Genomic DNA, 60,948 nt, shown 5'->3' with positions numbered 1-60,948 from the left:
ATCATTCATGGTCTCCTGGTTGAAATAGGGTGCTTTTCTTCAGGGGACATTCAGAGGAGCCCGTTCCTGCTGAGCTGTTTGCCTGCGGCTGAACAGAAATGTTCCCCGCTGTTAGCCACGGGGAGGGGGGAGGGTTGAGGGGGGTAGCCACGCGGTGGGGGGAGGCAAAATGCGACCTTGTAACGAAAGCACATGTGCTATGTATATAATGTTAACAGCAAGATTTACCCTGAAAGAGTGTAGCCACTGTTTTATAAAATGTGTCTTTTTAAATACCGCTGTCCCTTTTTTTTCTCCACCAGCTGCATGTGTTTCAATGATCACAGGATCTTCTCCTTCCCAGAGGCTAGTGAAGATTAGAAAGAAAAAAAAACGCACTCGTGATGAAATGTTCTCTGAGCTCATGCAGTCCTCCCACACTGACAGAGCACACACAAATGCGTGGAGGCAAATAATGTCAGAGTGCAGGAAAGCACAAAATGATCGGGAGGAGAGGTGGCGGGCTGAAGAGAGTAAGTGGTGGGCTGAAGACAGGGCTGAAGCTCAAATGTGGTGGCAGCGTGATGAGAGGAGGCAGGATTCAATGCTGAGGCTGCTGGAGGACCAAACTAGTATGCTCCAGTGTATGGTTGAGCTGCAGCAAAGGCAGCTGGAGCACAGACTGCCACTACAGCCCCAGTGTAACCAACCGCCCTCCTCCCCAAGTTCCATAGCCTCCACACCCAGACACCCAAGAACACAGTGGGGGGGGCCACCGGCCAACCAGCCACTCCGCCACAGAGGATTGCCCAAAAAAAAGAAGGCTGGCAATCAATAAATTTTAAAGTTGTAAACTTTTAAAGTGCTGTGTGGCATTTTCCTTCCCTCCTCCACCACCCCTCCTGGGCTACCTTGGTAGTCGTCCCCCTGTTTGTGTGATGAATGAATAAAGAATGCATGAATGTGAAGCAACAATGACTTTATTGCCTCTGCAAGCAATGATTAAAGGGAGGAGGGGAGGGTGGTTAGCTTGCAGGGAAGTATAGTGAACCAAGGGGCGGGAGGTTTCATCAAGGAGAAACAAAGAGAACTTTCACACCATAACCTGGCCAGTCATGAAACTGGTTTTCAAAGCTTCTCTGATGCGTACCGCGCCCTCCTGTGCTCTTCTAACCGCCCTGGTGTCCGGCTGTGCATAACCAGCAGCCAGGCGATTTGCCTCAACCTCTCACCCCGCCATAAACGTCTCCCCCTACTCTCACAGATATTGTGGAGCACACAGCAAGCAGTAATAACAATGGGAATACTGGTTTCGCTGAGGTCTAAGTGAGTCAGTAAACTGCGCCAGCGCGCCTTTAAACGTCCAAATGCACATTCTACCACCATTCTGCACTTGCTCAGCCTGTAGTTGAACAGCTCCTGACTACTGTCCAGACTGCCTGTGTACGGCTTCATGAGCCATGGCATTAAGGGGTAGGCTGGGTCCCCAAGGATAACTATAGGCATTTCAACATCCCCAACAGTTATTTTCTGGTCTGGGAATAAAGTCCCTTCCTGCAGCTTTTGAAACAGACCAGAGTTCCTGAAGATGCCAGCGTCATGTACCTTTCCCGGCCATCCCACGTTGATGTTGGTGAAACGTCCGTTGTGATCCACCAGAGCTTGCAGCACTATTGAAAAGTACCCCTTGCGGTTTATGTACTTGGCGGCTTGGTGCTCCGGTGCCAAGATAGGGATATGGGTTCCGTCTATGGCCCCACCACAGTTAGGGAATCCCATTGCAGCAAAGCCATCCACTATGACCTGCACATTTCCCAGGGTCACTACCCTTGGTATCAGCAGATCTTTGATTGCGTGGGCTACTTGCATCACAGAAGCCCCAACAGTAGATTTGCCCACTCCAAATTGGTTCCCGACTGACTGGTAGCTGTCTGGCATTGCAAGCTTCCAGAGGGCTATCGCCACTCGCTTCTCAACTGTGAGGGCTGCTCTCATCTTGGTATTCATGTGCTTCAGGGCAGGAGAAAGCAAGTCACAAAGTTCCATGAAAGTGCCCTTACGCATGCAAAAGTTTCGCAGCCACTTGGAATCGTCCCAGACCTGCAACACTATGTGGTCCCACCAGTCTGTGCTTGTTTCCCGAGCTCAGAATCAGCGTTCCACAGCATGAACCTGCCCCATTAGCACCATGATGCATGCACTGGCAGGGCCCATGCTTTTAGAGAAATCTGTGTCCATGTCCTGATCACTCACGTGACCGCGCTGACGTCGCCTCCTCGCCCGGTATCGCTCTGCCAGGTTCTGGTGCTGCATATACTGCTGGATAATGCGTGTGGTGTTTAATGTGCTCCTAATTGCAAAGTGAGCTGAGCGGCCTCCATGCTTGCTTTGGTATGGTGTCCGCACAGAAAAAAGGTGCGGAACGATTGTCTGCCGTTGTTCTGACGGAGGGAGGGGCGACTGACGACATGGCTTAGAGGTTGGCTTCAGGGAGCTAAAATCAACAAAGGGGGTGTCTTTACATCAAGGAGTATTTCAGGCAGGACTTCACGGAGGGTTCCAATAAGAAATGGTGCACCTAAGTTATTGTTCTTATTGGAACAAGGAGGTTAGTCTGGCCTCTGATTGATACATGGCTAGATTTACCTCGCTGCACCTTCTCTGTGAGTGACTGCAATGTGACCTAGAGGAATGAGTCCCCTAGACGGGTGGGGGGGGGAAGCAAATGAGTACAAAACAAATCTGGTCTATTTCTTGTTTTGATCCACTCCATCTATCTTTTACATCTTTGGCTGGCAGCAGACGGTGCAGAAGGACTGCATGCCATCCACATCTCATGGCTGCCCGGCAGAAGATGATGCAATAGGACTGCTAGCAATCCGTATCGCCTGCCTACTCACCATAAGACGGTTCAATAGGACTGACTGCAGGACTAAAGAGAATGACTTGATCAAGTCACTCCAAATTTAGTCCCTGCGCCCATGTCTGCCCAGGCGCTCCTTGCTGATGTGGCCAGGAGCACCTCGGACATGACGATGACGGCTACCAGTTGTACTGTACCGTCTGCTGCCACAAAGCAAGGGGTTGATGCTGCTGTGTAGCAATGCAGTACCACGTCTGCCAGCACCCAGGAGACATAGGGTGATGGTTACCTGAGCGGGCTCCATGCTTGCCGTGGTATGGCGTCTGCACAGGTAACTCAGGAAAAAAGGCAAGAAACGATTGTCTGCCCTTGCTTTCACGGAGGGAGGGAGGGAACAGGGGCGTGATGATATGTACCCAGAACCACCCGCAACAATGTTTTAGCCCCATCAGAGTGCTCCATTGTGACTGCTCTGGACAGCACTCTCAACTCAGATGCACGATTGTTTGCCGTTGCTCTGATGCAGGGAGGGGCGACTGGGGACACGGCTTACAGGGTTGGTTTCAGGGAGCTAAAATCAACAAAGGGGGTGGCTTTACATCAAGGAGTATTTCAGGCAGGACTTCACGGAGGGTTCCAATAAGAAATGGTGCACTTAAGTTGGAACAAGGAGGCTAGTCTGGCCTCTGATTGATACATGGCTAGATTTACTCGCTGCACCTTCTCTGTGAGTGACTGCAGTGTGACCTAGAGGGATGAGTCCCCTAGACAGGGGAGGGGGGGAAGCAAATGAGTACAAAACAAATCTGGTCTATTTCTTGTTTTGATCCACTCCATCTATCTTTTACATCTTTGGCTGGCAGCAGACGGTGCAGAAGGACTGCACGCCATCCACATCTCATGGCTGCTCGGCAAAAGATGATGCAATACGACTACTAGCCATCCTCATCTCTTGCCTGCCCGGCAGAAGATGGTGCAATACAACTGCTACCCATCCTCATCTCTTGCCTGCCTGGCAGAAGATGGTCCAGTACGACTGCTAGCAATCCTCATCTCTTGCCTGCCCAGCAGAAGATGGTACAGTACGACTGCTAGCAATCCGTATCGTCTGCCTGCTCACCATAAGACGGTTCAATAGGACTGACTGCAGGACTAAAGAGAATGACCTGGTCAAGTCACTCCAAATTTAGTCTCTGCGCCCATGTGTGCCCAGGCGCTCCTGGCCGACGTGGCCAGGAGCACCTCGGACATGACGATGACGGCTACCAGTCGTATTGCACCGTCTGCTGCCAGAAGGCAATGGGTTGCTGCTACTGTGTAGCAATGCAGTACCACATCTGCCAGCACCCAGGAGACATAGGGTGACGGTTACCTGAGTGGGCTCCATGCTTGCCGTGGTATGGCGTCTGCACAGGTAACTCAGGAAAAAAGGCACGAAACAATTGTCTGCCCTTGCTTTCATGGAGGGAGGGAGGGAGGGAATGGGGGCCTGATGATATGTACCCAGAACCACCCGCGACAATGTTTTAGCCCCATCGGGCATTGGGATCTCAACCCAGAATTCCAATGGGCAGCGGAGACTGCGGGAACTGTGGGATAGCTACCCACAGTGCAACACTCCGGAAGTCGACGCTTGCCTTGGTACTGTGGAAGCACTCCACCGAGTTAATACACTTAATGCACTTAGAGCATTTTTTGTGGGGACACACACACTCGAATATATAAAACCGATTTCTAAAAAACCGACTTCTATAAATTCGAACTAATTCCGTAGTGTAGACATACCCCTTGTCTGGCCCACGATGTGGTTAAACATAAAATTTATTCAGGATAGTAATCAAAGAGAAAACATTCCTACTATCAGTTATTGATGAGCTATTTTTCATAAACTACAAGTGCTTGCCTTCTGTACAAAGTGTACATAGTGGTTTTTTTACTTCTATTTTTAATCCTTCTTTTGGAGTGTTTACTGAACCTGTAGCAAAGATTTCAAGGCCAGAAGAGACCACTGTGATCATTCGGTTTGACCTCCCGTATAACACAGGCCAGAAAACTTACACAAAATAATTCCTTTTGAACTAGAGCATATCTTAAAAAAAATATCCAGTCTTGATCTTAAGAATTACCAGTGATAGACACATGCCACAAGAAGCCACAGCAATGGTTCCCTTAACCCACCCAGCAATATTGTCAATCTATCCAACTATACTTTTAGCCCAGCAGAAGAATCTGTCCTATCTCGGGGCCTCTCCTTCTGCCCCTCCACCCCCACGAACATGATACAGTTCTGTGGTGACCTAGAATCCTATTTTTGACGTCTCCGACTCAAGGAATATTTCCAACACACCTCTGAACAACACACTAATCCACAGAGACCTTCCTACCAACAGTACAAAAAAAAAGGATTCTAGGTGGACTCCTCCTGAAGGTCGAAACAACAGACTTTGGACTTCTACATAGAGTGCTTCCGCCGACGTGCACAGGCTGAAATTGTGGAAAAGCAGCATCACTTGCCCCATACCCTCAGCTGTGCAGAACACAATGCCATCCACAGCCTCAGAAACAACTCTGTAATCATAATCAAAAAGGCTGACAAAGGAGGTGCTGTTGTCATCATGAATAGGTCAGAATGTGAACAAGAGGCTGCTCGGCAGCTCTCCAACACCACATTCTACAAGCCATTCCCTCTGATCCCACTGAGGGTTACCAAAAGAAACTACAGCATTTGCTCAAGAAACTCCCTGAAAAAGCATAAGGACAAATCTGCACAGACACACCTCTGGAACCCCCACCTGGGGCATTCTATCTGCTACCCAAGGTCCATAAACCTGGAAATCCTGGACGCCCCATCATCTCAGGCATTGGCACCTTGACAGCAGTATTGTCTGGCTATGTAGACTCCTTCCTCAGGCCCTATGCTACCAGCACTCCCAGTTATCTTCGAGACACCACTGACTTCCTGAGGAAACTACAATCCATCGGTGATCTTCCTGAAAACACCATCCTGGCCACTATGGATGTAGAAGCCCTCTACACCAACATTCCACACAAAGATGGACTACAAGCCGTCAGGAACAGTATCCCCGATAATGTCTCGGCAAACCTGGTGGCTGAACTTCGTGACTTTGTCCTCACCCATAACTATTTCACATTTGGGGACAATGTATACCTTCGAATCAGCGGCACTGCTATGGGTACCCGCATGGCCCCACAGTATGCCAACATTTTTATGGCTGACTTAGAACAACGCTTCCTCAGCTCTCGTCCCCTAATGCTCCTACTCTACTTGCGCTACATTGATGACATCTTCATCATCTGGACCCATGGAAAAGAAGCCCTTGAGGAATTCCACCATGATTTCAATAGTTTCCATCCCACCATCAACCTCTTGTGTGGACTGGTCCAGGCTGAGATCCACTTCCTGGACACTACGGTGCTAATAAGCGATGGTCACATAAACACCACCCTATACCGGAAACCTACTGACCGCTATTCCTACCTACATGCCTCCAGCTTTTACCCAGACCACACCACACGATCCATCATCTACAGCCAAGCTCTACGATACAACCGCATTTGCTCCAACCCCTCAGACAGAGACAAACATCTATAAGATCTCTATCAAGCATTCTTACAACTACAATACCCACCTGCTGAAGTGAAGAAACAGATTGACAGAGCCAGAAGTGTACCCAGAAGTCACCTACTACAGGACAGGTCCAAGATAATAACAGAACACCACTAGCCATCACCTTCAGCCCCCAAATAAAACCTCTCCAATGCATCATCAAGGATCTACAACCTATCCTGAAGGACGACCCATCAGTCTCACAGATTTTGGGAGACAGGCCAGTCCTTGCCTACAGACAGCCCCCCCAACCTGAAGCAAATACTCACCAGCAACCACACACCACACAACAGAACCACTAACCCAGGAACCTATCCTTGCAACAAAGCCCATTGCCAGCTGTGTCCACATATCTATTCTGGGGACACCATCATAGGGCCTAATCACATCAGCCACACTATCAGAGGCTCATTCACCTGCACATCTACCAATGTGATATGTGCCAGCAATGCCCCTCTGCCATGTACATTGGTCAAACTGGACAGTCTCTACGTAAAAGAATAAATGGACACAAATCAGGTGTCAAGAATTATAACATTCATAAACCAGTCAGAGAACACTTCAATCTCTCTGGTCACTCAATTTCTGACCTAAAAGTCTCTATATTACAGCAAAAAGACTTCAGAAACAGACTCCAACGAGAGACTGCTGAATTGGAATTAATTTGCAAACTGGATACAATTAACTTAGGCTTGAATAGAGACTGGGAGTGGATGTGTCATTACACAATGTAAAACTATTTCCCTCCCCACCCCCGCTCCTCGGACGTTCCTGTTAACTGCTGGAAATGGCCCACCTTGATTATAACTACAAAAGGTTTTCTCCCCTCCCCCCCGCCCTCCTGCTGGTAATAGCTCATCTTAAGTGATCACTCTCCTTACAGTGTGTATGATAACACCCATTTTTTCATGGTCTGTGTGTATATAAATCTCCTCACTGTATTTTCCACTGAATGCATCCAATGAAGTGAGCTGTAGCTCACGAAAGCTTATGCTCAAATAAATTGGTTAGTCTCTAAAGTGCCACTAGTACTCCTTTACTTTCAGTAATAGAGAATCTACCACAGTCCTCAGGACATTTTTCCAATGCTAATTACCTTCACTTTTAAAGTCATGCTAGGAACAGTTTGATTACTATATTTTTATTAAAAAGAAATGGAGTACTTGTGGCACCTTAGAGACTAACCAATTTATTTGAGCATAAGCTTTCGTGAGCTACAGCTCACTTCATCGGATGCATACTGTGGAAAGTGTAGAAGATCTTTTTATATACACAAAGCATGAAAAAATACCTCTCCCCACCCCACTCTCCTCCTGGTAATAGCTTATCTAAAGTGACCACTCTCCTTACAATGTGTATGATAATCAAGGTGGGCCATTTCCAGCACAAATCCAGGGTTTAACAAGAACGTTTGAGGAGGGGGGGGGTGGGAAAAAACAAGGGGAAATAGGTTACCTTGCATAATGACTTAGCCACTCCCAGTCTCTCATTATGCAAGGCAGCCTATTTCCCCTTGTTTTTTCCTACCCCCCTCCCCACCCCTCAGACGTTCTTGTTAAACCCTGGATTTGTGCTGGAAATGGCCCACCTTGATTATCATACACATTGTAAGGAGAGTGGTCACTTTAGATAAGCTATTACCAGCAGGAGAGTGGGGTGGGGGGAGGTATTTTTTCATGCTTTGTGTGTATAAAAAGATCTTCTACACTTTCCACAGTATGCATCCGATGAAGTGAGCTGTAGCTCACGAAAGCTCATGCGCAAATAAATTGGTTAGTCTCTAAGGTGCCACAAGTACTCTTTTTCTTTTTGCGAATACAGACTAACACGGCTGTTACTCTGAAACCTATATTTTTATTCTACCCCATTTACCTTGCAACTGATTATACATAGTTAAAGGACAGTAACTAGCAAAGTTTTGTCTAGTAGGGATCCACCCTTGATAACATACTAGCTACTCTGTTACATTAAATAAAGAGGAATCATTAAATAAAGAGGAATACAAACAACCTAGCTGTTTGGCAGCCATGTAAATACATTTAAGTCACCTGTTGAGAAAAACAAACACACTACAATCCATCTGAGTGGGAAGCCAAATGCAGCCACAGCCACTAAGCTATTTCTCTCTTAGCAGTACTTAGTACAGGCAGCAAAAAATCTGGCTTCTACCTATTTTCAGCTCACATGCATGGTAAATTACCAGAGCACGTTTCTGGCAGCAGGTAAAGTATCAAAACACTAATTCAAGCCTTCCCTGGTGGTAGCAGTGGCCATCTCTTCTCCCACCTGCACAGACTTAGGAATGGCTTGTACATATGTATCAGGTTTGCCTCTGTGCCTCCTTCCTGTGAGTCCATATGCCTGGAAACCCCTCCCTGAATAGTTCTGTACCTACTTCCACAGCCTTCAAACTCACTTCTTCCAAGAGGATTATCAGCTCCAAATCCTGCTCCTAAAGTAGTATGAAGGAAACAAACATCTTTAAATCTTTCTCCACAAAAATAAACTAATACTACCTCAAACTTAACAGATCACTTTGTTGTTTTGTTGCATTCCATCCTTCATCTATTTGTTGTCTATGTAGACTGTAAACTCCACAGGACAGAGACCTGGCGCTTTACAGACATGTAAAAAGGATAAAAAGGAAGTATTTTTCCACACCATGTAACTAGACTACCTGCACATCATCACAGGATGTCTTTGAGTGCAGATTCAAAAAAGAATTGACTCCTATATGGATAACTATCTAGAATTATGGATTTTAAGAAGGAATCATTGTGATCCAGTCTGTCCTCCTGCATAAACACAGGTCATAATACTTCCATGAATTAGTAGTTAATGCTAACAAAAATCTGGAAAGGATATTAAGCCTCATGCTCCCGGGCTTCAAGTCAGTCTCTAGTTATTAGAGATTAGGAGAAGACAATGAAAGAGAGGCAAACAATCCCACGGCAGGGTTCTTACACCTTCCTCTGGATCACATGGAACTGGATACCATCGGAGACAGGATACTGGACTGGATAGGAATTCCACCGAGATGAGTTTACATAGCAAACAGAGGGTGCTTTGTAGAAAACAATAGCCAGAGCAAGATGGAAAGTGCCATGGGTACATATTGTATAAAGAAAACTGAAGATTTGGCAGATGCTAACAAGACCGTAGAACAAGTTTACCTTCATTGGAGGGTCTATTTACTCACCGTATCTTTTTGACTTCCTGCTTCTGAAAGAAGAAAAGGAGTACTTGTAGCACCTTAGAGACTAACAAATTTATTTGAGCATAAGCTTTCGTGAGCTACAGCTCACTTAGCTGTAGCTCACAAAAGCTTTTGCTCAAATAAATCTGTTAGTCTCTAAGGTGCCACAAGTACTCCTTTTCTTTTTGCGGATACAGACTAACACGGCTGCTACTCTGCTTCTGAGAGAGAACCCTTCTCCCAACATTACTATCATCAACAGCACACTGAAAGCAAAATTACATTGTTTCAATAGCATATCACTCTCTCTCCCTCCCTCCCCCCCCACTTGAGTAGTGTAATTTCCCCTGATGTCAACAGGAGTTGTAACAGGATTGAGGGCTGTATATATATGGACCTAAATAACTTGTGCTTTTTGTAGTGCTCTTCACCTGAAGTTCTGAAAGTATTTTACAAAAGGTGATTATCCCAATTTATCAGAGGGGGGAAAACTAAAAGCACAGAGCTTACATGAAGGCCACCCAGCAAGTCAATAGCAAAGCTAAGAACAGATGCTAGGACTCCTGACTGCCAGTCCTGTGCACTAGCTCCTACACCTCATTGACTTCCCTTGTGTAATATAAAGTGTCTTCCCAAAGTGTAGTACAAAATGTAAGTGATGAGGCAGCAATCGTGCTTGGTTTTAACATGTTAAGTTTCAGTGTACAACTGCTGTCAGCCACTCTCCCCCACTTTGTAACAGCAACAATTCTGGTCATCTTTGCACTATCAGATCAAAGTACAAAAAACCAGCAGCATGTATCACTGAACTAAGTCTAAAATATCTACTATAAAAAAACGCCTTGCTGCACCACCTTGTGACCCCAGTAATTAAAATGCAGGTAGTCAAGCTTAGCTAAAATCAAGTTAACCATCCATGTGTGTAAGGAGAAGCCAGTTCAGTTCAGCTGATAAGTAGAAAGGACACAGTGTGTTTGTTAGCAGCAGAGTGAGAGCCACTACCCACTGAGTCATGTTCTTAGGAATCCTCCCACAACACCAGTGAACAGCGAACTTCAGCTAGAGGATTTGTAGGTGGATTGCATCCATTATTTCTCTGGCTCTGCTAGGTGGAGCCACACTAAAAATTAAAGCCTCACCCTTTCTTTGAACACAATACATGGGACAGGTCTGGTTCTGCTGTGCTATTTAGCCACAAGCATGTCAAGACACAGCTCAAGCTTACATTAAATACAACGGTTCATATTTTTATTGTTTTTTTTTTCAGTTGTCAAGTTTGTTTTCACACACGCAATGTTCAGCACTAACAATGATTGTCTAATCACAAACACACTAGTTTTTTCAGACAGCTCATTGAGATATGTGGCTTGTGCACGTGGCCCATTGCACATTTGTAGGTCAAAGTTATTCCACATCTCCCCTGCTTTATAGCTGCAACATGACTGCTCTGCACAGGAGCTAGCTGCAAGGAGCAGAAGAAAGCCAGACATGAGGCTACTTTGCTTTAAACAAACAAGAAATCCAGCAACATAGCACTCTTCCCTTTCTTTAAAAAGGTCCTTATTGACCTGATTTTCAGAGGTGACAAGCCATTTCAATGGCAAATGTTTAGAAACTAGGGCTATCAATTAATTGCAGTTGACTCACACGATTAATTAAAAAGATTAATCATGGTTTAAAATGTTAATCACAATTAATCACAGTTTTAATTGCATTGTTAAACAATAATAGAATACCAATTTAAATGTATTAAATATTTTTGGATGTTTTTCTACATTTTCAAATATATTGACTTCAATTACAACACAGAATACAAAGTATACAGTGTTTACTTTGCATCATTCTTTATTACAAATATTTTCACTGTAAAAATGATAAACAAAACAAAGTATTTTTCAATCACCTCATGCAAGTACTGTTGTGCAATCTCTTTATTGCGAAGGTGCAATTTACAATGTAGAATTTTTTTGTTATGTAACTGTCCTCTGGAATGGTGGCCAAAGCACAAGAGGCATACAAACATTTGGCATATCTGGCACATAAATACCTTGCAATGCTAGCTACAAAAGTGCCATGCAAATGCCTGTTCTCACTTTCAGGTGACATTGTAAACAAGAAGCAGGCAGCATTATCTCCTGCAAATGTAAACAAACTTGTTTGTTTTAGCGATTGGTTGAACAAGAAGTAGGACTGAGTGGACTTGTAGGCTCTAAAGTTTTACTTTTGAGTAGTTTTTTTGTACATAATTCTACATTTGTAAGTTCAACTTTCATGATAAAGAGATTGCACTACAGTACTTGTATTAGGTGAATTGAAATACTATTTCTTTATTACAGTGCAAATATTTGTAATTAAAAATATAAAGTAAGCACTGTACAACACTGTTAGACTGTGATGTAATTGAAATCAATATATGTAGAAAACATCCAAAATATTTAAATAGTATTTATTATTGTTTAAATAAGCAATTAATCTTTTCAATTGCACAATTAATCATGATTTTTTTTAAATCACTTGACAGCCCTATTAGAAACTGAAGAATTTGATCAGACTAAGATTAAGCAACAGGGTTTCCAAAAGAGCCCTACTGGGACTAGTGTTTAATGTGTTAATGATTGAAAAAAGAAATAAAGGTAGCAAGATCAGACAGGATTTAGGGGAATTGTGAAAGAAGTGTATGGGGAAAACTGTACTAGGCCTCTAAGGCACAGGCCAGAGCCTACAGCCTGGGGATAATCAAGGAAGTTCAGTCCCACCTAGGGGCTGAGCCCTGTAAACAGAAACAGGCCAGGGCCCATGGAGCAAGTGGAGTAGAAGCCAGACGGGCTGCAGAGGTGGAGTTCTCTCTCTCAAGCATCAGGAGACAAGCCAAACCTGACTCTCAGACATGGGTTTTTGGACATTGTTTAGGAACTCTGTACCAGGTCCTGATAAACTATTTTGTTGTAATGTTTCCTGCCCTGAAATTTTATTAAAAGGGGGACATGCTATTTGGCTAATATGCATTGGTGTCTCCTTGCCCTGATCAGCTAAAGTGAATTTATGGTTCACTTGGGGAAATTAAGGTGGAGCACACCTGCAGTGCCATACTGGGCTGAAATGGGGCACACAGGGACTGCCCCCATCTTTACATGAATCAATACGGGGGGGGAGAAGAGAGAGAGAACTTCGCGCCAGAGCTTCGCGAACCAGCTGAGCGGCGGTGAACCAGCTGAGCAGCGGGGGACAGCAGAGCAGCACACAGCAGGAGTTTGCCTGGGATTGGTGAGTATCCGAGTGCGTGTTTGCTGAATAAGTATCCGAGCGTGTGTTTGCTGGGAGGGCAGTGTGAGAGCCTGAGCGAGTGTCTGATTGGCTGGTAGCCTGCAGGGGGCGGGCAGTGGGGCTGTCTGTTTGTTTGTTTCAGGGGAGCCTGGCTGTTTAAAAATAGCCAGAGCGTCATGAACCAGCTGAGCAGCGGGGGACAGCAGAGCAGCACACAGCAGGAGTTTGCCTGGGAGTTCGCCTGGAGTGAGCCCAGTGAGGCTTACATCTTGCCAACTTCTCTGAGGAAGCTCATAGTAAGAAGGTGGTATGGAAGGGAGGGGTTCAGCTATTGTGACCTGCACGGGATGTGCCATGTTTGTCTTTCTTCCACAGGACAGAAGCGACTTTGTGTGTACAAAGTGCAAGCTGGTCTCCATACTGCAAGAGAAGATTGAAGGTCTGGAGCAACAGATAACGACCCTGCGTTGCATACGAGAAACGGAGGATTTTCTGGACAAAAGTCAGGATATGCTTCTACGGGCACAAAGCTCTAAAGATTTAGAGCAGGTTGCACAGCGGAGCCAAGAGGCCAGTGACGAAGCTTGGCAACATGTGACCTCCAGAAGAAGAAGGGGGAGTGTCCGGGTTCCAGCAACGCGGACACAGGTAACTAACCGCTTTCACGTTCTCTCCACAGGTACCGTTGCGGAGAGTGGACCAGATGATACGTCTGGGGGGAGAAAGCAGAAGGAGACTCCGCTGGTTGGAAGGCATGAGATGCGTTGTCCTGAGATGGGGGGTTCCACGACCACCACTCCCAAGAGAAGGAGGCGGGTGGTGGTGGTCGGGGACTCTCTCCTCTGGGGGACTGAGTCATCTATCTGCCGCCCTGACTGGGAAACCCGAGAAGTCTGCTGCTTGCCAGGGGCTAAGATTCGCGATCTGACGGAGAGACTGCTGAGACTCATCAAGCCCTCTGATCGCTACCCCTTCCTGCTTCTCCACGTGGGCACCAATGATAGTGCCAAGAATGACCTTGAGCGGATCACTGCAGACTACGTGGCTCTGGGAAGAAGGATAAAGGAGTTTGAGGCGCAGGTGGTGTTCTCGTCCATCCTCCCCGTGGAAGGAAAAGGCCTGGGTAGGGACCGCCGAATAGTGGAAGTCAACGAATGGCTACGCAGGTGGTGTCGGAGAGAAGGCTTTGGATTCTTTGACCATGGGATGGTGTTCCATGAAGGAGGAGTGCTGGGCAGAGACGGGCTCCACCTTACGAAGAGAGGGAAGAGCATCTTTGCGAGCAGGCTAGCTAACCTAGTGAGGAGGGCTTTAAACTAGGTTCACCGGGGGAAGGAGACCAAAGCCCTGAGGTAAGTGGGAAAGCGGGATACCGGGAGGAAGCACAGGCAGGAAGGTCTGTGAGGGGAGGGCTCCTGCCTCATACTGAAAATGAGGGGCGATCAGCAGATTATCTCAAGTGCTTATATACGAATGCACATAGCCTTGGAAACAAGCAGGGAGAACTGGAGGTCCTGGTGATGTCAAGGAATTATGACGTGATTGGAATAACAGAGACTTGGTGGGCTAACTCACATGACTGGAGTACTGTCATGGATGGTTATAAACTGTTCAGCAAGGACAGGCAGGGCAGAAAAGGTGGGGGAGTAGCACTGTATGTAAGGGAGCAGTATGACTGCTCAGAGCTCCGGTACGATACTGCAGAAAAACCTGAGTGTCTCTGGATTAAGTTTAGAAGTGTGAGCAACAGGAGTGATGTAGTGGTGGGAGTCTGCTATAGACCACCGGACGAGGGGGATGAGGTGGATGAGGCTTTCTTCCGGCAGCTCGCAGAAGCTACTAGATCGCATGCCCTGGTTCTCATGGGTGACTTCAATTTTCCTGATATCTGCTGGGAGAGCAGTACAGCGGTGCATAGACAATCCAGGAAGTTTTTGGAAAGCGTAGGGGACAATTTCCTGGTGCAAGTGCTAGAGGAGCCAACTGGGGGGGAGCTTTTCTTGACCTGCTGCTCACAAACCGGGAAGAATTAGTAGGGGAAGCAAAAGTGGATGGGAATCTGGGAGGCAGTGACCATGAATTGGTTGAGTTCAGGATCCTGACACAGGGAAGAAAGATAAGCAGCAGGATACTGACCCTGGACTTCAGGAAAGCAGACTTCGACTCCCTCAGGGAACGGATGGGTAGGATCCCCTGGGGGACTAACATGAAGGGGAAAGGAGTCCAGGAGAGCTGGCTGTATTTCAAGGAATCCCTGTTGAGGTTACAGGGACAAACCATCCCGATGTGTCGAAAGAATAGTAAATATGGCAGGCGACCAGCTTGGCTTAACAGTGAAATCCTAGAGGATCTTAAACATAAAAAAGAAGCTTACAGGAAGTGGAAGGTTGGACATATGACCAGGGAAGAGTATAAAAATATTGCTCGGGCATGTAGGAATGAAATTAGGAGGGCCAAATCGCACCTGGAGCTGCAGCTAGCGAGAGATGTTAAGAGTAACAAGAAGGGTTTCTTCAGGTATGTTGGCAACAAGAAGAAAGCCAAGGAAAGTGTGGGCCCCTTAATGAATGAGGGAGGCAACCTAGTGACGGAGGATGTAGAAAAAGCTAATGTACTCAATTATTTTTTTGCCTCTGTCTTCACGAACAAGGTCAGCTCCCAGACTGCTGTGCTGGGCATCACAACATGGGGAATAGATGGCCAGCCCTCTGTGGAGAAAGAGGTGGTTAGGGACTATTTAGAAAAACTGGACGTGCACAAGTCCATGGGGCCAGATGAGTTGCATCCGAGAGTGCTAAAGGAACTGGCGGCTGTGATTGCAGAGCCATTGGCCATTATCTTTGAAAACTCGTGGCGAACGGGGGAAGTCCCGGATGACTGGAAAAAGGCTAATGTAGTGCCAATCTTTAAAAAAGGGAAGAAGGAGGATCCTGGGAACTACAGGCCAGTCAGCCTCACTTCAGTCCCCGGAAAAATCATGGAGCAGGTCCTCAAAGAATCAATCCTGAAGCACTTACATGAGAGAAAAGTGATCAGGAACAGTCAGCATGGATTCACCAAGGGAAGGTCATGCCTGACTAATCTAATCGCCTTCTATGATGAGATTACTGGTTCTGTGGATGAAGGGAAAGCAGTGGATGTATTGTTTCTTGACTTTAGCAAAGCTTTTGACACGGTCTCCCACAGTATTCTTGTCAGCAAGTATGGGCTGGATGAATGCACTATAAGGTGGGTAGAAAGCTGGCTAGATTGTCGGGCTCAACGGGTAGTGATCAATGGCTCCATGTCTAGTTGGCAGCCGGTATCAAGTGGAGTGCCCCAAGGGTCGGTCCTGGGGCCGGTTTTGTTCAATATCTTCATAAATGATCTGGAGGATGGTGTGGATTGCACTCTCAGCAAATTTGCGGATGATACTAAACTGGGAGGAGTGGTAGATACACTGGAGGGCAGGGATAGGATACAGAGGGACCTAGACAAATGGGAGGATTGGGTCAAAAGAAATCTGATGAGGTTCAATAAGGATAAGTGCAGGGTCCTGCACTTAGGACGGAAGAACCCAATGCACAGCTACAGACTAGGGACCGAATGGCTAGGCAGCAGTTCTGCGGAAAAGGACCTAGGGGTGACAGTGGACGAGAAGCTGGATATAAGCCAGCAGTGTGCCCTTGTTGCCAAGAAGGCCAATGGCATTTTGGGATGTATAAGTAGGGGCATAGCGAGCAGATCGAGGGACGTGATCATCCCCCTCTATTCGACATTGGTGAGGCCTCATCTGGAGTACTGTGTCCAGTTTTGGGCCCCACACTACAAGAAGGATGTGGATAAATTGGAGAGAGTCCAGCGAAGGGCAACAAAAATGATTAGGGGTCTGGAACACATGAGTTATGAGGAGAGGCTGAGGGAACTGGGATTGTTTAGTCTGCAGAAAAGAAGAATGAGGGGGAATTTGATAGCTTCTTTCAACTACCTGAGAGGTAGTTCCAGAGAGGATGGTTCTAGACTATTCTCAGTGGTGGAAGAGGACAGGACAAGGAGTAATGGTCTCAAGTTGCAGTGGGGGAGGTTCAGGTTGGATATTAGGAAAAACTTTTTCACTAGGAGGGTGGTGAAACACTGGAACGCGTTGCCTAGGGAGGTGGTGGAATCTCCATCCTTAGAGGTTTTTAAGGTCAGGCTTGACAAAGCCCTGGCTGGGATGATTTAGTTGGGGATGGGCCCTGCTTTGAGCAGGGGGTTGGACTAGATGACCTCCTGAGGTCCCTTCCAACCCTGATATTCTATGATTCTATGAGAGTGTGAAACTCTGAAGACACCTATCACCACAATGGCAGATTAAGTTCAGTGTTGATGAATACAATGTATGTTGACAGGAATAAGATGACCTGCTCAGATATATTGCTAGAATTTGAACTGTGACATTTAGCTGCAGTTTTTGATAGATACCAATACAAATTTAGTTGGTAAAACTCTCACTTCAGAATTTGAGGAAAATATTTTTTTTTTATTCAAACCCATATTAGCTTATGCTCAATATGTGAGCAACATTTTATAATTTGTAAAACTTTTAATAGAAATAATGCTTGTCTTAATAGTGCCAACAGATTAGGGACCTCTGTTAAGCAAGTTTGATGGCAGCTAAGAATGTGACATGTCATTTCAGCTAGTTGCCTGATTTTATAATTGGTCTCACCATTTGAAGTACAGCCACATAGACAGGCAAGTATTAACATGAGCCTCTATTTTTACTTTGCTTATGCACACACATCTAGAAGTAGCACAGTCAGCAAATTTTTCCTCAATTTTTGATTCTAATCCCACACGAGCAGTCATAGAATCATAGAATATCAGGGTTGGAAGGGACCTCAGGAGGTCATCTAGTCCAACCCCCTGCTCGAAGCAGGACCGATCCCCAATTAAATCATCCCAGCCAGGGCTTTGTCATCAGCACTACAGTTGCTTTGAGCTATGTAGTATAAGGCCACTCCACAGCAGTCATGCAAAAATCTGATAAGCAATATACTAAGCAAGTAGTCAGGAAGCGCCTTCTGATTAGAATAACCAACCGTGTCAAGCACCACTAAAAACTACAGTAGAACAGAGTACAGAAAAGTAATCAGCATCAGTTCTCGAGACAGAATTTGCATGGCCCTACTATGCACACTGCAGCACATTTCTGTGTAGAAGCTTTGAGTGTCTAGAAACTGCTGGAGTTTCATTAACACCTCCCCACCTGCAATTAAAACACACACACAGAGTCCTTGTTATATATTAAAGATCCCCAGCAATTGCTAATTCTGATAAATCAGTACAGACCATCTTTAGTGTGAACACAAAGCAATGCCAGAGTCTTTTTTCAGTTTCCCAGTGCACAGGCTCTAAAAGATGTTCACAATCAGTCTTGTATTTCAAGGATTTAAAAACAGCAGACAGTAGCACCTGCACCCTTGCTGAATGGCAGATTGCCAAGAGTTATGCACAGACTCTGCAGAGACAATAGGCTAAGAAATGCTTTTAATATCGGTTTGTACAGAAGGGGTTGCTTCAATCACAAGCTGTCGCTCTGGCAAAGGTTGACTCAGTGGAATATATGCCTGGGAGGAACCTGGTCACAGGCAGCCAGCAAGGGGATTATTTTTACACACACCATGAACTCTGCTAAGCACACAGGGGGAATAGATCGTTATACAGCTGATACTAGATATGACAATGAGTTCTCATTTCAGCATGGTTAAATACCTGCAGGGGAACAGGTGCTCACTGTCATGTGCTCAGAGAATATTCATGTCAACACAGTAGCTGGAAAGATCAGCTCTGTTCAAGCCAGAATTTATGAGAATAGCAGTTCAAATATTGACAGCCCATCTCTGAGTACATCTAGACTACAAAAAAAAGTGGCAGTGAGTCTCAGGGTATGTGTACACTGCAGTTATAAACAGGAAACGGGCTTGTGCCTGCTGTCTCAGGCTAGAGGGGCTGTTTAATTGCAGTGTAGATGTTCGGGCTTGGGCTGCAGACTGAGCTCTGGCACCCTCGCACTATGCAGGGTCTTAAACCCTGGGCTCCCGCCCAAGCCCAAATGTCTACACCGGGGTGGGCAAACTTTTTGGCCTGAGGGCCACATAGGGGTTCCAAAAAATGTATGGAGGGCTGGGTAGGAAAGGCTGTGCCTCCCCAAACAGCCTGGCCCCTATCCTCCCCCTCCCACTGCCTGACTACCCCCCTCAGAACTCCCAACCCATCCAACCCCCCCTGCTCCTTGTCCCCTGACCCCCCCCCCGTCCCCACCCCCTATCCAACCCCCCCCGCCCAGCTCCCTGTCTGCCCCTATCCACCCCGACAGGCTCTCCAGGACTCCCATGCCTATCCAACCCCCCGTTCCCCGTCCCAACTGCCCCCCCCCGAACCTCTGTCCCCTGATGCTCCCTGCCCCTTATCCAACCCCCCTGCTCCCCGCCCCCTTACCATGCCACTCAGAGCAGGAGGACTGGCAGCCATGCCACCACACTGCCCAGCAAGAGCTCGCAGCCCCACCACCACAGCAAGCTGAGGCTGCCAGGGTGGGGAAGAGAGAGCAGGGAAGGGGCTGGGGGCTAGCCTCCCTGGCCAGGAGCTCAAGGGCCGGGCAGGACGGTCTCGCAGGCCAGATGTGGCCCACGGGCCATAGTTTGCCCACCTCTACCACAGGGACTCTATAGAACTTTGCATGCTCCTATGTGCTCTATAACTGATCTCAGGAGAGGAAACTTTTTTTAAAAAGACAGTATTACCACATATTGAGGAAGACGACACACCTATGGATGCAAAGTCACTCTTATCAGTGGAATGGAACTTTATTTAGAAACAATAATCCTCACAATACAATGGAGTTGTGTTTGTTATATAAATGGCTAACCTAGGACAGCAGCTCATGAGCACTAAAGAGTAGCCATCAATTAATTCCATTTTCAATAATAAAACTGGCTCACACCCAGTTTTGATTCAATATCTGAACCACAGTGGAAGGTTTTTTTTGGGGCGGAGGTGGGAATCAAGAGGGATATGGGGGAATACTGAATCATTTAGGCAATTACATTAATGTCCAACTAAATTCAGTAGCAGAACAGATTGTAGGAAGAGTAGCTCTGCTGTATCTTCAGGCTCTCAAGTGACAGAAGGCAGGGAGTCCATCATAAGCTCAGAAGTTTTTCATTGAGAGCAATCTGCGACTGAGTGAGATTTGCCAAGTAGGTCACCATCAGCAGGTCCTGAGAAAGAGAAATGGACAGCAATTAGACTGATTAAGAGAATCAAAGAGATGCGAATTTGTATCATTAAAGCAATTTACAAACAGTGCAGTTGCCAATCACCATTCTTCAGAGTGACACTGATGGCTCCACAACTTAGTTTCCACTTCATTCACCAGTTTGGAATACCTTGCATTCATATAATACTCGGAACTTTCAGTGCTTTTTATCTATAGTCCTCAGAGCATTGCAAGCATTATCCCCATTTCACAGATGGAGAAGAGAAGGCATATAGTGGTTAAGTGACTTCGACAAAGTCACACAAGTCACTGAGAATCAGGAATATAAATCCATATATCCTGATTCCCAATCCAAGTCAGAAGTAGAAACTTTCATCTTTAGAAATCCCAAACCACTTTACAAAGGAGTGATTCTCTTTATCCAGCAATGAATTGAAGCAGTTGTTCAAACAGCACACACCACCACTACGCTAGGACATGAGGACAGGAAGTGAATGCTCCACTCAATCAAAACTGCAGGGAGAAATGAAGGGAGACCATGTAGTTAACAGTATTTGATTTTAGCTAGAACACGGGGGTCGACAACCCTATCCTTAGGGAAAGTGATATGGGCCTTTGTTGGTATGGCACATTCAGCAGCCCAAGGCAATGCTTGGGGGATACTGGGTCAAAACCAACTCTGAGGAAATGCTCCTACTGAATCAACACCACCCCTTCTGCAGTAACTAGCTGATCCCTGGATGTCTCCCATCCAACTACTGAACTAGCCTGATCCTGCTTATAAAACTTGCCACTTTTACACAGGGTCTCAAAGTGCCTTACAAAACATTACACTTAAGAGTTGTTCTAATTTATAGCTGGGCAAACTGAGGAATAGAAATTGTGATTCTCTCCACTTATCACAGGAAGATGAGCTGGGAACAGAAGTGGGCTCAGTCCTGTGTTCTAAGCAACGGATACACTCAGCTTAGCTTGTTAGAGCTGCTGGGCTCACAGCATGAAGTGGTACTGATGCAGGTTTGTCATGGGCAACGTACACATCACAGAAATAGCTCCTTAAAAAATGTGAAGCCTAAAGTTACCAGACAAAAATATTAGGTGCATCACCTTTTATTCCAGTTGCCAGTTATCTTTCAAGTCCAGATTGCAGTAAGATCTGGCTATTTACACAGTTGTCCTAAAAGTTTCATGTCTCAAGACAATCTCAGCGCTTTCAGGTTATGCACACAATTCCTAGCAAGTGTAAGAAGGATTCCTTTGCCTTTAATTACTGAAAAGGCTGCCTTGAGACGTTCCCTCATCTCTCCCAGATAGCTTTGCCCGCCTATTTCCAATTTTTGGTTACTAGTTAAAAACAGTTTCTCTAGTCACCAGCCTGGTTTTGCCTATTTTGGCCCTCTCTCTTTACGAGGCTCATTCCCTCAGCCTAACCTGACAAGTTACTAAGAATCCTTGTTCACATCAGATACTCAACTCAATGAAGAATGTGACAGTTGCAGACTGGGAAAGGACCACATTTCCCACAATGTGGATAGAAATGCCATTCTCTCTAGAGGGCTAGAAATTCCATGCTTGAATAATAAAGAGTACAGTAGCAGGAATATATTACCAACCACCTGAGCAGAAAGGTGTAGGTGACTGAAATGCTCAGGGAGATTAGAGACACTATGAAGATAGAAATAATGGGGGATTTCAACTCTCCCCACATTGACTGCATATGTCATCTCAGGATGGGATGCAAAGATAAATTTCTAGACACCATTAGTGATTGCTTCTTGGAGCAGCTAGTCCTGGAACCCACAAGGGGAGAGGCAATTCTTGATTTAGTCCTAAGTGGAGAACAGGGTCTGGTCCAGGAGTTGAAAACAAATGAACCTTTCAGCAATAGCAACCATAATGCAATTAAATTTAACATCCCTGTAGGGGAAAAAAAATTCCAAAGAAACCCACTGTGGTAGCATTTAACTTCAAAAAGAGGAACTAAACAAAAATGATAAAGCTAGTTAAACAGAAATCCAAAGGAACAGTCACAAGACTGTTGCATAGAAACTATTTAAGAATATAACTAGATGTTCAAACTAAATGTATACCCCAAATAAACACAGTAAGAGGACCAAAAAATGCCACAATGGCTTAACAAGAGAGCAAAAGAGGCTGTTAGAGACCAAAAGACATCCTTTAAAAATGAAAGTCAGATATTACTGAGGAAAATAGGAAGGGGGCATAAACTCTGGCAAGGGTAAAAGGATAATATGGCAGACCAAAAAAGAATTTGAAAAGCAACTAGCGAAAGACAAACAGAAAAAAAGAATTGCAAGTACATCAGAAATAGGAAGCCTGGCAAACAATCAGTGGGGCTACTGGACAATTGAGGAGCTAAAAGATCAAGGGTATGTGAGGGAGATTCCTGCACGAGCCATTCTTTTTAGGGAACAAATCTGATGAACTGTCCCAGATGGATGTGTCAAAGGTGGTTTTGGAACAAAGTAATACATTAAACAGTGATATGTCACCAGGACCAGATGGCATTCACCCAAGAGTTCTGAAGGAACTCAAATAGGATATTGGAGAATTACTAACTGTGGTATGTAACCTATTGCTTCAATCAGCCTCTGTACCAGATGAGTGGAGGACAACTAATGTAACACTGATTTTTAGAAAAGGCTCCATAGGGGATCCTGACAGTTACAGGCCGGTAAGCCTAACTTTAATACCAGGCAAATTGGTTGAAAATTATAGTAAAGAACAGAATTATGAGAGAGACACCACCACAATATGTTGGGGAAAAGAGTCAACACTGCTTTTGTAAAGGGAAACCATGCCTCACCAATTTATTAGAATTCATTGAGGGTGTCAACAAACATGCTGACATGGGTGATCCAGTTGATATAGTGTACTTGTACTGTCAGAAAGCCTTTGACAGTTCCTCACCAAAGGCTGTTAAGTAAGGAATTATGGGATACGAGATAGTTCTCTCGGATCAGTAACTCACTAAAAAACAAAACAAAGTATAGGAATAAATAGTCAGTTTTCACAATGAAAATAGGTGACTAACAGGGTCCCTGAATGTTCTGTACTGGGACTTCAATGTATTCGTAAGTGTTCTGGAATAGGGGCTAAACAGTGAGGTGGCAAACTTTGCTAACAATACAAAATGACTCAAGATAGTTAAGTCCAAAGCTGATTGTAAAGAGTTACAAAGAGATCTCAAAAAACTGGGTGACTGGGCAACAAAATGGCAGATGAAATTCAATGTTGATAAGTGCAAAGTAATGCACATTAGAAAACATAATCCCAACTGTACATACACAATGATGGGGGTCTAAATTAGCTGTTATCACTCAAGAAAGATCTTGGAGTCATCATGGGTAGTTCTCTGAAAACATCCACTCAATGTGCAGCGGCAGTCAAAAAAGCTAACAATGTTAGGAATCATTAGGAAAGGGAGAAATAATGAGACAGAAAATATTTTAACACTACTATATAAATCTATGGTATGCCCATACCTTTGAATACTGCATGCAGTTCAGGCCACCCCATCTCAAAAAAGATACATTAGAACTGGACAATGTACAGAGAAAGGTAACAAAAATGATTGGGGTATGGAACAGCTTCCATATGAGGAAAGATTAAAAGAGATCACTAAGGGGGCAGGAGGGGGGAAAAGGGAGATCTGATACAGGGCTATAAAATTGTGACTGGTATGGAGAAAGTGAACAAGCAAGTGTTATTTATCCCTTCACACAACACAAGAACAATGAAAATTAATAAGTAGCAGATTTAAAAACAAACATAAGGAAGTACTTCACACAATGCAGTCAGCCGGCCTGTGGAACTCATTGCCAGATGTTGTGAAGGCCAAAAGTTATTACCAGGTTCAAAAAAGGATAAGCTATGCTCAAGGAGGATAGGTCCATCAACGGCTATTGGCCAAGATGGCCAGCGATATGCAACCCCATGCTCTGGGTAGTCCCTAAACATCCAACTGCCAAAAGCTGGGACTGGACTACAGGGGATGGATGATTCAATAACTGCCTTTTTCTGTTCATTCCCTCTGAACCTCTGACAGTGGCAGGTACCAGATGACTGGATACCAGGCTAGATGGACCACTGGTCTGACCCAGTATGGCTATTCTCATTCTTATGAAGAGAGTGGGTAGAAAGGGTGAGGTTTTGTTTTGGTCATTGACATATCATGCCTAGAAGATAATTTTCAGGACTGTGTTGCAACCTGGTCTCCATTTTACACCTATGGACAATGTCCTGAATGAATGGCGGGGTGGGGGAAATCATTACTCTCTTTGGGAAACCACTTACGCTAAGGTTTCTGTACAGAACTATTACTTACATGATCCTATGAACAGTGACTCGGTTCCTTACGAAGTTCAAGATTGGGTAACATTACAACACTTTTCAGGCACCTTCTCTTTTCTGGATTTCCTTTTCCTTCATTTCTATATAGTTCTATCATTTGTAGTGTGTTAACTGAATGTTAAGGTTTAAGATTAAAACTAGAAAATTTTGAGGGAGTCAACAAGCATGTGGACAAGGGGGATCCAGTGGATATAGTGTACTTCAATTTTCAGAACGCCTTTGACAAAGTCTCTCACCAAAGGCTCTTAAACTAAGCTGTCATGGGATAAGAGGGAAGGTTCTCTCATGGATTGGAAACTGATTAAAAGATAGGAAACAAAGGGTAGGAATAAATTATCAGTTTTCAGAATGGAGAGAGGTAAATAGTGGGGTCCCCCAAGGGTCTTAGCTGCGACCAGTTCTATTCAACATATTCATAAATGGCATCGAAAAAGGGGAAAACAGTGAGGTGGCAAAATTTGCAGATGATACAAAATTACTCAAGATAGTTAAGTCCCAAGACTGTGAAGAGCTACAAAAGGATCTCACAAAACTAGGTGACTGGGCAACAAAATGGCAGATTAAATTCAATGTTGATAAATGCAAAGAAATGCACACTGGAAAACAATCCCAACTATACATATAAAATGATGGGGTCTAAATTAGCTGTAACCACTCAAAGATTTTGGAGTTATTGTGGATAGTTCTCTGAAAACGTCCACTCAATGTGCAATGGCAGTCACAAAAGTACACAGAATGTTAGGAATCATTAAGAAAGGGATAGATAACAAGACAGAATATATAATAAATCACCTCTACATAAATCCATGATACGCCCACATCTTGAATACTGTGTGCAGGTCTGGTTGCCCCATCTCAAAAAAGATGTATTGGAATTGCAAAAGGTTCAGAAAAGGGCAACAAAAATTATTAGGGTTATGGAACGGCTGCCATATGAGGAGAGATTAATAAAACGGGGACTTTTCATCTTGGAAAAGAGACAACAAAGGGGGATATGATAGAGATCTATAAAATCATGACTGGTGTGAAGAAAGTAAATAAGGAAGTGTTATTTACTCCTTCTCATAACACAAGAACTAGGGGTCATCAAATGAAATAAGAAGGTTTAAAACAAACAAAAGGAAGGATTTTTTCCACACAATGCACAGTCAACCTGTGGAACTCCTTGCCAGAGGATGTTGTGAAGGCCAAGACTATAACAGGGTTCAAAAAAGAAAAAAAGTTCATGGAGGATAGGTCCATCAATGGCTTTAGCCAGGATGGGCAGGGATGGTGTCCCTAGCCTCTGTTTGCCAGAAGCTGGGAATGGGTGAGAGGGGATGGATCACTTGATGATTACCTGTTCTGTTCATTCCCTCTGGGGTACCTGGCATTGGCCACTGTTGGAGGACAGGATACTGGGCTAGATGGACTTTTGGTCTGACCCAGTACGACTGTTCTTATGAAAGCTTGGTTAATGCTTCCTACTGTTATTCAGCTTTTGGGGGGTACTGGCAGATCTGAATAGCTCCCTTCATACATTTTTTTTTTTTAATTTCAGTAACATTTGTTAATTGTGAAGCCAGGCTGATAGATGGGAAAAAAGGGCAGACACCTCTCTTGTCTTCCACAACCCAGAAACAGGTAAGCAATAGATTTGCTGCGGATCCCCAGTGGATCCCAGATAGATTCCTCATGAAGAACACCCAGAAGAACTGAGTAACAGGACTCACGTTGATATTGCTGTTCAGCATTGTCTCAAAGTCCTCCGGTGAAATCTTTGGTACCTGGTTAATAAGATCCATCAGGAAGCGCCCAACAGTGTTGTCAGCAGCCACTTTACCTGACTAACCATAAAAATAAAGACATTTTACAATGAGCAAGATACAACAAATTTACTGCACAGAACAGGAAGAGCTGACACAAATGCAGGGAAAGCTCTCACCCTCTCCTGTATGAGCTGAAATAGATTCAGATTCTTTGTGATCATCTGGTCTGATCTCTTGTGTAACACCGGCCATAGAACTTCCCCCAAATAATTCCTAGAGTAGATCTTTTATACAAACATCCAAACTTGATTTAAAAATTGTCAGTGATGGAGAATCCATTATGACCCTTGGTAAACTGTTCCAGTGGTTGCTCACTGTTAAAATGTATGCCTTATTTCTGGTCTGAATTTATCTAGCTTCAACTTCCAGCTGTTGGATTGTGTTACAGCTTTCTCGGCTAAGGCCCATTATTAAATGTTTGTTCTAACGTAGGTATTTATAGATTAATCAAATCATCCCTTAGACTGAAGCAGCTCAATATATTTAGCTTAACAAAGGGAAGGTTATCACTACAGGGCATGTTTTCTAATCCTTTAATCATTCTCTGGGCTTTTCTCTAAAGATTCCCCAATTTATCAACATCCTTCTTGAATTGTAGGCACCAGAACGAGACATAGTATTCCAACAGCCATCGCATCAGTGCCAAATACAGAGGTAAAATAACTGTCTACTCCTACTCAAGATTCCCATTTATGCATCCCAGAATCATATTAGCTCTTTTGGCCACAGGATCGCACAGACATTAGCCTTACCAGCACATCCTCTGCATACTGCAGCACTGTGCTCAGGGTATCCTGGATCCGGGCTGACGCTGCCCCCACCTGCTGCAAGTCACTGGACAAGCCAATCACTCGACTGGGACTCAAACAGGTTTTCATGATGAGATCAACTACGAGAAGAGAGATGCTGAGAAACTGGCTGTCACAAGGTCAGCTTCAACCACCAACCACTCCCCAGAGGTTTTTAGGATGACATCTGCTGCAGCAAAACAGGAAATGCTTTTCCAGTGCTGCCTTCACTACCAATGTAATGCTGGCATTTCCACAGAGTATATAGTACTCCTGCGCCACTGTGCAAAGCAGATTTTTGCAGAAATTAGTGCTTTGTGTAGAATTTCCTTTCCTCCCCACAGAGATGGACTGCAGTGCTGCTGGCTGCCACTAGTGGCTGCTGGACATGGCAGAGCCCAGCTCGCACATAGAAGATACTGCCAGGGGAATGGGGAGAGAACTACAGGGATCCAGGCAACTGCAGCTCCCAGCATGCTCTGAGGAAAGGTGGCTGCAGTGCACAGGAAACTCCACACAAACCTGGCACTGAGCATCAAGCTCTTTCCCCCTCTAGATCCCTGGGCTCTGACGGGTAGGTGTCTGGGCTGGGGGGGGGGTGGGGGGGAGGGCCACAGCCACAGGAGATTCAGATGTATTGGCTTGTGTGGGGCACATGGCTGGGTTCTGGGAGGTAAAGGCTGCAAGTGTCCATCCCCCAACTGGGCTGTGGGGAGGAGGGGGCAGGGAAACAGGAACTGGATTTTCTCTTTTTTTTTTTTTTAAAACTCTCTACCACCACATAGGGAATTTGTGTGTCTGTATTCTCAGACATACTTGCTGACAGGTATTTTTAAATAAATCACCAAAATAATTAAAACTGGCGTGATTATGTAATGTTTTTTGACAAATAAAAGCTGCAGAATTTTAAAATATTGTGCGCAGAATTTTTTTTTGGCGCAGAATTCCCCCAGTAGTAATATATTAGCTACATGGGGGAGCAACGGAGGACACAGGCACACGTTCCATTGATCTTAATGGAGAATGCAGGTGCTCAGAACATCTAAGAATCAGAGCACTTTAATGCCTAAACATGAAACTGTAGGCACCCAAGCTTGAAAGTTTTGGCCTCCATCTTGAGAAGCATCAGATTAGTATTTGGTCTGAAAAAGAATGAGGGATTCCAGCCATTTCGCTCAGCCTTCTTTCCCCAGGTCTAAGCAATGACAATGCTGCCTGCCTGGCACCTAGTACAGTTACAACTTATACACTCCAAGAAGTCCCAAAGACATCTTCAACTTGTCCCTGACGCATTTTCACATCCAGTAATCAGAAATTTGTAAGTTAGCCTCATGATATATACAGTCTCACTTTAGTAGGGGGAGTTTAAGGGATGCTAATAATTTGAAATAGAGTTCTTAAGAGTTAATAGCAATGCCCCTTTTTAATGGTTTTACAATCACGTTTTCTGGTTCTGTATGTTTCTCTCTCCCAAGTTGCTGGGAGACACTCTCAAATTGGAAACTGATTACATCAGTGGTCCCCAAACTTTTTATGTTGCACACCCCCTTACCTCTGTCCATGCCCCCGTTCCCCCATCGCCGGGCTGCGGTGACACGGCCAGGGCTGGCAGCCAGGGTCCCAGGGGTGGCAACGGAGCTGGGTGGTGCTCCATCCCCACCCACCATGGGAGCTGGCTTGGTCCCCAGCCAGGCCCCCACAAACGTTCCTCTGCATCCCACAGTTTGCAGACCTCTGGACTACACAAAGTGCTGTCAAATAGATGAAATAGTTCTCCAAACTCTGATATACAATCTAAGGAGTTCCCTGTTGTCTCATGTCAATTCTGATTAAAAAAATCAGATGAAACATGCCAAGTACTAGGCATGTGTGTTATCAAAGTTGACGGCCTTCTGAAAGAAAAGGCCACTACTGACCCGAGGACGAGCGCTCCCAATGTCTTTAAGGTTAGGAACAGACACCTTTTCCCTTTGTCTCTCCAGTTTTATCTATAATCTCTTTGCTTCTTTCCACTGGTTTTGTGGCCTGACTTGGTTGTTTCTCTTCTCCACCCTCCCAGATTCCACTTTCTAATCCAGTCACAATCCTCCATTTTACCCCACAGCTCATTGCTCTGCATTCACTTCACAACTCCTACATCTGTGCCACTCTGCCCCAAAATGCTGGGCCACTTCGACTTTCACCAATGCCCAGCACCCTTTCTGATAGCACCATTTCATCAGCACTGAACAGCAACAAGAAATCCCCTAATATGGGGGGCAGGGAAACAAAGAAGAAGATGAGGCACTGAGCACTAAGGCAATGACTTCTGTAAGCAGCACTCAGGTACACAAGCTAGGGATACAGATCCCTGTGATCCCCAGACACAAATCAAGCACCCAAATAATCTGGGTAGAACCAACAAGAACAACAAGCCGGCTTACCTCCTATCCGCTCAGTGTCATAGTAAACATACTTCACTGTCAGAGGTGTGAACATCACCCCCATGGTCTTACCAGGGACTCCCATCGGAGCACTAGAAAAGACAAGATTTACATAACATAGCATAAGTAATGGCCTACACGGATGTGTCAACAAGAAGTAATACCTAACCTATTTCACTTCCCTCTTTGACAGGGTTACTGGTCTACTGGATTAGGGAGCAGCAGTAGACATGATATGACATTCCCACAATGAATAGAGGGAAATGTGGTCTAGATGAAATGACTATCAAATGGGTACACAACTGGTTGAAAAACCATATTCAAACGAGTAATTATCAACGATTCATTGTCAAACTGGAAGTGCATGTCTAGCGGGGTTCTGCAGGGGTCAGTACTGGCCTAGTACTACATAATATTTTCATTCCTGACTTGGATAACGAATTGGAGAATTTATGTATGAAATTTGCAAATGACATCAAACCAGGAGGGACTGCAAAAACTTTGGAAGACCGAATTAGAATTCAAGAGGATCTTGATAAACTGGACCATAATGAAAATCAATAAAGACAAGTGCAAAGTACTTCACTTAGGAAGGAAAGATCAAAAGCACAAATACAAAATGGGAAACAACTGGCTAGACTGTACTGCAGAAAAGGATAGTGAAGCATAAACTGAGTATGAGCCACCTATGTGATACAGTTGTGAAAAAGGCTAATATTCTGGGGTGTATTAACAGGAGTGTCTTATGCAAGACATGGCAGATAACTGTTCTGCCATACCCTGCCTCAGTAGGAGTACTGCAGCCAGTTTTGGGTTCCACACTTTAAGATATGGATAAACTGGAAAGTCCAGAGAAGAGCAACTAAAAATGATCAAAGGTTTAGAAATCTTGACCTATGAGGAAAGGTTAAAAAACTGGGCATGATTAGTCCTGAGAAAAGACAACTGGGGGGGGATGGGGGAGGAGAAGAATCTGATAAGTCTTCAGATACATTAAAGGCTGTGATCATTCTTCATGTCCACTGAAGGTAGGACAAGTAGTAATGCGCTTAATCTGCAGCAAGGGAGAGTTAGATTAGAGATTAGGAAAACATTTCTAAGTATTGGGATAGTTAAGTATTGGAATAGTCTTCCAAGGGAGGCTGTGGAATCCTCATAATTGGATGATCTAGGTCAAGGATTCTTAAACTTCATTGCACCATGACCCCCTTCTGACAACAAAAAACCCCCACGACCCGAGGAAGGGGGACTGAAGCCTGAGCCCCGCTGCCCTGACTGGGGGATGGGCAAAGTCCAAGTCCCACCATCCCAGGCTCAGGTGAGGGGTGGGAGAGAAAGAGCCTAAAAGCCCAAGGGCTTCAGCCCTTGGCGGGGGCCTATAACCTGAGCCCTGCCATCCAGGGCTGAAGTCTTTGGGCTTTGGCCCTGGCAGCATGTGGTGACTCGGGCTTCAGCTTCAGCCCCAGGTGTCCAGGCTTGGGCAAGTCTGACCAAGTCTAAACACCAGCTCTGGCGACCCCATTAAAATGGGGTCGCAACCCACTTTGGGGTCCTGACTCACAGTTTGAGAACCACAGATCTAGGTATATGTGGTCCTGCCTCAGCACAAGGGGATGGACTAGAGGACATTTCTCTACTCTGCATACAAACCTATTCAAAGAAAGAAAAGGAGTACTTATGGCACTATTTGAGCATAAGCTTTCGTGAGTTACAGCTCACTTTATTGGATGCATGCAGTGGAAAATACAGTGGGGAGATTTTATATACACAGAGAACATGAAACAATGGGTGTTTCCATACACACTGTAATGAGAGTGATGGTAACACCATTGTTTCATGTTCTCTGTGTATATAAAATCTCCGCACTGTATTTTCCACTGCATGCATCCGATGAAGTGAGCTGTAGCTCACGAAAGCTTATGCTCAAATAAATTTGTTAGCCTCTAAGGTGCCACAAGTACTCCTTTTCTTTTTGCAGATACAGACTAACACGGCTGCTATTCTGAAACCTATTCAAAGGAGGAGACAGTAACCCTTTATCTGGTTTGCCTCAACCCTTTATCTGGTTTGCCTCCCCTACACTGAAGCAGAAGAGACTGAGCAGGTTACTCATTCTCACCAAGAACCACATTCACACTTGTGGGGAGCTGTAACAGTTGTTACACAGTTGTTGGTCCAGAGGAATTCTAGAGATTCCCAGGGGTTCTTTGTCGCTAAAAACTTAGAATCATAGAATATCAGGGTTGGAAGGGACCTCAGGAGGTCATCTAGTCCAACCCCCTGCTCAAAGCAGGACCAATCCCCAATTAAATCATCCCAGCCAGGGCTTTGTCAAGCCTGACCTTAAAAACTTCTAAGGAAGGAGATTCTACCACCTCCCTAGGTAACGCATTCCAGTGTTTCACCACCCTCCTAGTGAAAAAGTTTTTCCTAATATCCAACCTAAACCTTCCCCACTGCAACTTAGACCATTACTCCTTGTCCTGTCCTCTTCTACCACTGAGAATAGTCTAGAACCATCCTCTCTGGAACCACCTCTCAGGTAGTTGAAAGCAGCTATCAAATCCCCCCTCATTCTTCTCTTCTGCAGACTAAACAATCCCAGCTCCCTCAGCCTCTCCTCATAAGTCATGTGTTCCAGACCCCTAATCATTTTTGTTGCCCTTCGCTGGACTCTCTCCAATTTATCCACATCCTTCTTGTAGTGTGGGGCCCAAAACTGGACACAGTACTCCAGATGAGGCCTCACCAATGCCGAATAGAGGGGGACGATCACGTCCCTCGATCTGCTCGCTATGCCCCTACTTATACAGCCCAAAATGCCATTGGCCTTCTTGGCAACAAGGGCACACTGCTGACTCATATCCAGCTTCTCGTCCACTGTCACCCCTAGGTCCTTTTCCGCAGATCTGCTGCCTAGCCATTCGGTCCCTAGTCTGTAGCGGTGCATTGGGTTCTTCCGTCCTAAGTGCAGGACCCTGCACTTATCCTTATTGAACCTCATCAGATTTCTTTTGGCCCAATCCTCTAATTTGTCTAGGTCCCTTATTATACTTGTCCCCCTAGTTTATATATATAGTTTTCAATGGGGAAAGTCAAGCATTCAGTTAATCAAAAGGAAATTACAGAAGTGACATTCATACTAACCATTCATCTGTGGAGGTCAAGCCATTCTCAAAACTTTATTAAGTCTCAACACCCCTGTTAAGTGTGGCAAGTACTAATACAATTGTATAGACGGGAAAACAGAATCTCAGAGATTAAGTCACTTGAGCACAGCACCACAATCAAAGACTCAGCTGGGAATAGAATCAAGAGACCTGGTTCACAGCCTCTGTTCTAGCCAGGAGACAAGATTGCCCTTATTAGGACAATCAATTAAATCCCTCCCTACCCTATTGTGTCCCTTTTTGATAAGCCCACTGGCGATCCCCTTTCCAAAGTGTGATCTATCTCCCCAAAATACCTGATATAGGCTTTAATGCTCATGCGCCCATTCTGGAGACTGGTGTCCACAGTGAGGTGGATTGGATTGTGTGCTTCCCGACTATAATACTCATGGATCAGGACAGAGTGCTCTGTAATGTCATGGCCCGTAGCATACCTTAGAAAACACAACATAAGAACATGAGACCTGGGCATCCAACACTTCGTATTTCAGACATACTGGCATATTTGCCATTAAGCAATGATGCGCACACAACTCTGCTCTGAACACATGATCAATTTGTAGCAGGATGTGAAGGAAAAAAGTTTGAGTACCATCTGCTCAGGACATCACTGCACTTTGCAAATCAGACACATGATTTTTGATGCACTTATTAGGCTTTGAATTGCTCTCTGATTAAAAGTAATTCAAAGCACATTATAGGAAAATAAGCTCTTAGGTAAAGAGCTACAACCCAATTCCTCCATGAACTGACCATCAGAGTTAAAAATATAGGACTATATTAATCCAGCTGCTTTAACTGTCCTGCAGTTAATATCTTCGAAACATAATTAACTTAAATTCATTACAGCTCAGACCTCACTGAAGTATATAAACTGTTGGCCTCCACAACAACCTTCTGAAGAGAAAGAGGAGTCACGGTTTGCATTTATTTCTTCAGGAATAAAACAAAGCTGGTTCACAGAACCTCAAGAGACTTAATGAGGTTCTCCACACTCCACCCCAAGAGGTCTATGAAGTGCAGTTCCCTACATCACTTCACCTGATTTTCCAACAATCTCTTGGGAGAAGACTACAGTATCAGAAAATATTGCCCCACTACATACACTTTATTCCCTTCCCATGATACCTAGTCTCACGTTAAAAAATATATCCCATTTCTTGAGATTTATATTCTATATCCCCAGCTGTTATTTCAGCAAACTATGCTGCTTATTCAAAATCTATAATGCAGTGTACAATATTTCAAGGTGCATAATGGGGCCACATAACTGCTAAGCACAGGTCACATGTTTGCAGTGGAGAAGATGACTTACCACCCCAAAATGATTTCACTAGGGGAAACCTTCTTGTGCAGCTCATACATATTCTTAGCAAATTCCATATCAACAGCCACCTGAAAACCACAACAAAGCAGCATGAGGCAATCAACTGCAGGAGTGCTTAAAATTTAAATTCTAGCAGCGGGCAGTGAAATGGAAGGTTCTTGTGGTCAATTAGAATTCAGAGAAGAACTTTCCCTTAGTAGTTACCAGCCCACTGCAAGCAGAACTCGCACTTCATTGCCCTCCATACACTAGGACAACATGGTAGGATTTCACCAAAAGACCCTGCCAACGTACATCACGTGTAGACTCTTCTAATCACACCTCACTCAAAGGGTAGTGAATTCTAGAGCCACATGTGCTAACAGAGACTCAGACAGATCCAGGACTTCCAGAATACCAAAGGCAAAAGGTGAAACATGCAGGAAAGGAGTACAAACATTAGCATGATGAGATTGTTCTCACTCCTACAGCGATCCTGATAGCCAAGTGAGCTAGCCCACTAATACTCAGCATCTTCCATCTGAGTGCTTCAGAGTGCTTCACTGTCATGCCATTTAGTCTCCCAACTCTCCTCTGTGCTAGGATGGACACACTCAGGGAGCAGAGGCCATCACCCACCTCATCTTCGGACTCATTGTGTGGGACCGAGAAGCAATTGGTGACTTCCACTGAGAGCTTGTCCACAGTGCCTGCAGAGCAGAGAGAGAGAGACTGAGAGGAGGTGCTGGGCGGGCTCAAGCACCCCAGGCTCTTCCCTGAGACGCCACACAGCTGTGAAGCTCAGGCTCCCCTTACAGCGAGGTCCAAGGTGGAACCCAGGCGAGGGAAGGGGCCTGGACCAGCCAGGGGCAGCCTGGTCCAGGCTTCGCTAGCCCCGGGAGAACGGAGACGGGGAGAGAGAGCCGGGCCCTGCTCACCCCGGGGGCTCTTACCCAGCAGGGTCCCAATGACCCGGGCCGCGCCCTCGTTCCGCCGCTCGAAGCTGTCCACGATGGAGGCCAGGATGACCGGGTGCAGCCGGACCACGCGGCCGCCGGGGAAGGGGCCAGGCAGCGCTGCCGGGCCTGCTGGACCCGGGGCTGCTGTAGTGGGAGGCACAGGCGGCGCTGCGCCTCCCGCTGGAGTGGCCGCAACTGGCGGTGCGGCTGCTGGGCTTGGGGCTGCCGGGACGGGAGCAGGGGACGGGGACGGGGACGGGACCTGAGCTACCGCCGCCATTTTGCAAAGAAAGGAGCGAGACTACCCACGCCAGCAATAATAGGCTGAACCAGGCAGCTGTTACAAACCCTGCCTTCTCATTGGATGGAAGATGAGTACAGCCCGCCTCCTTCGCCTATTAACCAACCGGGAGAGCGCAGGGGAAGACCGAGCTCGCGGAGTGGGTGAGAACGAAAGTAGGTCACTTCATCATTGGCTGATATTGACTATTGTTCCCGCCCCGTGAGTGTCCACAAGCTTTCCCATTGGCTAGAGGTGACCCACCCATTCAGCATCCAGAAGCTCCTCTATTGGCTTGGCGATGGCTATACCTGATGCTGGCCTGGCCTGGGAGGGCATAGGGCCTTTCCAGTGGGGAGGGGGGAGCCTCTGGAGGCAGCCTCCCTTGGTGACCCCACCCCACTGCTGTCACTGGCATGGTACAGTGATCACACAATGTGTTCAAATGGGGTCATGACCATGGTAACAAGTGCCTGACAGTCTTCTTGACTGAATCTCCCCTGTGAGGGGGGGATGGCTGTCTGGCTGTCCTCCCCATGTCGCCATCCTGCAGCCAAGGGCAGAGAGAAGGAGGCACAGACCTTCAACAGTTGCTCATGTCAATGGACATTTGGAGGCTAAAGGCCTGTGAGGAGTAGGGCCTAGGTGACTTGCCCCAGCTCATCTGAAGTGTGTTGTGGAGCAGGAAATTGGACCCGGGTCACTCTGTATCCCAGGCTCGTGCCCCAGCTATTAGACATCTCTTCCTTGCTGGCTGGCCAGATGGAAATACAGAACAGCTAATGATCAGTGTTGTGCCACAAGGCCTTCTAGTATCATCACTTTCAGTTCTTGCTTTTCCTTCTCTGGATTTGGCAGTGAAGCCATTCACCCTTCTAGCCCTGTTTCGCTTGATTTTTCTTTATAATCCCCTTTCATGATCGAGTCATTACTGCCTATGTCATGCAAATTTGAGTTCTGTAATGATGGGGTATCTTCCCAATTTGCAGTGATCCTCTCCCCCTGCTTGTTACCGGGAGCAGTGTCTCTAGTTGCCCCGTGGCCTATGGTAAAAATGTACCCCTCTATTGCAAGTGAAATAAATATTACATTTTTTTATTTATCCTGTCTGGGAGTAATTTTTATCTGGTTAGTTGTATGGGACTGTGTCTGACAGTGTTATTCCATTATTAGAACATTAACTGATTGTTGCCATTTGTGGCCTGAATGCTTAGCAAATATTTGGGGCCTTACAGGTGGTTCCCATTAGGGGGAGAAATTGATGAAAGAGTCAGATATTTCTTTGATGCAATCCTGTTTCACTGCAGAGAATGTACACAAAGTCCTTTTTCCCTAAACCACAGAGATAGTTTCCTTGCTCACAGTTTCAAGTCTGCCTTCCCAGCATGCCCTCTTCCCAGAAAGGTTTCTCTTGGCTCTCTATCAGGGCTATGCTTGTGCTGTCACACACAAAATCAAAGCAATCGCTAGCCCCTGTATTTGTCCCCAGAGAAACCCCCTGGCCTGCATGGCCCAATTTCTGCCCAGACCTTGTATGTGGTCTAGTCCTTGGATGGTGGCTTCCAAAGTTACAGTTATCACTAAAGAATGGGCCATTTAATTGTTCCTTCATTTAGCCCCAATGGAAGGTGGATAACATGTCCATCAGCTTCAATTAAGTTTGTAATTGACCCTGGGAGCCACTCACCATCTAGTATAACATGCCCATTGACTCACCCCAATGTTAAAAAGAATTCAAGCACTTTCCTGCTTTTGCATCATATTAAAATGGCTTTCTTTAATTACCAGAGTAATATAGCATTAACACTCCCCATGGGGAAGCAGAGGTAATGCTGCAGTGAAAATCCAGATGTTGTCTAAAAAGTTAATTCCATGCCAATTTGATAACAAAATATATCTTCCCTAAAGTTAGAGTAGTGATGAGTCTCATCACCAGGTGCTCAAAAAACAAAAAGCACACAGGAGTCACTATGTAGAAATATATAAACCCAAGCTAAAATTAAAAGGAGGACTTGTGGCACCTTAGAGACTAACAAATTTATTTGAGCATAAGCTTTCGTGAGCTACAGCTCACTTCATTGGATGCACGAAAGCTTATGCTCAAATAAATTTGTTAGTCTCTAAGGTACCACAAGTACTCCTTTTCTTTTTGCGAATACAGACTAAGACGGCTGCTACTCTGAAAGCTAAAATGAGTGACTTCAGAGATGAACTTTTAGTGAGGAAAACAAAGAAACATCCATATGCTATCACACATTTTCACAGAGAGAACAGGCTGAGTTTTCCATTCTCAGAAATGTTTGAAGTGGGGAAAGGATGGGGGAAAACAACGGATTTTGAAAATTAAAAAAAAACAGAAAGAAAAACAAGGTAGTAATTAGCTTCCAGCTCACTAAGTGTTGTGGTACAGCTACCCTTACTTCTGTGCTGCTGCTTGTGTTGGTGCTGCCTTCAGAGCTGAGCAGCTGGAAAGTGGCGGCTGCTGGCCAGGAGCCCAGCTCTGAAGGCAGAGCTGCCACCACCAGCAGCACAGAAGTAAGGATTGCATGGCATGGTATTGCCAACCTTACTTCTGTGCTGCTGCCAGCAGAGCTGGGCCCTCAATTAGCAACCGCCACTGTTTGGCCGCCCAGCTCTGCAGGTAGCAGCGCAGAAGTAAGAGTGGCATGGTGTGGTATCGCCACCCTTACTTCTGCGCTGCTGCTGGTGGGGCACTGCCTTCAGAGCTGGGTGCCCGGCCAACAGCTGCTGCTCTCTGGCTGCTCAGTTCTGAAGGCAGCACAGAAGTAAGGGTGGCAATACCATGAGCTCCCTAAAATAAACTTATGACCCCCCTGCAACTCCCTTTTGGGTCAGGACCCCCAATTTGAGAAACTCTGGTCTCCCCTGTGAAATCTGTTTAGGGTAAAACCACACAAAAGATCAGATTTCACAGTGGGAGACCAGATTTCACAGTCCGTGATGTGTTTTTCATGGCCATGAATTTGTTAGCACCCTAATCATTGCCATCAAGTGTGGCATATCCTACAGGGGCATTTGTGGTAGAAGAATAATCAAATAGGTGAGAGGTGTTTGCAACCTGGCTCACCCTACTAACTCTTCAGGCTGAAGAAACAAGAGAGATATAGGGTCAGAAAATAATAAAATAAGATTCAACTTGGAAAAATGCAAGCATCTGGGGGGACGTAATCTGAATCAATTATATTCAGCACAAGGGAGAAAAGTGGGAAGTCTGAAAGAGACTTAATGTAAGGGGACTGTTGCTCCCTTACTAACATTCAGTGAGGGTGTTTTGGTTGGCTAGCTCCCAGTACTAAAAGGGGAAGGGTCTATGGGAAACCAGGACCCTGAAACTGATAGTCCCCAGGAACAATGGGAAGAGGCCAGTGCTCCAGGTCAGCCTGAATGACAGGGCGAGCAGGCTAATAAGGGAGTCAGGAGGCCAGGGAGGTCTTGTCCTCTGTGTGAGCTGGATTTGCCTGGGTCAGACAGAGTGCGGCTGAGCTAAGGAGAAAGCAGGGGCCCAAGCTAAGCTGGGGAGCAGAGCTGTGCCAGATCCAGAGGGACCAGAAAAGCAGCCCAGAGAGAGCAGACCCTGTCCTGGGAGCAGAGCTGCAGCCCCAAAGCCGGAGGCACAGCCCAGAGACAGCAGACTTGCCCTGGGAGCAGAGCTGCAGCAACCAGAGCCAGAGGGGCCAGAAAAGCAGCCCAGGAAGCAGGTCCATGCTGGGAGCAGAGTCACAGAAGCAGCTTGCAGAGCGCACCTGTCCTGGGAGCAGAGCTGCAGCAACCAGAGCCAGAGGGGTCAAAGAAGCAGCCCAGGGAGCTGGAGGCAGAGCAGCAGCAGCAGTGCTGAGACAGAGTGGTGGAGCTGGGGCTGGAGCAGTCCAGAGCTGGGTGCGGTGAACAGCTAGGGAGACCGAGGGGGACCCTGGGCAGCGGGCCCAGCACAGGCAGACGCCTCAGCCAAGAGGCTCTGCAGGCCAGGCTTGGATCATAACCCAGACAGGGCAGGGGCGACACTGGGAAGAAGGGTCTTACCACTTAGAGCCTGAGAGTGTGTGGCCACCACCAGAGCACGTGTCCAACCCACAGCATCCCTGCAGCAAAGCCAGGGCCTGAGAAAAAGGCCTGGGACTTACAAGGAACAGACTGTGAACTGCCCTGACATTCCAGAGACACTGTTTGTGATGTTCCCTACCACAGAGCTGGGTGATGTGTTTCCTTTAACCTTTCCCATGTAACCCTTCTGCCAATCAGAGTTAGCAGCAACAAGGGCCGGGTTCAATATCTAGGGGATCCATTCCAATAACACAATGCAAACCGGCTCAAGCCCCCACCCAGTGACCTGGGACAAATACATACCACCCCCGCTGGGTGCCTCCAAGACGCAATACTTCCCCTCTCGCAAGCACATAGTCTGAGTGTAGCAAAAAGCCTTTTAATAACAGAGAGAAACAATGTGGCATTATGTTGGGGAAACACCACCAACAGGATTCATAACACAATCCATGAGCAAAAAACCCACCCCAAGCAAATTGGGGCATGCCCTTTCCCTTTGGGTCTTGAGTCCAGCAACCCCAAATCACCCAAAGTCCCAAAAGTCTCTGTCCCCGATCAGGGCAGCCCCAGAGTTTGAAAGTTTATCTGCAGAGCTTTACCTCCCAACCTGGGTGGAGATGGGGGCGGGGAGTAAGAGGCACCTTACATGATCTGAAGCTGACTGCCCCACAGCTCCATAGGCCTTCACTCCGCTCCGCCAGCCGCCCCACGAACTCCTTTGCTCAGCTCTGCTCTGCAGCCCACAAGCAGCTCCCACCGTCCAATGAACTGCTCCACCAGCCTGTCCACAAGGCACTCCAGCTAGCCAGCAAACTGCTCCACAATATATCTTCAGGCTCCCCCACTACTTAACACAATGCTCAGTGATTTCAGCTCTTAGGCGAATTCAGCTTGTGGTAGGGGAGCCTCAGTGCTGGTGCACTATTAGCCCAAAGTGAGCTCAGCAGCCTGTAACTAGACTTCTAATGAAATCAAAATTAGCTCTGATATTCCACAGTGGAGAGAGGAGGAAGTACAATTAGCATGTAAGGCCCTCACCAAGAGGCCCATGCCACCAAGTATTAATACTTACCCCCAGCCTCTCTCAATTCACAGAGTTTTGGAACCCTTGCCTAGCGAGTGCTACTTAGTTGATGGTGAGTCCCTCCATCATAACAAAAGGCCAAGTACAGTTCCAAGCACAGTTCCCATAATCAGGGTAATAACAATTTATTCTTCCTGCCCCAATAACAGAGGCACTGGGGATCCCACAGCAGCCAAAGTGACCATTTGGGCAGCTATGGCCTCATTCTAGGCGGGGTGGATGTGCCTATGCAAATGAGATCAGCCCCTGAAGTTCTTTTCCACAACTTGCCACACCTCACCACCAGATGTCAGGGTGGAGCTCATCCTGACTCTGCTTATACCCATATTTCCTTATTCTTTTTAAAATTAATTGTTGATTAAATAACTTGCACTTGCTTTAACTTGTATGTAATGGTCAGTGGGTCAGAGAAGTGCCCAGTGCAGAGAGAGTACCCCGGAGTGGGGACACCCTAGTTCCTGTCCTAGGTGACTACAGCAGGGTTGGGGGTTGAGCCTGGGCCCAGCCTTGTTGTGGTTATGAGGACAGTGCCAGACAGGAGAGTGGAAGGGGAGTCCTCAAGGGCAGGGAGGCCACAGGGTAAAGGAAGTGGGAGTGAGGACTCAGATCCTTTCAGTAGCCCACTTCACCGGGGTAGTGCAGAAGCCAGGAAAGTTCCCCACAATAGCGGGACTATTCCCCCGCTTACATTAAGATTGAAGCAACCTTCAAGAATGGAAAAGAAAGCTTCAGCTTTAGAACTGGAAGAGCAGAAGTGGTGTCCTATCAGGGATAACTGCTTGAGCCTCAGGAATCATAGAATATCAGGGTTGGAAGGGACCTCAGGAGGTCATCTAGTCCAACCCCCTGCTCAAAGCGGACCAATCCCCAATTTTTGCCCCAGATCCCTAAATAGCCCCTCAAGGATTGAACTCACAACCCTGGATTTAGCAGGCCAATGCTGAAACCACTGAGCTATCCCTCCCACCAGATTGCCCCAGATTGCCAGAAGCTTCAGATGTTAGAATATTTTGGTAAGGCATCAAGTTTTAGTGCTCTGAGTATTTTTTGATAGATGAAGGGGAAGAGTTAGTTAGTATTTTGACTTTGGTGATAAAGCTCATTAAACAATTTAAATAGTCTCTGTGAGACAGGGTGCACTTGCCCTGTACTGGACAGCAAGGGATTAACCCCATACTCTGGACAGAGGAAGCCTTGGCCCTGCTGGGCTTGAGCACCAGTATAAAAGGGAGTAACCCAGTTCAGTCAGAATGGGTTACTGAGAAGAGAATGCATGTTGCAGGCTCCCACCTGGGAGCTGCTGGAGCCCTAGACTGTGGCAGCCTGGTTACATACCTGGTTACCCGAAAACATCCAGGAGGCATTGGAACTGTTGGGAGCTCCGGAGACCCAGGAGACTTGTGGACCATGCCACTTGAAGACAGGGTAGAAAGTAGCCCAGGGGAGTTAACCATTGATCCAGTTGTAGGAACAGGAACTAAGTCAGCATGTTTTGGTTGGATCCCTGCGACTCAGTGGAGAGTACACTTACCCAGAGCAGGGCCCTGGGATAGGACCTGGTGGAGTAGGAGGGCCTGGGTTCCCCTATCCTAGCCACCTCCTGCCCCACCCCGGGGGTAGCCCCTCCCCTACAGCCCTGTGAAGCAGGGCAGCCATATTGACTCACCCATGGGGCTATAATGCCCTCCCCCTGCCCCAAAGGTGGGCTGGAGTGTACTTGTCCTAGGATACTCTGTGATGAAGTGGGGATTTTCCCTTATGTTGTATGTGAGTTTTACTGTTTTGCATGAATGCTGTATGTGCTTCAGTTTCCCTGTGTGCTGCACCAATACCCTGGTGGTAGCAACAGGGGTGTGTGACTTTGGGTGAGACTCTCTGGGGCAGGTGATGCTGCTTCAGCTGCCTGCACGTATGTGATGGCCAGTGCCCTTCATAACTGGAGACCCAGGAGGGGGATGCAACCAGGTGACTCTTTGCCCAGAAAGCGAGACCAAGATAAGGGGGAGGAGCAACAGGGATGTCTGAGGTCAGATTTCTGGAAGCTGGCAATCTGCTTGGGGGCACTGGAAGAGTGGGAGTTCAGGGCGTCTCAGGACTCCCCAAGAGGGACTTGACTGAGAGTCACCGATTTCTGTGCTAACAAGTTCTGTTTTACTCTTGCATAATGACAGGTTTCAGAGTACCAGCCGTGTTAGTCTGTATTCGCAAAAAGAAAAGGAGTACTTGTGGCACCTTTGAGACTAACCAATTTATTTGAGCATAAGCTTTCGTGAGCTACATCCGATGAAGTGAGCTGTAGCTCACGAACGCTTATGCTTAAATAAATTGGTTAGTCTCTAAGGTGCCACAAGTACTCCTTTTCTTTTTGTTCTACTCTGTGTTCCTGTTACCTTCTGTTTTACTGGCTCTCTGAGAGTCACTGCGGAGTTGGGGTGCAGGGCCCTTTGGCTTCCCCAGGAGCCCTGCCTGGGCGGACTAGCTGCAGGAAGCACATCGTGAGGAAGGGGATGCTGAATTCTCCAAGGTCAAACCCAGGAAGGTCGAAGCTGTGTAGCCTTCTTGCCCTGGTGATAGTATGCTCAGAGAGAAGAGGCATGCTCCCCCAGAGTCCTGACTGGCTTCATATGGAGTAGTTGCAGAGCATCGCCTGGTGACTCGATGACAACTGGTGATGTCAGTGGTGGGGTAAACTGCACCCTGTGGACAGACCATCCTGCAATAAGTGACTGGGGAGCAGTAAAACAAAGGGGGATTATTGAGAGACAGGCATGCTGAAGGCTCAGAGAGGTGCAGTTCTAGGAGGTGGAGGAATCATAGAATCATAGAATATCAGGGTTGGAAGGGACCCCTGAAGGTCATCTAGTCCAACCCCCTGCTCGAAGCAGAACCAATTCCCAGTTAAATGATCCCAGCCAGGGCTTTGTCAAGCCTGACCTTAAAAACCTCTAAGGAAGGAGATTCTACCACCTCCCTAGGTAACGCATTCCAGTGTTTCACCACCCTCTTAGTGAAAAAGTTTTTCCTAATATCCAATCTAAACCTCCCCCACTGCAACTTGAGACCATTACTCCTCGTTCTGTCATCTGCTACCATTGAGAACAGTCTAGAGCCATCCTCTTTGGAACCCCCTTTCAGGTAGTTGAAAGCAGCTATCAAATCCCCCCTCATTCTTCTCTTCTGCAGGCTAAACAATCCCAGCTCCCTCAGCCTCTCCTCATAAGTCATGTGTTCTAGACCCCTAATCATTTTTGTTGCCCTTCGCTGGACTCTCTCCAATTTATCCACATCCTTCTTGTAGTGTGGGGCCCAAAACTGGACACAGTACTCCAGATGAGGCCTCACCAATGTCGAATAGAGGGGAACGATCACGTCCCTCGATCTGCTCGCTATGCCCCTACTTATACATCCCAAAATGCCATTGGCCTTCTTGGCAACAAGGGCACACTGCTGACTCATATCCAGCTTCTCGTCCACTGTCACCCCTAGGTCCTTTTCCGCAGAACTGCTGCCTAGCCATTCGGTCCCTAGTCTGTAGCGGTGCATTGGATTCTTCTGTCCTAAGTGCAGGACCCTGCACTTATCCTTATTGAACCTCATCAGATTTCTTTTGGCCCAATCCTCCAATTTGTCTAGGTCCTTCTGTATCCTATCCCTCCCCTCCAGCGTATCTACCACTCCTCCCAGTTTAGTATCATCCGCAAATTTGCTGAGAGTGCAATCCACACCATCCTCCAGATCATTTATGAAGATATTGAACAAAACCGGCCCCAGGACCGACCCTTGGGGCACTCCACTTGATACCGGCTGCCAACTAGACATGGAGCCATTGATCACTACCCGTTGAGCCCGACAATCTAGCCAGCTTTCTACCCACCTTATAGTGCATTCATCCAGCCCATACTTCCTTAACTTGCTGACAAGAATACTGTGGGAGACCGTGTCAAAAGCTTTGCTAAAGTCAAGAAACAATACATCCACTGCTTTCCCTTCATCCACAGAACCAGTAATCTCATCATAAAAGGCGATTAGATTAGTCAGGCATGACCTTCCCTTGGTGAATCCATGCTGGCTGTTCCTGATCACTTTCCTCTCATGCAAGTGCTTCAGGATTGATTCTTTGAGGAGCCTACGGCTGAACCCTGAGAGAAAGTGGACCTCTGAGAAGGGCTGTTGCACTGAAGGGGTGCCTCCCTAGGACCATGGGGAGCTGAGAGAGCACAGGCCTGTGAGTCCATGACCACTTGAGAACAGTGAAGAGATGGCCTATAACCTTCTCCTTAAGAAGGACATTGTAGAGTTTTGCAGAGAGAGATGGCTGCGCATTGGAAAGCTCACCAAGGCACGTCTGATTGCTCAGTTGGAAGAGGGTGATCACTCTAAGGAGCCAGTTCCTGACACAGCTGGGGCCGTGAGAGAGGCTGGGAGCCCCTGGAGTCCCTGAGACCCCTGTCCCCGACCGGCAGGGGGTCTTCACTGGGTTCCCCGTCAGTGGATCTGAGATGGATGCAATTGGAGCTGAGATTGAAGGAGTCAGAGGACCATAAGAGACAGGGAAGGCATGAAGCAGAACAGCAGGAGAGACCACTGCAGCATGAACAGGCAATGGCTGAGCTGAGAGGCAGAAGGACCCATCCAGGGATGAGTGGGGATGGACCCCTGGGGTGCCAGTTCCTCAGGGAACCTCGACACTAAATTGCTGCCCCAGGTTAAAGAGGGGGGAGATATAGATGCTTGTCTTGTGGCCTTTGGGAAGTCTGGCAATTGGAACCAGGAGGACCCTGCAGAAGGCTCTGGTGTCTAGCCCCTTTCATGGGTCCAAAGGCCATAGAGCTGTTTAGCCAGAGGGGTGGGGTGGCAGACTGGCTCTCACTCCTGACCCCAGCATGTCTGTGTGTACTCTCCTGGGCTCAGGCCCTTCAGGCCCCCAGGGGGAGCGGAAGGTGGTGGTCAGTGGGGCAATGTTCCTGGGATGGTGAGATCCTGGGACAGAGAGAACTGTTGTCAGGCCCCGGGTGGTGCTGCCTCACCAGATGCTGAGGGGCTGTGTGACTTAGGTGAAGGTCCCAGGGATGAAGCCACTCGCCCTGCCTATGGGTCAGATCCCTGTGCAGACACAGGAGAGGTCATGCTGGCTGGTAGTTGGGGTTCTCCAAGATATCAGCTGTGACCTCCTGTTGGGAAATGACTGTGTTTCTTTGGGACGGGATCCAGGCCCTGCTGCTGTAATAGCCGAGGATTTGAATCCAGGGAACCAATCAGCCAAGACTGAAAATGCAAATGGCCTGGCTCGCAGGGAGGAGGAGTTCCTAAGCTCAGGTGCCCTGCCTGTCTGTAACCAGACCACGGGAGCTGAGTGGGACAGAGAGATACTCCCCTGCACACAGGAGAGGTGGCTTACGCTGGCTATGATGCTGTGAGCAAAGCAGTGGGCTTGCTGCCTGCCCTCAGTGGGACAGCAGGGGCAAAGCTGACCTCAGTTGAATGAGGGGGACCACAACTGAGTGTGGGGGACCACAGCCAGGGTGGTAAAGCTGCCAACCAGGGCTGCCTTATCCAGAGGTGCAAAAGGCCTGGGACAAGGGTAAAGCAGCCTTGAGATTCCTGCCTGTCATAGAGGAGCCTTTTCAGAAGGTGGCCACGGGCATAGTGGGGCCCTTCAGCAAGGTTACTTATGCATGGGAAAAATACATTCTGGTGGGGGTAGATTTTGGTACCCATTACCCAGAGGCAGTGGCTCTGTCCTCTTTTGAGGCAGACACTGTGGTAGATGTGCTACTGACCGTTTTCAGCAGAGTGGGGTTCCCCAAGGAGGTCTTTATAGTCCAGGGGTCCAACTTTGTCAGCCCTGCTCCAGTGCTTGTGGGAGAAGTGTGGGGGTCTGCACACCTGGGCCTTGGCGTGTCACCCTCAGTTAAACAGGCTGGTAGAGAGATTTAATGAGATCATGAAGATGATGCCTAAAGCCAGAGCTGGCCAAGGTGGAGGCAATCAGAGATTGGCCTGCACCCCAGACTAAGAAATAGGCCCAGGCCTTTATTGAGCTGGTGGGGCACTACCAGAGGCCTGTGTCCCATTTTAGCTCTGTGTCAGCTCTCATCACAGAGTTAGGCAAGAAGGGTAAGTCAGACAAGCTGGTCTGGACCGGGCAGTACCAAAGGGCTCTCTGCATGCTGAAGAAGGATCTGGTTAAGGGCCCAGTGCTAGGAAACCCAGACTTTGACAAGCCCTTTATGGTGTTCACCGATGCCTCAGACACAGGGCTGGGCACGGTGCCAATGCACACTGATGCGAAGGGGGAGGAAAAACCCCATAATGTACCTGAGCAGGAAGCTGCTGCCCCAGGAGCAGAGCTATATGGCCATAGAGAAGAAATGCCTGGTCCTGGGGTGGACTCTTATAAGGCTGAAGCCGGATCTACTTGGGTGCCACTTCACTGTGTACACAGACCAGTCACCCAGCCATAGCCAGTGCCAAAGGGGCCAATGCTCAGCTCCTGAGGTGAAGTCTGGCTCTCCAGGATTATCACATGAAGGTGGCCCACGTTAAGGGGAGTGCAATGTTATAGCTGATGCTCTGTCCTGGAGAATGGGCCCTGAACTTCCCCAGGCCACTGACTAAAGTGACCCCGCTCAGTTTGGCCTCAAAGAGGGGAGAGATGTGGCAACGAGGGAAAATCCCCACTTCATGTTGTATGTGAGTCTTACTGTTTTGAATGAATACTGTGTGCTTCAGTTTCCCTGTGTGCTGCACCAATACCTAGGTGGTGGGAATAGGGGTGTGTGACTTTGGCTGAGACCCTCTGGGGTAGGTGAGGTTGCTCCTGCATGTATGCTATGGACAGTGCCCTTTGTAACCTGAGACCAGGAGGAGGCTACAACCAGGTGACGACCAGGTGACTCTGCCCTGGAAGTGAGACAATGACAAGGGTGAGGGAGCAATGGGGGTGTCTGAGGTCGGGTCACTGGAAGCTGGCAGTCTGCTTGGGGGGACTGGAAGAGGGGGAGTTCAGGGTGTTTGGCCCAGGACTTGACTGAGAGTCACTGATTTCTGTTTCAGAGTGGTAGCTGTGTTAGTCTGTATCAGCAAAAACAACAAGGAGTCCTTGCGGCACCTTAGAGACGAACAAATTTATTTGGGCATAAGCTTTCATGGGCTAGAACCCACTTCATTAGATGCATGGAGTGGAAAATACAGTAACAGGTATAAATACACAGCACGTGAAAAGATGGGAGTTGCCTTACCGAGTGGGAGGTCACTCTAACGAGACAATTCAATTTAAGAGTAGGATACCAAGGGAGGAAAAATCACTTTTGTAGGGGTAATGAGTGGCCCATTTCAAACAGTTGACAAGAAGGTGTGAGTAACAGTAGGGGGAAATTAGGTTTTGTAGTGACCCAACACTCCCAGTCTTTATTCGGGCCTAATTTGATGGTGTCCAGTTTGCAAATTAATTCCAGTTCTGCAGTTTCACATTGGAGTCTGTTTTTGAAGTTTTTGTTGAAGAATTGCCACTTTTAGGTCTGTTGTTGAGTGACCAAGGAGACTGAAGTGTTCTCCTACTGCTTTTTGAATGTTAATTCCTGATGTCAGATTTGTGTCCACTTATTCTTTTGCGTAGAGACTGTTTGGTTTGGCTAATGTACGTGGCAGAGGGGCATTGCTGGCACATGATGGCATATATTACATTGGTAGATGTGCAGGTGAATGAGCCCCTGATGTTGTGGCTGATGTGGTTAGGTCCTTTGATGATGTCCCTTGAATAAATATGTGGACACAGTTGGCACTGGGGTTTGTTGCAGCGTTTGGTTCCCGGGTTGGTGTTTTTGTTGTGTGATGTGTAGTTGCTGGTGAGTATTTGCTTCAGGTTGGGGGGCTGTCTGTGAGGACTGGCCTGTCTCCCAAGGTCTGTGAGAGTGAGGGATCGTCCTTCAGGATAGGTTGTAGATCCTTGATGATGCGCTGGAGAGGTTTTAGTTGGGGGCTGTAGGTGATGGCTAGCGGCGTTCTGTTACTTTCTTTGTTGGGCCTGTCTTGTAGTAGGTGACTTCTGGGTACCCTTCTGGCTCTGCCAATCTGTTTCTTCACTTCCCCAGGTGGGTATTGTAGTTTTAAGAATGTTTGATAGAGATCCTGTAGGTGTTTGTCTCTGTCTGAAGGGTTGGAGCAAATGCGGTTGTATCTTAGAGATTGGCTGTAGACAATGGATCATGTGATGTGAGCTGGATGAAAGCTGGAGGCATGTAGGTAACTATAGCAGTCAATAGGTTTCCAGTATAGGGTGGTGGTTATGTGACCATCTCTTATTCTCACTGTAGTGTCTAGGAAGTGGACCTCTTGTGTGGACTGGTCCAGGCTGAGGTTGATGATGGGGTGGAAATTGTTGAAAACCTGGTGGAATTCCTCAAGGGCCTCCTTCCCATGGGTCCAGATGATGTTATCAATGTAGTGCAAGTAGAGTAGGAATGTTAAGGGACGAGAGCTGAAGAAGTGTCTTTCTAAGTCAGCCATAGAAATGTTGGCATACTGTGGGGCCATGCGGGTACCCATAGCAGTCCCACTGACTTGAAGGTATAAATTGTCCCCAAATCTGAAATAGTTGTGGGTGAGGACAAAGTTCAGCCACCAGGTTTGCCGTGATAGTATCGGGGATGCTATTCCTGATGGCTTGTAGTCCACCTTTGTGTGGAATGTTGGTGTAGAGGGCTTCTACATCTGTAGTGGCCAGGATGGTGTTTTCTGGAAGATCACCAAAGGATTGTAGTTTCCTCAGGAGGTCAGTGGTGTCTCAAAGATAGCTGGGAGTGCTGGTAGCGTAGGGCCTGAGGAGAGAGTATACATAGCCAGATAATCCTGCTGTCAGGGTGCCAATGCCTGAGATGATGGGGCGTCCAGGATCCCAGGTTTATGGATTTTGGGTAGCAGATAGAATACCCCTGGTCAGGGCTTTACGGGTGTGTCAGTGTAGATTAGTTCCTGTCCTCCTTCAGGGAGTTTCTTGAGCAGATGGTGTAGTTTCTTTTGGTAATCCTCAGTGGGGTCAGAGGGTAATGGTCTGTACAATGTGGTGTCAGAGAGTTGTCTAGCAGCCTCTCGTTCATATTCCGACCTATTCATGATGACTACAGCACCTCTGTGCTAACAAGTTCTGTTCTATGCTGTGTTCCTGTCACCTAATAAACCTTCTGTTTTGCTGGCTGAGTCACACCAGACTGCAGAGGTGGGGTACAGGGCCCTTTGGCTTCCCCAGGAGCCCCACCTGGGTGGACTCGCTGTGGGAAGCTCACGGTGAGGAAGGGGATGCTGAATGCTCAGAGGTGAGACCCAGGAAGGTCGAAGCTGTGTAAGCTTCTTTCCCTGGTGCCAGTATGCTCAGAGAGAGGAGGCATGCTCCCCTAGAGTCCAGATTGGCTTCATATGCAGTAGTTCCAGGGCATTTCCTGGTGACTCTGTGACATACTCCACCTCCAGATACAGGACTTTTTAAAGTAATTTGCAATGCCCAAAACTTCCAGTAAATTGACTTATTTCTCTGGCACTATTATTGCTATATTTACATCTCCTTTTGACCAGAAAAGTGTAATGCAGGTTGTATGGGAGAAAGAAGCATCTTTTTTTAATAAGATTTTTTTTTTTACATTTCCAGGTGTTTCAAGAGCCTCGCAAGTAAAGCCCAAAGGTATGTCTACACTATGAAATTAGGTCAAATTTATAGAAGTCAATCTTTAGGAAGTGATTTTTATACAGTCGATTGTGTGTATCCCCACTAAGCACATTAAGCTGGTAGAGTGCATCCACAGTACCGTGGCTAGCCTCGACTTTTGGAGCATTGCACTGTAGGTAGCTATCCCACAGTCTCTGCTGCCCATTGGAATTCTGGGTTGAGCTCCCAATGCCTGATGGGGCAAAAACATTGTCGCGGGTGGCTTTGGGTACATGTCATCAGTCGCCCCTCCCTCCATGAAAGCAATGGCAGACAATTGTTTCACGCCTTTTTTCCGTGCGGGCGCCATTCTACTTTCAGCAGACAGTGCAGTAGGGCTGCAAACCGTCATCATTGAGTGCTGTGAATCCACCTCGCAGGTCCTCTATATGACCATCTTCATCCACTGCTTCCGCTGTCACTCTGCTCTCCTACTCTCCTGGTGGTCTTGCAGGTCCTCTATATGACCGTCGTAATCTGCCGCTTCTGCTGCAACTCTGCTCGGCTGCTCTTGTCTCATCATACCACGGCAAGCATGCAGCCAGCTCAGCTATTGTGTCCTGGCAGCAGACGGTGCAGTAGGTTTGCAAAACTGGTCATCCAACCATTGCTTCCCCTGCAACTCTGCTCTCCTGCAGACGCCATACCACAGCAAGCATGGAGCCCGCTCAGATCACCTCAGCAGTTATGAGCATTGTAAACACCTCGTGCATTATCATGCAGTATATGCAGAACCAGAACCTGCAAAAGCAGGCGAGGAGGCAACGGCAGCGCGGTGACGAGAGTGATGAGGACATGGACACAGACTGCTCTCAAAGCACGAGCCCTGGCAATTTGGCCATCCTGGTGGCAATGGGGCAGGCTCATGCCATGGAACGCCAATTCTGGGCCCAGGAAACAAGTACAGACTGGTGGGATCGCATACAGGTCTGGGATGATTCCCAGTGGCTGCAAAACTTTCACATGTGTAAGGGCACTTTCATGGAACTTTGTGATTTGCTTTCCCCTGCTCTGAAGTGCAAGAATACCAAGATGAGAGCACAGTTCACAAGCGAGTGGCAATAGCCCTCTGGAAGCTTGCAGTGCCAGACAGCTACCGGTCAGTCGGGAATCAATTTGGAGTGGGCAAACCTACTGTGGGGGCTGCTGTGATCCAAGTAGCGAACGCAATCACTGAGCTGCTGCTATCAAGGGTAGTGACTCTGGCAAATGTGCAGGTTATAGTGGATGGTTTTGCTGCAATGGGATTCCCTAACTGTGGTGGGGCGATAGATGGAACGCACATCCCTATCTTTGGACTGGAGCACCAAGGCAGCCAATACATAAACCGAAAGGGGTACTTTTCAATGGTGCTGCAAGCACTGGTGGATCACAAGGGACATTTCACCAACATCAACATGGGATGGCTGGGAAAGGTGCATGAGGCTCGCATCCTCAGGAACTCTGGTCTGTATGAACGGCTGCAGCAAGGGACTTACTTTCCAGACCAGAAAATAACCCTTGGGGATGTTGAAATGCCTATAGTTATCCCTGGGGACCCAGCCTACCCTTTAATGCCATGGCTCATGAAGCCATACACAGGCACCCTGGACAGTAGTCAGGAGCTGTTCAACTATAGGCTGACCAAGTGCAGAATGGTAGTAGAATGTGCATTTGGACGTTTAAAAGCATGCTAGCGCAGTTTACTGACTCATTTAGACCTCAGCAAAACCAATATTCCCATTGTTATTACTACTTGCTGTGTGCTCCACAATATGTATGAGAGTAAGAGGGAGACATTTATGGCGGGGTGGGAAGTTGAGGCAAATCTCCTGGCTGCTGATTACGTGCAGCCAGACACCAGGGCGATTAGAAGAGCACAGCAGGGTGCGCTGCGCATCAGAGAAGCTTTGAAAACCAGTTTCGTGGCTGACCAGGCTACAGTGTGACAGTTCTGTTTTGTTTCTCCTTGATGAAAACCTACCCCCTTTGGTTCACTCTACTTCCCTGTAAGCCAAACACCCTGCCCTTCCCCCCCCTTCAGTCACCGCTTGCAGAGGCAATAAAGTCATTGTTGTTTCAAATTCATGCATTCTTTATTAATTCATCACACAAATAGGGGGATAACTGTCAAGGTATCCCGGGAGGGGTGGGGGAGGAGGGAAGCACTGGGTGGGGTGGTGGAGGGAAGGACAAGGCCACACTACACTTCAAAACTTTTTGAATGCCAGCCTTCTGATGCTTGGGCAGTCCTGTGGGGTGGAGTGGTTGGGTGCCCGGAGGGCCCCTCTTCTCCCCCCCCAACGTTCTTGTGCATCTGGGTGAGGAGGCTATGAAACTTGGGGAGGAGGGCGGTTGATTACACGGGGGCTGCAGTGGCGGTCTGTGCCTTTCCTGCAGGTCAACCATACGCATATCAGTTGGATCCTCCAGTAGCCTCAGCATTGCATCTTGCTTCCTCATCACGTTGCTGCCACCTCTCCTGTTGCTCCAGCCATCTATCCTCTCATGTGTCCCTCCTGTCCTCGTGTTCATTTTGTGCTTTCCTGGACTCTGACATTGTCTGCCTCCACACATTCTGCTGGGCTCTTTCAGTGCAGGAGGACTGCATGAGCTCAGAGAACATTTCATTGTGAGTGCGTTTTTTGTCACCGTCTTATCTGCGCTAGCCTATGGGATGGAGTTGCTAGTGGCAGCGTTGAAACATTTGCAGCTGCGGGAGGAAAAAAGGGAGAGTAAAATTGAAAAAGACACATTGGTCATTTAAAAGGAGGGGCTGATTTCGGGTTAACGTGCAGTACAAACCCAACTAACCCCCCCTCCAATTCTCTGGGATGATCGCTTCACCCCTCCCCCCATCGTGTGGCTAACAGCGGGGATGATTTCTTTTCAGCCACTGGCAAACAGCCCAGCAGGAACAGCCACCTCTGAATGTCCCCTTAATAAAATTCCCCTATTTCAACCAGGTGACCATGAATGATATCACTTTCCTGAGGATAACCGAGAGAGATAAAGAACAGATGTTGCATGAATGTCAGCAAACACCAGGACCACACGCTGCCATGCTTCCTTATACAATGATTCCCGAGTACGTGCTACTGGCCTGGCGTGGTAAAGTGTCCTATTATGGAGGACGCAATAAGGCTGCCCTTCCCAAGAAACATTTTGCAAAGGCTTTGGGAGTACCTCCAGGAGAGCTTCATGGAGATGTCCCTGGAGGATTTCTACTCCATCTCCAGACACATTAACAGACTTTTCCAGTAGCTGTACTGGCCGCAAATGCATCCCAAGTCTTCAAGGCAAATTAATCATTAAACACCCTTGCTTTTAAACCGTGTATTATATTTACAAAGGTACACTCACCAGAGGTGCCTTCTCCACCTTCAAGGTCCTGGAGCCTGGGTTGGAAGGGTATTGGCTCCAGGGTGATAAACAGTTCCTGGCTGTCAGGGAGAATGTTTTCTCTGCTTGCCTGGTGTGTTCTATCTTCAACCTCCCCCTCCTCATCATCTTCCTCATCCCCAAAATCCTCATCCCTGTTAAGTGAGACTCCCTTGTAGGAGTCCACATACAGGTGTGCGGTAGTTGTAGGGGCACCCCCTAGAATTGCATGCAGCTTATCATAGAAGCGGCATGTCTGGGGCTCTGATCCTGAGCGGCCGTTTGCCTCTCTGGTTTTTTGGTAGGCTTGCCTGAGCTCCTTCAGTTTCACGCGGCACCGCTGTGGGTCCCTGTTATAGCCTCTGTCCTTCATGCCCTTGGAGATTTTTTTTTTCAAATATTTTGGCATTTAGTCTTTTCGAACTGAGTTCTGATAGCATGGATTCATCTCCCCATTCAGCGATCAGATCCAGTACCTCCCATTCGGTCCATGCTGGAGCTCTTTTGCGATTCTGGGACTCCATCATGGTTGCCTCTGTTGATGAGATCTGCACGGTCACCTGTGCTGATCAGCTTGCCACGGTGGCCAAACGAGAAATGAAATTCAAAAGTTTGTGGGTCTTTTCCTGTCTACGTGGCCAGTGCATCCAAGCTGAGAGTGCTGTCCAGAGTGGTCACAATGGAGCACTCTGGGATAGCTCCCAGAGGCCTATACCATCGAATTGTATCCACACTACCCCAAATTCGACCCGGTGATCTTGATTTCAGCGCTAATCCCCCTCATCAGGGAGGAGTACAGAAATCGATTTTAAAAGCCCATTAAGTCGACAAAAATGGCTTCATTGTGTGGATGAGTGCAGGGTTAAATTGATATAATGCTGCTAAATTCAACCTAAACTCGTAGTGTAGACCAGGGCTAAGAAATTGCCCTTCTTGCTCAGGGCTGAATTTATAGCTTTTAGTTTTTCAGCTTCAGCTCTCTTCCGAGAAAGTCAGTCTTTCTGTAAAGAAGAGAAACACACATAATATTAAAATGGAGGAAAAGATTTTTAAGTCTCTTGAAAAATCAAGTGAATTCTTGGGGTAATTTGAAAAAAATAGGTTTTTATCTTCTGATGTAAGATCTTTAAGAGTTTTGTTTGTAGCTTAACTTGTTTATTCTTAGTAATGTAAGTGCCTATAATAATGTTATGATCTTAATGAGCTACTTAAAATATGTCTATTTACAGTGGGAGTTTCCATAGTGATCAGCACTGGCCCACCATTGTGGTCCCATGCAAGTCAATGATCAAACTTCCGAACTGGCATAATGCTGAGCACAGCACTGTGTGTCACAGATACAACTTTCCAACATGAGTCCAAGGCAAGGTGTTGGAACAGAAAAGTCCTTCCAGGTCTAGAAAATATTGACACATTATAGTGTCACAGATGTGGTCACAAGGTACCCATCAACACTTCTCATACAATGTGCTCTGGCAAAAGGATTTTCTGTCCAGAATGGCTAATTGTATAACATTACAAGGGTGGACAGGTTTCTTATAATTCATTGCTCACTGTTGGGAGGATTTATCCTCGAAATGACTCCTCAAAATGTAAGAGCCTTTAGCAATGTCACCTCTGCCTATGGAATTGTTCCATATGTAACATTTTGTATTATTTTATCTATTTAATTAGACGTTGTTTATACTGCACTGATTGCCTCAGATATCTTGTTTTTAAACATGTTTTTCATGCTCTAATCCATTCTTGCCTTCATTATGGCCTGGTCTACACTGGGGGGGATCGATCTAAGATACGCAACTTCAGCTACGAGAATAGCATAACTGAAGTTGACGTATCTTAGATCAACTTAGAATCATTTACTTTACGTCCTCGTGGCACGGGATCGACGGCTGCCACTCCCCCGTTGACTCCGCTTCCGCCTCTCATCCTGGTGGAGTTCTGGAGTTGACGGCAGAGCGATCGGGGATCGATTTATCGCGTCTACACTAGTCGCGATAAATTGATCTCCGATAGATGGATCACTACCCGCCAATTCGGCGGGTAGTGTAGACGTGGCCCTAGATGGACCATTATCATGGATTATATTCTTGAATAATCCATTTTTTAAAAGTATTTGACTCCTAAACTGAACTAGGCAAAGTTGGTTAAATGAGAGAGACTAAAAAGCAGATGCAATATCCACCAAGAGATCCCTTTAATAAAAGCAAAGAAGATGCAACTGAACTAGCTATAGCATAGGAAAAAATACTTCAAAGGAGAAAAGTAGTTTTCCACTCTCAATTTCTTCCTTGACATTAGCGACGAGCCTATAGCCAACCCAGGGTATGACCTCCCTCCAGCTTTGGATCTGGGCCCAGATCCGAAAAACTTACAGGGTCTGATCATCATGAGAAGTAAAGTTTGTGGTAGTTCACACCTGGATCTGAAGTTCACACTGCAGGCTCATCTTAGTTAAAATGTTTGAAACCCTTTTTCCTGTTCTAAGCCAACCTCCCTTTATTCTCCCCCCAACCAACTCCAACAACAAGCAATAAAGTCCCTTTCAGGCCATTAAATTAGTCAGAATTCTGTGATGACTCATTGTAAATTCTTCACACATGCCTTGATAAATCCCCAAAGGAAAAAGAATGAAAAGTCGTACAGTGCACCAGTTACACTGTGATCTTAAGTGACAAGGCATCAATTATATTTACAACAATATATAGCTTGTGCTATCTATCCAAATAACAATATTCAATTACTGACCTTATTGCCAAATGACTGAATTTACTATAAGAAAAGGAGTACTTGTGGCACCTTAGAGACTAACCAATTTTTTTGAGCATAAGCTTTCGTGAGCTACAGCTCACTTCATCGGATGCATGCTGTGGAAAATACAGAAGATGTTTTTATACACACAAATCATGAAAAAATGGCTGTTTACTACTACAAAAGTTTCTCTTCCCCCCCACCCCACTCTCCTGCTGGTAATAGCTTATGTAAAGTGATCATTCTCCTTACAATGTGTATTACCACAAATCCAGGTTTTCTCCCCCCCAAACAAACCCACTCTCCTGTTGGTAATACACATTGTAAGGAGAATGATCACTTTACATAAGCTATTACCAGCAGGAGAGTGGGGTGGGGGGGAAGAGAAACTTTTGTAGTAGTAAACAGCCATTTTTTCATGATTTGTGTGTATAAAAACATCTTCTGTATTTTCCACAGCATGCATCCGATGAAGTGAGCTGTAGCTCACGAAAGCTTATGCTCAAAAAAATTGGTTAGTCTCTAAGGTGCCACAAGTACTCCTTTTCTTTTTGCGAATACAGACTAACACGGCTGTTACTCTGAAACCTGAATTTACTATGTGGTTGCAGTAGGACAATACCTTGCAGAATGACTTGAAATAAACAGCACTGCCTCGTATCACTTTTTATTCTTCGTGATTTATGTGTGTTTTTTAAAGAATACCTTAATTTTTTTAAGGAATGTAGAAGAAACAGTTAAATTACATAGGCACAGTAGAACACATACAAATAGCACCATATATCTTGGTCAATTTTTTTCCACCTTGGATACGGATCTCCATGGCTTTCTCAAGTGGTTCACCATTTAACTGTACAATGTCTCTCTACACCTTTTTCATTTGATACACTCCACAGATAGTTTAACAATTCAGCAGCCAAGGTTTAAAACAAGAGAGGCAAGTGGTAAACAGACTCTTGAATAAAAGATTCAGTACAAAAGGAAAAAGCCACCAATCAACCAGTCTAAAAATATAAGCCTGTGGCCCAAAGCAATCCCTCCCTGCCCCCAAAGAGAATGCTTCACAAGCATAACGTGTTCTTGCTCCGTGGCCATGCTCATCTCCTGTGTATTGTTCCAGCTGAAGTATAGATGCTGCTGAAGCAAGCTGTCATAAATATAAAGGGAAGGGTAAACCCCTTTGAAATCCCTCCTGGCCAGGGGAAAGCTCCTCTCACCTGTAAAGGGTTAAGAAGCTAAAGGTAACCTCGCTGGCACCTGACCAAAATGACCAATGAGGGGACAAGATACTTTCAAAAGCTGGGAGGAGGGAGAGAAACAAAGGGTCTGTGTCTGTCTGTATGCTGCTTTTGCCAGGGACAGAACAGGAATGGAGTCTTAGAACTTTTAGTAAGTAATCTAGCTAGGTATGTGTTAGATTATGATTTCTTTAAATGGCTGAGAAAAGAATTGTGCTGAATAGAATAACTATTTCTGTCTGTGTATCTTTTTTGTAACTTAAGGTTTTGCCTAGAGGGGTTCTCTATGTTTTTAATCTAATTACCCTGTAAGATATCTACCATCCTGATTTTACAGGGGGGATTTCTTTATTTCTATTTACTTCTATTTTCTATTAAAAGTTTTCTTGTAAAAAACTGAATGCTTTTTCATTGTTCTCAGATCCAAGGGTTTGGGTCTGTGGTCACCTATGCAAATTGGTGAGGCTTTTTATCCAACATTTCCCAGGAAAGGGGGGGTGCAAGTGTTGGGAGGATTGTTCATTGTTCTTAAGATCCAAGGGTCTGGGTCTGTAGTCACCTAGGCAAATTGGTGAGGCTTTTTACCAAACCTTGTCCAGGAAGTGGGGTGCAGGGTTTTGGGAAGTATTGTGGGGGGAAGGACGCGTCCAAACAGCTCTTCCCCAGTAACCAGTATTAGTTTGGTGGTGGTAGCGGCCATTCCAAGGACCACGGGTGGAATACTTTGTACCTTGGGGAAGTTTTGACCTAAGCTGGTAAAGATAAGCTTAGGAGGTTTTTCATGCAGGTCCCCACATCTGTACCCTAGAGTTCAGAGTGGGGGAGGAACCTTGACACAAGCATAAGATTGTGTTTTGTTGAGGCAGTGTCGACTAGTGCTTAGAACAGTTGAGAAAAATTCTGCCTTTTGAGAGGCAGAATTGTCTAGTGCAGTGGTTTTCAACTTTTTGTTTGTGGACCTTTTTGGAAATTTCGAATGGAGGTGCAGACCTCTTTGGAAATCCATTGTCAGTATATACAATTGAATTCTGTTCAGTAAGTTTTCAATCCAGGTCTTTTGTGGACCCCTTAGACATAGTCCGGGGACCCATAGGTTGAGAACTGCTGGTCTGGGGATAGGGCAATGTCCTAGTAGAGATGATGAAAAGAACCACAAAAGAATTATTCTTACTCTTGGAGTAGGGAACAAGCACTTCTAACACAGCCTGTAAATGAGTGTTCATGTGAGGAATACTGAATAAATCACACTGTGTGAAATATGAAGAGATATTTGAACTGTATTTGGGGACCTCTATCTAATCTGTCTCAGCATTTATACCACAGGGGTTTCTGAGTCCCTGTCTGGTATATGTCTTCCACTCGACAATATAGATCAATTCCCTTCATCCTACCAAATATGTTGGAGTCATAAAAATGATTAACACTTGAAAATATAAACGGCACATTTAATTAATGCTAAATTACAGGAGAAGTATTGTAGATGTGATTTGCTTATAGCGTCTGCATTAAAAGCCTAATGAGTTCATAGAGGTTAATGTGTTATAACAAATCCCCAGAGAACGATTAATATTGATTGATCTGCAAGTTTTTACTGAAAAAGTCACAAAGGGAGACAACTAAGCCTCATAGGAAAGCTTGGACCGGAGAGTGGAACAGCTATCTGTTCTGCCCACTTTTGCCTTATTCACTTAGAAAATGCTTTTCGAAGTAGAAACGCTGCCATTTTGCAACCTGTGACAGGACAGAAAAACACTACTTCCATGGAATTTGTAAGTAGGAAAAAGCCCTTGCAGCTATTTTCCCCCACATCCCTGGCTCACAAGAGCTTGGGGCCGGGGGAAAAGAAAAATGTTGCCACAATGTCATAGAACTCAAAACCCAGTGTATAGCACCAAGAAATAAAGACAGGAGGTTTACTTGGCCATAACATACAGAAGAGGGGGGCTTTATTCCAGTTTCCTCCCCTGCTGTAGAAGGGATTTAAAGTTTATGTAGACCCTATTTCTCCGCTTGCCTTCCTCCAAGTTAGCACTGTGACCATGTCTGCACTGGGGACTGTGTTTCATAGCATGCTTTATTGGGATGGTTCTTAGTAGGGTTGCCAGGCATCCCGTTTTCCACCGGAACACCCAGTCGAAAAGGGATCCTGGCGGGTCCAGTTAGCACTGTTGACCGGGCCACTAAAAGTCCTGTCAGCGGTGCAGTGGGGCTAAGACAGGCTCCCTGCCTGCCCTGGCTCCGCAAGGATCCTGGAAGCAGCTGGCGTGTCCGGCTCCTAGGCATAGGGGTGGTCACGGGGGCTCTGCACATTGCCTCTGCCCTGAGCACCGGCTCCACAGCTCCCATTGGCCAGTAGCTGTGGGGGCAATGCCAGGGGGTGTGCACAGCCCCCTGGTCCCTCTGCCTAGGAGCCCGACATGCTGGCTGCTCCCGGGAACCACCTGAGGTAAGCATTGCCCAGCCAAACCCCGCACCCCAAATCCTGTCCTGCACCCCAACCTCCTGCGCCAGCTCCTGAGCCCCCTCCCGCACCCAAACTCCCTTCTGGAGCCTGCACCCCTCACGCACCCCAACCCTCTGCCCCTGCCCGGAGCCCCTTCCAGTACCCCAAATTCCTCATCCCCATCCCAGAGCCCGCCCCCTGAGCCAGAGCCCTCACCCCCTCTCACACCCCGACCCCCTGCCTCAGCCCAGTGAAAGTGAGTGAGGGTGGGGGAGAGCAAGTGACGGATGGAGGGGAGATGGAGTGAGCTGGGGCGGGGCCTTGGAGAAGGGGCGAGGCAAGGGTGTTCGGGTTTGGTATGATCAGAAAGTTGGCAACCCTAGTTCTGAGAGAGTAGCTGTCTGGAACCACCAGAGCCAGCTTGAGGCCTTGTTACTGAGAGGAATGGAGAGTTTCAGCCCATGCTGTCTAGGCAACACAGCTCTCAGGTCCTAAAGGTAGGATCAGCTGCATGGGCTTCTTTATAAATCACAGTTTGCTTCTCCAAAGACCATTTCTTCCTCCTTAGTGACCCTCTCCTGTGGTCCTTCTGGTATTTTGAGGAGCAAACCTGGAATGAGGCAGTTGTGACCCAGGAAATTTCACCCACTACACCTTATTGTAGGGCCTTGTTAATGCTATCCATTTAATCATGTTAGGGGATCAGGCAACAACATGAGTGGCCTGAGTATACCATAACAGGGCTCTGGTATTTGACTGCATTATAGTTCTGTGACACTGCACCCCATATTTTTCATAGTGATATTATTATGGTATGATTATAACATAATTATGATGTATTTTATTCAAGATAAGTCACGTGAGGTGTCAGAAAAGTTATGTTTTGCTGAATATGATTATCCTATTTGTATGCATGTGTCACTTTTGTATCTGAAGTTATGAATATTGACTAAGGATCTGTATTTCAAATGGGCTTACTCTGGAAAACACCCACAGCCAGCCTTTCAGGTACAACAATGAAAAAGCCAG

The 60,948-nt window shown here is 46.6% G+C and overlaps 1 protein-coding gene across 1 annotated transcript; it reads right to left on the bottom strand.

Moving 5' to 3' along the window:
• Window positions 1–19,741: 19,741 nt before the first annotated feature.
• On the bottom strand, window positions 19,742–35,295 carry EIF3F (eukaryotic translation initiation factor 3 subunit F). Its single transcript, XM_077821046.1, has 8 exons — window positions 34,996–35,295; window positions 34,682–34,752; window positions 34,052–34,131; window positions 33,033–33,170; window positions 29,567–29,658; window positions 27,108–27,244; window positions 26,260–26,373; window positions 19,742–20,174 (listed from the first exon to the last, which is right to left on the bottom strand). Exons 1-8 carry the CDS (start codon window positions 35,279–35,281, stop codon window positions 20,097–20,099), a joined length of 996 nt encoding a protein of 331 aa, XP_077677172.1. The 5' UTR covers window positions 35,282–35,295; the 3' UTR covers window positions 19,742–20,096.
• Between the last annotated feature and the right edge of the window lie 25,653 nt (window positions 35,296–60,948).

This window comes from Eretmochelys imbricata, chromosome 7, assembly GCF_965152235.1.
Source record: "Eretmochelys imbricata isolate rEreImb1 chromosome 7, rEreImb1.hap1, whole genome shotgun sequence".
In the NCBI taxonomy this organism is placed as follows: Eukaryota; Metazoa; Chordata; order Testudines; family Cheloniidae; genus Eretmochelys; species Eretmochelys imbricata.
Note: the sequence above shows the minus strand (reverse complement) of the source record. Positions and strands in the feature narration are given on the sequence as shown.

Bases quoted from the DNA above. Each gene is read 5' to 3' on its own strand.
- EIF3F (XM_077821046.1), bottom strand. From the start codon at position 35,281: ATGGCGGCGGTAGCTCAGGTCCCGTCCCCGTCCCCGTCCCCTGCTCCC. The intron at 34,753-34,995 runs GTAAGAGCCCCC...TCTGCTCTGCAG, and splicing joins GGTCATTGGGACCCTGCTGG to GCACTGTGGACAAGCTCTCA. The intron at 29,659-33,032 runs GTATTTTGGGGA...TGTCTTTTCTAG, and splicing joins AGCATTAAAGCCTATATCAG to TGCTCCGATGGGAGTCCCTG.